General features: G+C 34.5%; 1 protein-coding gene and 1 pseudogene across 1 annotated transcript; one reads left to right on the plus strand and one right to left on the minus strand.

Moving 5' to 3' along the window:
- The first annotated feature begins 35387 nt into the window (after positions 1-35387).
- Positions 35388-36284, plus strand: LOC120186460 (protein BPS1, chloroplastic-like). Its single transcript, XM_039190374.1, has one exon. It carries the CDS (start codon positions 35388-35390, stop codon positions 36282-36284), a length of 897 nt encoding a protein of 298 aa, XP_039046305.1.
- A 1143-nt stretch (positions 36285-37427) lies between these two features.
- LOC120186471 lies at positions 37428-53362 on the minus strand (annotated as a pseudogene).
- Between the last annotated feature and the right edge of the window lie 7586 nt (positions 53363-60948).

Consider the following 60948-nt stretch of genomic DNA (forward strand, 5'->3'; position numbering starts at 1 on the left):
CATTTGTTGGTATTAGAGCTACATGTTTAGCCTTTTCTGGACATAAATTAAGTCTAAATTAAGTTGAGATTATATACATGCCACTAGGATGTCAAAATATTACTAATAGTTGTATATATGCTATGATGTTTATTATTTAGTAAGGTTACTCCTTACTACCGTTAGATGATTTTGACTTGTTTAGATGTCGGATAATTAGGAATTGAGTAGGGCAATTGAGCACGTTACCCCTGCACAGAGTGGGAGTAATGATGTGAATCAAAATCCACCACATGCTTAACCTAATATGGAGTCGCCTAATCCGAATCAACATGATATGCCTATACAAGATTGAGAATTGTTCCTTCAAGTTTGGATAATATCATTAATCACTGAGCACCAATATTTGTTCCAAAAGAATTGAAGAAAATGAGAGCACCTGAGTTTCAAGGCGATAATGATGCAGATCCAATGGCTGTTGATTATTGGTTGAATAATATAAAGAACATGCTGAACATGATTCCTTGTGATGACCAAGTAAAACTAAAAGGAGTTGTTTCCTTATTTATGGAACAAGCCAATGTTTAGTGGAATACAATCGCTGTACGAGTCCCTCCAGAGCAAATTACTTGGGAATTCTTTCTAAGGGAATTTACGGAAAAGTACATTGAGGATGTGTTCATCAGTGGGATGATGTAGCAGTTCCTGAATTTGAAGCAGCCTGGCAGAACAATCTATGAGTATAAATGTGAGTTTCACCGACTGATTCAATTTGCAACAGAGTTCCTCCCGATTAAAAAAGCCACAATTAACAAGTTCATTGTAGGATTAGATTCACAATATAAGAGGATCTTGGTTTCTCATCATTTAACTACTTTTCAAGAAGCGGTAAATAAGGCTAAAGCTATGAAAAAAATTGATCTCGAAGATTCGAAGACGAAAAAGAATCAGGCTAGCAAAAGGTTTGGGAACTCCTTAATTGTGCCATCCTCCAAGCGCAACAAGGGGAATCAATAGAAAAGTTAAGCTTACAGCAAAAAGGGATTTTCAGGAGGAAAATCCAAGTATGCTCAGATAGTTTTTGCAGGTACCCGAGGTTTAGAATTTTGTCCTAAACCCGACTGTGAGCATTTCAGAAAGAGCTCTACCCAAACTAGTCGGTAGCAGGAACTCATAAAGGCAGAGTCAGTTAAGGTGGCAAACCAGGAACGTCTGAGGTTGCATCTAATCGTGAAGGCAATACTACTTCTCAGATTTATCACAACAAGACTAATGATGATCGAGATGCTCCTGAGATAATAACAGGTACCTTTTATCTCTTTGATGAACCTATGTTTGTGTTGGTAGATTCTGGTTATAAATATTCTTATATTAGTGAAAAGTTGGTTTGAGATAGGGGAATTTCATTAGAACCTATTTCTAGTGATATTGTAACAATCAATCCTTTGGGCCATAGTGCAATAATTAACCATATATGTAAAAATGGCCCAATAAAGATCCAGGGACTGGACTTTCCTGCAAACCTGTTGGAACTACCTTTCGAGATGTTTGGAATAAATTTGGGCATGGATTGGTTATCTCCTTATAATGGTTGGGTAGATTGTCGCATGAAGAGATTGTTTTTAAAAGATGCAAAAGGTTCTGAGGTAATATTTTTTGGAGAAAGGGTAAATCCCTTATCCAATGTAATTTCATCATTTCCTATTAAGAAACTATTGATGCAAGGTTGCCAAGAAATTTTAGCAAATATAGCGCATACGCGAGCTACTGAGGTTAGGTTGGAAGACATTCCAACTGTGCGAGAGTATCCAGAGGTGTTTCTAGATGAGTTACCTGGATTACCTCTACATTGAGAGGTAGAGTTATGTATTAACGTATTTCCAGGTACACGCCTATCTCGATGGCTCCTTATCAGATGGCCCCGATGGAAGTAAAAGAGTTAAAAGATCAATTGCAGGGAGCTTCTTAAACTGAGTGTTACACCATTGTTATTCATGAAAAAGAAGGATGGATCTGTACAACTATGCATAGATTATCGACAGTTAAACAAGGTGACCATCAAGAACAAGTATTCGCTTCTGAGGATCGATGATTTATTTGATCAACTAAAGGGAGCATCAGTCTTCTCTAAGATTGATCTTTGATCAGGATATCACCAATTAAAGATTTAAGAGGAAGATATTCTAAAGACATCTGTTAGAACTCGGTATTGACATTATGAGTTCATGGTGATGTCGTTTGGTTTGACCAATGCTTCGGCAACATTCATAGATTTGATGAATCGAGTATTCCATCCTTACTTGGATCAATTTGTGGTGGTGAGCATAATGCTCATCTTCGCACTATTCTTGAGATTCTTAAAGAGAAAAAGTTGTATGCCAAGCTGCCAAAGCGCTAATTTTGGTTATCAGAAGTTGTTTTTCTTGGCTTTTGGTAGAAGGCTTAAAGGTAGATGCCAATAAAATTGAGGCTATAGTGGAGTGGAAACCTCCAAAGAATGTTGTAGAGGTTTGAAGCTTCTTACGAGTTGCTAGTTACTATCGAAGGTTCGTAAAGAACTTTTCGATGATTGCTTCTCCGTTGAACAAGTTTTTAAGGAAATATTTTCTTTTTGTTTGGGCAGAAAAGTGCCAAAAGATCTTCGAAACTTTATAGAACAACTTGATAAAAGTATTGGTACAACCATAATTCGATAAGAATTATGTGGTGTATAGTGATGCATCCCATAACGGTTTAGGCTATGTGCTTATGCAAAAAGGTAAGGTTGTGGCTTATGCTTCCAAACAGTTAAAGACTCACGAGAGAAATTATCTGACATATTATCTTGTGTTACCAACAGTTGTATTTGCACTAAATATTTGGCACCATTATTTGTATGGTGAGCGGTGCTACATCTACACTGATAAAAAAAGTCTAAAGTATTTGTTGACTCAAAAAGAGTTCAACTTGAGATAGAAAAGATGGATGGAACTATTGAAGGACTATGATGTGGTCATCGACTACCATCCAGGGAAGGTTAATGTTGTAGGTGATGCACTTAGTCGAAAGACCTTCGCAACTTTGCAAGCTTTGGATGCGCTTTTATCTTTAAAGGAAAATGGTGAATTGTTGGTTAAGTTAAGGATCAAGTCAATGCTTTTGGATTGGATAAAGGAACTAGAAGAGAAAGAAGAAAAGTGCTTGTTAAGGACCTGCACAAGTGTAAAAAAGAGAAACTAAAGACTTTGAAGTCAAGTCTGATGAATGCATGTATTGTCGAGGGAGAGTCTGTATTCCCGATGATGAGGAGTTGAAGAATGATACTCTTTCTGAGGCACATTATAGCCCACTGACTATGCACCCAGGTGGGAACAAGATGTATCAGGACTAAAAGAGTCTGTATTGGCGGCCTGGATGAAAAGAACCATCACAGAGTTTGTTGCAACATGTTTAACATGTCAACAAGTAAAATGGAACATCAAGTACTTTCGGGATTGCTGCAACCAATTTCCGTTCCCGAGTGGAAGTGGGAACAAGTTACTATGGATTTTGTTACAGAGTTACCTTTAACACACAACAAGAATGACTCCATTTGAGTGATAGTTGATAGATTAACCAAGATGACGCATTTCATTCTAGTGAGAATAGATTACTTATTGGATAAGTATACCGAGTTGTATATAAAAGAAATAGTTTGACTGCATAGTATGCAAGTATCGATAGTATTTGACGGGGATCTAAGTTTTACTTCGAGATTTTGGAATTCATTGCACAAAGCTTTGTGTACTTGATTGAATTTTAGCACGACTTACCATCCGCAAATAGATGGACAGTCCGAATGGACTATTTAGATTTTGGAGGATATGCTGAGGGCATGTATGATCAAGTTCAATGGATCGTGGGAAAAACATATGCCTTTAACATAATTTTCATACAACAACAACTATCAATCGAGCATCAAAATGGCTCCATACGAAGCTTTACATGGGAGAAAGTGTCGAACACCATTAAATTGGTTCGATTTAAAAGATCAGGATCTAGTTGGTCTGATTTACTGAAAGAGGCTGAGGATAAAGTGAGGGTAATCCAAGATAATCTCAAGATAACATCCAATCAGCATAAGTCTTATACAGACGTGAAAAGAAAATAGATCGAATTTCAAGAATGTGATAAAGTTTTTCTTAAAGTATCACATTGGAAAAAGATATTGTGATTTGGGCACAAAGGAAAGTTAAGTCCAAGATTCATTGGACTTTAAGAGATATTAAACAGAGTTGGACCAGTGGCTTACCAGTTGCGTTACCTCCGGAAATGGAAAATATTCACAATGTTTTTCATGTATCAATGCACAGGAAGTATCGATCCGATCTTTCACATGTCATTACACCGGAAGATATCAAGATCGAGCCAGATTTGACTTATGAAGAAGAGACAATAAATATTTTGGCTCGAGGAGTCAAGGAACTACTTAACAAGACTATTCATCTAGTCAAATTCCTTTGGCAAAATCATAAAGTCGAAGAGGCTACTTGGGAAAGAGATGATGACATGGAAAAGCAGTAGTTGCACCACTTTACATCAGGTATGTATTAAAATTTATGGATGAATTTTTCTTAATGGAGAGAATTATAATACCCCAAATTTTGGCTAGTGACCAAAATTTAAGTTTTGAAAGTTTAGTGACCAAAATATATTATTGGGAAAAGTTCAAGGACCTAAGTGGTAATTTTACCAAAAAGAAATTTTATTCCATAATTGATAATTTACTCTTGGGAATGGATTTTTATAGAAAACATATTCTTGATCCGAAATATTTTTTAAAAACAAGAAAGGATTAAAGTCTGGTAAACAATCGGTAAATCAGATCGAATAAAAAATTGAGAAAAATTGAAGATGATAAATTAGGTTTAACAATATTATTTCCACATTTTAAATTGATGGAAAATAATATAAATCTTTGGATTTGAAAATTTATTTCCATGCTCAATTTGGATCGTTGGATTTAAGTGGCAAGATTAAAGTTTTTGAAAAGTTGCATGGATAAAATGGTAAATGGGTAAAATATTTTGTTCATCTTTGACTTTTGAAATATGATAAGGTTTATGTGGCTTGGTTTGATGGTAATTATAAGGTTTCATTAAAGGAAAATGGTATTTTCCTAATTAAATGAATTTAATATTCATATAAGCTTAAATAAAAGATAAATTAACATGAAATTACTTAGAAATTTCATGATCGATTTCCTTTGGATTTTGGATCGATCCATGGAATAGAAAATTGTTCTATTCAAAAAACGCTATCATTTGGTACCATTTATGCATGTTAATCTTGCTTGTGTTCAATGATACCAAATCCTAAGTTTTATGTTCATATTATGGTTTATGGAATTGATGACATATTTTAATGTTTTTGAGGTTGCATATTCATTTCTAAGTTTGTTTGATGATTAAAACATGCTCAACCCTCTTAGAAATGCTATCGGTATTTTTTTGCCTAACCCTAAAATTTAGGGAAGTTTGTGTTTCAACAAAATTTTATTAGGGGTTTGATTGCAGAGAGTTTATAATGTTGAATGGAGGTTGATTTCATGTTCTAATCGAATCGAAATCGAGTAAAATCATGAAAGCCCTAGTCTTGAGTACTTGAAGCATTCGACCTTGGATTTAGAGGATGATAAAAATTATGTCGGGGCTAAAATGATGTAGGAGGTATTCTACAAGCCTTAAAAAATTTGAGACCATTTTGTAATTTTATAAAAATTAAAGGACCTATTTGGTAATTATGAAAAAGTTGTGGGTGAATGTGTAATTGTTCAAAATTTGTTGTACCATTTTGGAAATTACTTTTTAAGTGTTTGAATTTATGTTAGAATGTGAAATTAGATCATTTTGGAAGCTTGGTAAGTTAGGTGATTAGTATGGAAATTTCGAATAGTTTGAGGGCTTTACAGATGATTTTGTAATTGTTAATGTACTTGGTTGGTAATTATTTCAATGCTGGAATTTTAGAATTGAAATTTAAGTGATTAAAATGGTGAAGGACCATTTTACATAAATCGAAAAAGTTGGTGCCAATATTAAAGAAATTCATAAATATTGAAGTATTTTGATATCGAATAAGTTTCGAATATATCTTATGGATTGTTGTTATTGTAATTTAATTATGTTAGTGCAATACTAACATATGTTTCAATATGAAATTGTGACTTTGTTCAGATCATGATCGAAGCGAATCTAGTATAAAAGGATCAAGTTTGCTACTTAGTGCGGCAAATATTTTGAAATATATAAAGTGTCAAGGTGAGTGCAATGCATGCATGAAATTATACATGGATGTTTTATACATCATTACGAAGACTTGCGACGAGTCTACATTGTTTGTATCGGCATGATATTTATGTCAAATTCATATTATTGACATGTTCTTAATATATCAAGGTTGAAAATATATTACATTGATCACTAATATACATTAATATTATTTGGGGTATGAACAACCCAATGTTGAGTATATTGATATGAAATTTCCATGGATGAAATAATTATAAATTATATGCTCTAGTATGTCATTGAGGGTCAGTGGTATAGATGGCATGCCAGATTTTAGCAGCTGCATATCGAATCGTACTAAAAGATACCTAGTGCAGGTCAATACTAAAGGATACCTAGTGTTGATGGTGGGTACAACCTTATGTGTCATAATCGGGATCGTATTAAAGGATACCTAGTGCGAGTTAGTACTAAAGTATACCTAGTGCTGATGGTGTAAATGACCTCCTGTGTTATACTGGTTTAGCACTTGGTGCATATTTAACACGTGTACTAGGGTCCTCATAGATTTATATTTTGGGCTATGGTCATTGATAATACTTTTATATTGCATTTTTATCATGTTTATTATGGTAACATGATGGGTATGCAGGTAAGATGATCATACTACAATTGATAATGGTATTCAGTTATGTCCATGGGACGAATTGCATTGTTTACTATTTTAGTTGTCTCATTAAGTATATACTTAGAGTGTGATGATTTTCACATGTAGGTAGAAAGTAGGAGTAGGTGTAAGGAGTACTGAGCAACCCCAGGCATCCAGGAGTATATTACAGTATCAGTAAGACATCATTCAATGTGATTTTGACTTAGTGGCATGTACTTATTAAATGTCCTAAATGCTCTACTAACCTATTTTGGAACTAGTTCGTAATGGCTAAACTAAAATTGGTTTACTATTGTTTACTAAAATTAGTATTATCTAGAATTATCAGTATGAAATGACACTTTTATATTATAATTTGTTTTAAAATATTATGTTTTGAAATTCTATGATTAAGTATTTTATATTAATGGTTATTAAACTGGTATTGTTTAAAAAACAAAATTTTCCCAGTTTGATTAAAGAAATGTTTTAAATAACTGATGTGACATTTGTAACTCGTATTGGTTCGTGTATACGAGTTATGGGTGTTACAACTGCAGCCATTTCAGATGGCACACAACCTTTTCTGATGCCACCGTAGCCATTTCAGATGCCACCACCACAGAGTTTTATGACACCTCATGGCGGATATACTCCCATGCTTATAGTCCACCACCACAGGGTTTTATGACACCTTATGGCGGATATACACCTCAAGACATGAATACCTCCAGCTCAGTCTTCGAATTCATCGATGTTGATGATTTTGCAGTTTTCACAGTTTTCTACGAGTGGTGGGATGGTTAGTCATACACCTCCAGAGTTCTTATTTTATGGAGGTGCTACATCGTCATACAAACCTCATCAACAAAATGTAATTGCTACTGCTGCTATTAATGATGATGATGTTAATGACGAGAGTGAGAAGGAAGAGAAACTTATACGAAGAAATCTTCATCGAAATAGACGATCATTTCCCTGTGGAACACATTCAAGACGCATACATCGATAGACTTGTTTTTATTTATTTTGTTTCTTAATGTTTCTATTATTTAATTGTTTGAATTGTAACGTTTGTATTTAATTGTTTTAATTATTTACTTTGTAATGTTTTTATTTAATTTTCACTCGAGTAGCACATTAATTAAAAGTAAAAGAAAATGAAATAAAACAAAACAAAACGAGTCTTCATAAACAACAATTTCATTGTCATAGCATTAATGGTTATGTGATGATAAAAGAGATGTATATTTTTTCTTATTGTGGCCTAGGCTTCTACAATGCCCACATTTTTTGTTTTCTTTGGACATCTATCGAATATCCATATCATAATGAATTCGAGTGGATTTTGGATGACATGTCTTCCTTAATAAGGATGAATCTGATACAATCAGAAGTCAATTCTGAACCTCATATGGGTCATTCTCATTACCTATGGGGGAAACTCAAATTTATATACCTCAAACACTTCTGAAAGTCGGTATACGGGATCTACAAAATGGTTATAGTCTTGACGGGTATAAGAGAAAGTTGCTATGACATGGGAGCATAGACACTTCAGAGCTTGAAAAAAAAACCCACAGTCACAACACCTGTCTTGTATATTAATTCTGAACGAGTTAGCTTCAATCCCTTGAAGAGGTCGTGGCATTTATGTGACACGAAATAATTCATGGGTTCGAGAGAAGCTTGTTATAGACATTCCATTTGATGCAACAATTCGTTTTTTTATAGATATGTGTCCATATTGATATCCATCATCATATGCATTTTCAACATTTCTTTGTTGATGAGGCTGATTTAACTGTACCCTTGGTTTTTTTCCTCGCACATCTTGAAGCATGGACTCAAATGTTTGAGGTAATAGTTCATAACCTGAGCATCAAATGTAGTACTTACTGTTAAGTTCCCATAAAAAATGAAAATGAATGAGAAATAAAATTAGCCATTGTGGCATACCCATGCACACAAATAATTAGCACTTATTATTCTTATTGAACTTTCCATGACAGTTTGTAGCAATATGTTGGATACAATACCGATGCTGGACATAGGGTGTCTGCCACATTGGACCTAAAGACTCCATTGCTTCTTTGATCCTAGCTCCGTGATCTGAAATGACACAGATTTTCCCCTAGTGAAAACATGTAAGTGTAAGTTTTTTAGGAAAAAAACCCAAGAATAAGTATCTTCTCCTTCAACAAGGGTAAAAATAATTAGAAGAATGTTACGATTACCATCTTGGACAATTGCCAATAACAAAACTTGCTTGTATTTTCCATACAAGAATTCCCATCAATTTAAACCACGGGCTTGCAGTATTTAACAACATTAATGCACTGTGGGTAAGTTCAAAAAAGTCGATAGAATTGGCATCGATCGCAAAGCACTTGATCATTGTGGGATTGATTGCTTGTAAATGTATATGCTAAGGCAAGAAAATCTGTGCAAGTATACACAATCGATGCAAGTAATATAGTAGTGAGTGAGTATCGTCTCCACAGGGATTGGATTAGAAATATATTTTCACCACAACTAGAACTAATGTCACAAACTAAATCCTACTAAGTATTTGAACTAAGAACTAATACGAATAAACTAAGAAGAATGCTTCAATGAATTCAAATAATGTAGTCGAGACAAAGGAAATATGCATACGGATAAAACAAAACAAGTATTGGTTTAAATATAATGCAAACAACTTCTCATATTCAGACGTGTCACAGAGAACTGATGCTACACTATTGTCTTGACAACAATTATTCTAAGTTCTAAATGAATTATTATGCCTCGCTAAGCTACCCGACAGGATTACTAGGTATTCTTGGACGGTTAATATGGTAAGCGTTAACTATAGACGTTTTCTTAACCTACTCTAGCAATTATCCCTTTAGTTTCTTGAAACTCACTCCTTATCTCTAAGGTAGACAAGTTAGAACTTCACCATCCCAGGTTCATTCCATTGCTCACGTTGATCTATCTTAATTCTATCGAATCTAACAATCACTATCTAGACAAAAGGTTACCTCTCGATGCTCTTACAATGCCAAGACATGTTTTACCGAAACCCAGGCGATCTCTCGAAGCTCTTACAGTGTTAAGGCAAAATATTTAAACTATGAGCAAAACAGTCATAAGAAAACATAATTCATCATTCATAAACATAAAAATATTGTTTAGGTAAAACAAAGTTTAACACCAAGTAAAGCATTCATGGTGTTATCAAAGATCATCCAAGATTTAACCATTTAATACAACCCCAATTAAAATAATAATTAAGAACAAAGGAATAACGACTCCCAAAATTAGGGGCTTTGTCGCGACAATCCTGATCAGCACCACGCCTGCCTTGGTGATCACCCTCTCTTGAGGCCTGATCACCGCTCTGCTATCGTCTGGCTATAGAAGACACCAAGGAAGATTGGTGGGTAGACGGTGGGAAAGCACTGCAGTTGCTTGCTCACGCCTTAGGTAAAGCTATTCTCTCTTTTTCTTCCTTGCCTCCTTTTTTGCGGCTACGGCTGAATATTTATAAGGAAAAATCTCCTAGGGCTTTGCATGCTTTTGGAGTTTCCTTAATTAGTCGTTATTAATTTCCCAAGCTTAAAAAGGAAAGGTGACTGGCGGCTGTCAGACCAATCAAGGCTTGCTTGCACGTGAAGTAGGTCATCCAACTGGCATGTGACATAGGCGGTTTCGCCACACATGTTTCAGACTTCTTCTGATAAATCTTGCCTCGGCGAGATAAATCTGCTCTTCACGTTCTCTTCTGTTCTGTTGACCTTTGTAACTTTTCATTGTCACGACTGAAATGTTCTTCCTCTGTAGAATTCCTGCACAAACACAACTCAAACAACCTTTTTTCCTCAGCAGCATCAGTCAAGCCAAATAAATCCTGCCTAAGCAAAACTTATCCACCACAGGCTAATATAACCTATATGCAACTAAATGCAACTAAAAATGTAGTGCATACGTTTTTTAGACGAGCAATAACGTAAGTGAAAAGACTAGAAATTGAGTCTTTTTACGGAGTTATCACCCCCCAAACTTAAGCTATTGTTTGTCCTCAAGAAATGGATAATAGCAAGAAGAAAATCAAAATTGTCATGGACACACATAATCAAGAACATCATCAAGTTTGAGATTTCAGCCCTCAGCAAAAATATTTAGCCTCAACATGTTCGATAGTCATATCAGTCAAGTCTCTTCCCTAGTCAGGATCATTTTCTATGGTGTGTGCGTGATTGTAACCAGTCTACGCATAGAGGTAATTAGAAAACTTAAAGTAAGCACTTCTAGGTTGTCAAGGCAATAAACTATTCATCAGACTTAGTTTATACTACTAGTTATTTATCAACTTTTATTCTATTTATTCACACATTTTTTTATTATAGAGGACTGAGCTCATCACACCTACCGTTCCACACTCTAGGTGAAAGGGAGCATACCTTCCACCCCCAAGCTAGTCGGGCAGAGTCATCTTGTGACTACTTTTATTCACTCATATGCCTTGGCTACTCTTAATTTCTTTTGGAGTTTTTCTTGTTCATGCCTTTGCACAGAGGAGCGTCCCTTTGTGTTTTTCGAGTTTTTCATGTTTTTAAACACTAGAGAGTTTTTACTTTACCCTTAGAATATTTTTTTTGAAGTCTCGGCAATTAGAAAGTTCTTTCCTAAAAGTTTTATAGATTACCTAGAGCAAAGACAGCCTACAATCGTGTTTATAAATTTCAAAGAATCAAGGCTAGGGTTGGTTCTCTCCTTTAGACAGTCTTAACAATAATTTCTGGCCTAGGAAATAAAATTATGCTTTTATCATTGGGCATCCCTAATTCATTCCTAACAATAATCTTAACATGCTTATGTCATGACAACTAAAATTTTCAACCAATTACCATCAATTACTATTTAACAAAGTATGGAAGAATGGTACAACACCTCCCCCAAACTTGAGGGGTGCATTATCCTCAATGCATGAAAACTACACTATATGATTTTATATGTAGATGCGAAAAAAAGTAAAAAGAAAATGATAACTAAGAATAATAACTTACTTTGGTGGGGTGGCTTGACTGGATGCCCTCGTGCGGCGGTGTTTGGGAGGAGAGGGACTCTCGGATCCGGAGTCTACTGCTACTGGGGAGGGAGATGGCTGAAGTATACGTCCTGCTGTTCTCTTGTAGTGCTTCTTTCTAGACGAGGTGCGTGCTAGAGTGGAGTGCTCGGCCGCAGGAGTCTGTTGTGCTGGGACGGGTGGTGGACTAGGAATTTTTGTTGGGATTGGTGGTGCTGATTGAATCGGGGACAGAATAGGATCATGCTCGGGCTGCTTCGGTGCTGGCGTGAAATCTTCATCAGTGAAGAAGTGGGGTGGAGTATCATCACTACTTTCGATGGTCGAGAAGGATGAGGAACTCTTTTGTGCCGCCTTGGCCTTCTTCTGGTACGGGTGGGACATGGGATGCCAATGGTGGCACATTGGTAGGCACTTCTAAAGGGATATAAGATGTCGAGGCATGGAATGTGTTGTCGCCTGCATTGTAGTTGAGGATAACACTGAGAAAGGTTAGTAGTCTAATCATTGTGATCGGTAGCAACTCCTTGATGAAGGCGTTGAGTTACATGTCCCTTGACTTGGCATACTCGAAGTAAATTTTCATGTGGTCCTCTAAGCGTCCAATCTTTTCACGCGTCTCTCGCATGTGCGTGATCACAGTAGCCATTCTAGCCGCGATAATTGATTTTGCGCCTCACTCTAGACCTTCCTTTGGGTCGTCATCATTGAAACTCATCAACTTGGGGACCTTTTTCTTTGTAATACCCTCCTTGGGTTTAATGAAATCTTCGAATGGTTCCTCAAGAACCTTTTTCTTCTGCATAGCGCGGTTATAAGGTTTGGAAACAGCAGGTTACCCCGGTTTCGTTTGGAATAGTCATGGATCTGCTAAAAGATGATTTCGCCCATGTCGATCTTCCTACCATATATGATCGAGTGCAAGAGTGGCAGTTGCTTGACAAGCACAGTGGTGTTATGAGACGTTGGCATCAGCTTACCTTTGAGAAAGTGGTTCTATAATTTCACGTGCAGTTTTAGGGCTCGACTATCCACTCATTTCCTTGTGGGGGCATTCCCTTCGAACTTGGCCCACCCAAAGCATAAATCCTGTAGAACTCCGTTGTACGTTTCTTGATCTGTTTCGGCCACAAATCTCTTGTGTTGGTCATCATTTTCCCCAACTTAAAGTATTTGTTGAGTGTAGAGGAGAGAAGCGAATGAGTTTTCCTCGAACATATACTGCGTAGTTGAAGGGGTCCTCGAGATGGATATAGAACTCCCACACCATTGCTGGTGCTACGGCGTTAGAATTTCGACCAAACTTCTCTCAGGTATGCTTCTTTATGACGTCCATCACCTCGAGTTCAAATGGCTCCTCGCCCTCGGCTGGAAAAACGAATCAATCTTCCAAATATACTTGGCATTGCTGAATGGTTTTGAAGCGTGCTTCTGCTTCAATTGTTTGGAAATGTTTGAAATTCTGTTTGGGGGCTGGTGCCGGTCTTGATCTCACCATTTTTCTTTGCTGAATTTAGTGGTGGTGATGGAGAGGTATTTTTTAGAGAGAAAAAAAATTTCTAGTTATAAAGAAAGAAGGAAACACGATGAAGAAGAGGTTAGTGGGTAGTTTTTCTTGGAAAGTGATGGTGGTTTCGAGGTATTTTAGTCTTTACATGGTGGGGAAAAGATTTCTCATTAAATGAGAAATATGTGATTTGACATAAAGGAGGAGAAAAGATTTCTTTCCCCCTTTACTCTGCCGCCAAAACCTTGTGCCCTAGTTTGTCATTTTTCCTTCATGCAAGCTTCAACTCCCCATGCTGCCACGTGTTCCTAGCTTGCCTACAATATGAAAGAAAAAATAATAATAAAATAAAATGGATTAAAGCAGAAAATAACTTGACTTATTTATGTACATAATTCAGATTTTAATTGCCTAGGCAACGAATATTTGCTCAATCAAGTAAAACAAACTCTTGGGCATCATGTACCAACGATGTCAGTTTGTCGTGCATGACTGGGGCTCCTTTGTATTCCTTGATTCTCTGTCTGTTCACCTTAAAGATAAAGCCATCGTTTTGGTTCTGGATTTCAATTGCTCCATTGTCATGGACTTGGTGAACATGAATGGTCCTGACCATCTCGATTTTAGCTTGCCTGGGAATAACTTAAGGTGTGAATTGTAGAGCAGTATTTGTTGTCCAGAATAAATTGCCTCAACAATATTTTTCTGTCATGCCATCGTTTTGCTTTCTCCTTGTAAAGGCGGGCATTTTCGTATGCATTTGCTCTAAATTCATCCATCTCGTTCAGCTCCAAGAGTCTTCTTTCTCCAGTAAGCTAAGCATCCATGTTTATCTTTTTGATGGCCCAATAAGCTTTATGTTCAAGTTCAACTGGTAGATGACATTCCTTCCCATAGACCAGCTTGAATGGGACAATCCCACCGGTGTCTTGAATGCTGTGCGATAAGCCCATAGTGCTTCTTCTAGCTTCGGTGACCAATCTTTTCGACTTGGGTTGACCACTTTCTCAAGGATCTGATTGATTTTTCGGTTAGACACTTCGGCTTGTCCATTCGTCTGAGGGTTATATGCCATAGCGATTCTATATCGTACTCCATATCTTTCCAGTGCCTTGGCAATCAATTTATTATCGAAATGTGTGCCTTCATCACTAATGATAGCTCGTGGTGTTCCAAAGTGGGTGAATATATTTTTGTGCATAAATTTCAACACCGTCTTGGAATCTTTCTTAGGTGTTGCAATGGCTTCAACAATTTTGATACGTAATCCACTGCCAAGAGAATATACATATCTCTGAATGATGTTGGAAAAGGTCCCATGAAATCTATTCCCCATACTTTGAAAAGTTTGATTTCCAAAATGTTTTTCCATGGCATCTCATGCCGTTTTGAGATGTTTCCTGTTCGTTGGCATCTATTACATGACTTATAGAATTTATGCGTGTCTCTGAACAGGGTTGGCCAATAAAATCCATACTGAAGCACTTTTGTTGTTGTTCTCATTCGACCAAAATGCCCTCCATATGGTGACGAGTGGCATTGGTGTAGGATATCTTGTTGCTTTCTTCTGGAATGCATCTTTGGATTATTTGGTCTCCGCATTGCATGAATAGAAACGGTTCGTCCCAGAAGTAATGTCGCACATCATGTCGAAATTTCCTTTTTCCCTGACTAGATAAATCAAGAGGAACAATACCACTAATAAGAAAATTAACTATGTCAGCATACCACGGTGCAGCCGTGACAAATAATATTTTCTCATGAGGGAAATCCTCTTTAATTTTTGTAATGTCAGGACAATCATCTAGCCTAACAAATGGTCTGCCACTTGATTTTCTATACCTTTTCTATCCTTGATCTCTAAATCGAATTCTTGCAGTAATAATATCCACCGAATTATTCTAGGCTTTGCATCTTTTCTATTATTCATATACTGAATGGCTGAGTGATCTATGTGCACAATTACCTTAGTGCTTATTAGATATGGCCTAAACTTATCGAATGCAATACTACTGCTAAGATAACATGAAAAATGTTACTTTTTTGTTGCCCTAGCACTGCTCCGACTGCATAGTTACTAGCATCACACATTAGCTCAAATGGTTCGTTCCAGTCTGGTGGGATTACAATTGGTGCTGCCTAAAGCTTTTTCTTCAAATCTGTGAAGGCATTCAAACAATCATTAGTAAATTCAAATGGATGATTTTGTTGAAGCAAAAGATATAAGGGTTTAGAGATTTGACAAAAGTCTTTTATGAACCGCCTGTAGAATCTGCATGTCCAAGGAAACTGCGTACACCTTGCACATTAGTAGGTGGGGACAGATTTGCAATTGCATCCACATTGGCTTTGTTGACTTTGATGCCATGGCATGAAATTTTATGACCCAACACTATTCCTTCGGTTACCATAAAATGGAATTTTTCCCAATTCAGTACTAGGTTGGCTTCTTCACATCGTTTTAACACCTTGGATAAATTACCGAGACATCGATCAAAGTCCTCACCTGAAACGGAGAAGTCGTTCATAAATATTTCATGCACTCTTCCACCATATATAAAAATATTGCCATCATGCATCTTTGGAAAGTAGCTGGAGCATTACACAGTCCAAACATCATTCGTCGAAATGCATAGGTACCATACGAGTATGTGAAAGTTATCTTTTCTTGGTCCTCGGGTGCTATGGCAATTTGGTTATATCCGAGTATCCATCAAGGAAGTAATAAAATGTTTTTCCCGCTAATCTATCCAACATTTGATCAATAAAATGGAGGGGAAAATCATCATTCTTTGTGGCTTTGTTGAGCTTCTTTAGTCTATGATATGCGCCAGCCTGTGACTGTTCTCGTGGTGAGTAACTCATCATGGTCGCTTTTGACCATTGTCACATTACCTTTATTTGGTACGCATTGTACTAGGCTAACCCATGAACTATCGGATATAGGATAAATTACTCCCGCATTCAGCCATTTTATTATTTCCTTCATGACTACCTTCTTTATGATCGGGTTGAGCCGTCTTTGAGGTTCCACCGAGGTGCTATGGCTATCATCGAGATTGATTTTGTTCATGCATATGGTCGGACTGATTCCCTTCAAATCTGTCATCGTCCAACCTATAGCTTTACTGTGCTGTGACAAAATATTTAACAAACTATTCTCCTGTTCAGAGGTTAGGTTAGCTGAAATAATCACTGGTAGGGTTTTATCAACTCCTAGATAAGCATACTTCAAATGTGATGGCAAAGTTTTAAGTTCCAATTTCGGTGCATGTTGTGAACACTTGAGACTTAACTTCATCATAATCTAAAGGTTTAAATTTCATACCTGACCTATGAAGAAATCTCGATTGGTCCTTTGTCTTTCCTTCGCATCTTGCCTTGGTATCGCTTTCAGGGTGTTCATTACTCAGATTTCTATGGTCGGGGCCATAATTTTCAGAATTGTCTTCTGAAAATAATTCGTCTCGGCCAAAGTTTTCTAATTCATGCATATCGGTTGTAGGTTAATGGTACAAAGTATTGTATTCATCGAGCCTTAGGGATTCACCTATGGATCGTTCGCGTATTTCAGAGAGTTGAATACATTGATCGTGACTCTTTGCTCTCCAACTCTCATGGTGAATTCTCCCTTTTCACAATCTATTAAAATTCTACCGGTGGCTAAGAATGGGCATCCTAAAATGATTGGTGCATTTTCATCGGCTTCGCAATCCAAGATGAGAAAATTAACTGGAAATACAAATTTATCCACTTTACTACAATGTCTTCAATTCTGGCCTCGGGTCACACATAAGACCAATCAGCCAGTTGTAGGATGAATGATGTAGGATGGGCGTGATATCCGTCTAGTTTCATGAATATGGACTTTGGTATCAAGTTTACACTTGATCCCAAATCAATAAGAGCTCGTCCTATGAAGTCATTACCAATGGAAAATGGTATCACAAAGCTTCCAGGGTCTTTTTGTTTTGGTGGGAGTTTGCTCATTGCTGAGCAGATTTCTGTTATCGTGGCGACACGTTCTACCTTTCTTTTCTTTGGAACAATTTCTTTTAGAAACTTGAAATAGTAAGGTCTTTGTTCAATGGCTTCAAGTAGGGGCACATTGATACACAACTGATCCAGAACATCAACGAATTTCTTGAACTGGATGTCATCATCATACTTCTTCAACCGTTGAGGGAACGGTGGTGGAGGTCTCACATCTACTGCTGATGGTGTTGAGGAATCGTTGGTCGTGACCATGAATTTCTTGTTATGGTTAATGCTTTTCTGAGCCTTCACTTCTTTCCTTCTCTTCAGACACTTGCTCTCATTCAACATTCTCAGATTGATCAGGTTGTGTTATGTCTTGGCAAGACTTGTTCAGGTGATATCCCCCAAACTTGTCATCTTGGTCAACTTGTTTTCCACTCCTTAGCGTTAGTACATTGCATTTCTCCTTCCCATGATGCTTAGTGACTTTAATATCACTAGGAGATTTCCGTGTGGGCGAGAATGTAATGTCGTGGCAATTTGCCCACTTGATTATCCAGTTCTCTAAGAGATGAACTATGGCTTTGCAACAGGTTTCTTGGCTTTGTAACAAATTTCCTTGATTTTTAATTGTTACAGAATGTTCGTGCATCAAGGTCTTTATAGAAGCTATGAAATCTTTTGGCGAGGTCATGAATTCCTGCAAGGATGATTCCAAGGAATTAGTATTGGAATGAGTGTTAGAGGAAGAAGCTATACCTTTATTGTTCTGTCAGGGCTACTGATGATGTTGATTTTGAAAATGTTGATGGTCGAATTATTTTGTTGTGACCTGTTGATTGTTGCTGCCTTGATTATTCCATGAGAAATTTGGGTTTTGTCTCCAACCAAGATTGTACATGTTTGAATAGGGATTATTTTGTTCTGATTGTAGTTACACACAAAATTGGTTGACTCATGGTTTTCAGGACATTCGTTCTCATGATGGTTGCCATGACAGAACAGGCACACATTCTTGGTTGCTTTGACTTCTCTTACATCATTAGGACGTTGGAAATTTTTCAACATGTTGGTTATGGAAGAAGGTTGAGCTGCTACCGAATCTTTGCTCTCTAATTCATATGCTCCAGGGGTTTTTTTACCGGTTCCTAATCTTGAACTTGGAAATTGATAGTCATTATTTGTTATTCTGTTAAAAATGTCAAAAACTTCCTCGGGTGATTTGTCTAGTAAGGTGCCATTCGCTGAGGGATCTAGCATCATTCGAGTTGGTGCGTTGACTCCATTGTAAAACATCACCACTTGCATCCAGTCGTGAAATCCATGGTTAATACATTTGCAAAGTAAACTTTTATACCTATCCCAACATTCATACATTGATTCATCATCTCCTTGGCGAAAACTCACGATGTAATTCCGAAGCTTTGTATTCATATTGGGTGGATTATATCGAAGTAGGAAACTCTTGCATAAATCTACCCATGACTCTATTGATCCGGAAGGAACTCCACTGAGCCAAGCTCTTGCTCTATCACATAAGGAGTAAGGAAAAAGCTTCAGTTTGAGCACATCTTCATGTAGTCCTTGTTGTTGAAATGAATCACATACTTCAAGGAAAGCACGTACATGATGTCTAGCATCTTCATTGGGTGTACCACCAAATTGACTGATAGAGTTCAACATATTAAACATCACTGGTTTAAGTTCGAAATGAGTGGCTTGTATCTCGAGTGCCACTATACCAAGATTGAGGTCATCGATAATAGGGTTCAAATGATCTTGTATCACTCTTGGTCTTGCAACTTGGAGATTAATCACTGCATCTGGGTCTCCTAGATCTCCCATGTCTTTTTGCATTTGCTTTAAATGTTCTCTAGTTTTGGGCACGCAACCTTTGTCTTAACGTTTGCTCAACTTTGGGGTCGAATGGTTCCAAAGGTTTACCAGTAAATCTCAATGTCATGCTAATAATAAAAACTACGTTAGACTAAATAAATATAAAGTGACTAAAAGAACTTGTTATGGCTAAAAATTTCGTCAGTTGCCAATCCCCGGCAATGGCGCCAAAAACTTGATCGCTTGTAAATGTATATGCTAAGGCAAGCAAATCTGTGCAAGTATACACAATCGATGCAAGTAATATAGTAGTGAGTGAGTATCGTCTCCACAGGGATTAGATTAGAAATATATTTTCACCACAACTAGAACTAATGTCACAAACTAAATCCTACTAAGTATTTGAACTAAGAACTAATACGAATAAACTAAGAAGAATGCTTCAATGAATTCAAATAATGTAGTTGAGACAAAGGAAATATACAGACAGATAAAACAATACAAATATTGGTTTATATATAATGCAAACAACCTCTCATATTCAACGTGTCACAGAGCACTGATGTTAAACTATTTCCTTGACAACAATTATTCTAAGTTCTAAATGAATTATTATGCCTCGCTAAGCTGCCCAACATGATTACTAGGTATTCTTGGACGGTTCTATGGTAATACCTCTCGATGTTAACTATAGACGTTGTCTTAACCTACTCTAGCAATTATCCCATTTAGTCGCTTGAAACTCACTCCTTATCTCTAATGTAGAAAGTTAGAACTTCACCATCCCGGATTCATTCTTTTGCTCACGTTGATCTATCTTAATTCTCTCGAATCTAAGAATCACTATCTAGACAAAAGGCTATCTCAATACTCTTACAATGCCAAGAAATGTTTTCCCGAAACCCCAGGCGATCTCTCGATGCTCTTACAGTGTTAAGGAAAAATATTTAAACTATGGCAAAACAGTTATAAGCAAACATAATTCATCATTCATAAACATAAAAATATTGTTTAGGCAAAACAAAGTTTAACACCAAGTAAAGCATTCATGGTGTTATCAAAGATCATCCAAGATTTAACCGTTTAATACAACCCCAATTAAAATAAGAATTAAGAACAAAGGAATAACGATTCCAAAATCGGGGCTCTGTCGCGACAATCCTGATCAGCACCACGCCCACATTGGTGATCACCCTCTCTCGAGGCTTGATCGATGTTCTGCTATCGTCTGGCTATGGAGGACACCAATGAAGATTGGTAGGTAGACGGTGGGAAAGCACTGCAATTTCTTGCTCACGCCTTAGGTAAAGCTCTTCTCTCTTCTTCTTCTTCTTTCCCTCATTTTTGCGGCTACGACTGAATATTTGTAAGAAAAATCTCCTAGGGTTTTGCATGCTTTTGGAGTTTCCTTAATTAGCTATTATTAATTTCCCAAGCTTAAAAAGAAAGGCGGCTGGCGGCTGGTGGCTGTCAGAATAATCAAGGCTTGCTAGTATGTGAAGTAGGTCATCCAACTGGCATGTGACATAGGCGATTTTGCCACACCTGCTTCAAACTACTTCAGATAAATCTAGCCTCGGCGAGATAAATCTGCTCTTCACGTTCTCTTATATTCCGTTGATCTTTGCAACTTTTCATTGTCATGACTGAAATGTTCTTCCTCTGTAGAATTTCTACACAAACACAACTCAAACAACCCTTTCTCCTCAACAGCATCAGTCAAGCCAAATAAATCATGTCTAAGAAAACTTATCCACCACAGGCTAATATAACATATATGCAACTAAATGCAACTAAAAATGCAGTGCATACTTTGTTTAGACGAGCAATAAATTAAGTGAAAAGACTAGAAATTGAGTCTTTTTACGGAGTTATCAGGTATGCATGAAAGTTTCGAAGTCGACTATTGTTCCATGATTCAATCTACGCACTACCCTAAACCAACTTGGTAGTTTGTTGTAAGATGAATCCCACTCACCATGAAGTTTTTTTAATGACATTCTTTTTACTTTCCATGCTTTCTTGTAAGAGTTAGTGTACCTATATTTAGATTGTATAGCTAAAATCAATATTGTAATAGCTATTAGGAGATTGTTTTGACCATGGGCGTGATGACTTGGCAGATAATGTCGTATTCTAAGTTGGGATGGTCCTGGTTGATCCTTCTAGCACAACATGTATGAGGACATTTGTATATTTTTAGTTCATATGCTTTTTCCTCTTCCTCTTCGATACATGAACCATCCAGTTCCATCCGTTATCACATTTGACACAATATCATACTTACTTTTCTGTGGTGGATAGGTCGACTCTAGAGTGAATAGAATTACAAATTTTGTAATTCTTAATTGCACTCTTCGCTTCTTCTTTAGATGGAAACTCCATTCTGATATATAACTCACCATCATTGACTGATGAGTTAAATATAGTCACAAACATTAGACATATCCGTAAATTCTGCTCATACATTGCACCATAGTAAGCTTCATACATGTGTGATGGAGGTTTCATGTGTACCGTAATTGTGGGAACTTCATCTACATTATCATCGTCAGAGTCCATGTTTAGTTATGGTGATTATGGCTCAACGAATAGTCCAGTCTCAGCACCTGACTCATGAAGAGGCATTCTGGTGGAGATGAGGGTTCCTCTATGATGTCGATATTTAGGTCGAACAAGTTGTTAATTTAATGCCTTCCCCATGAACTTGAAGGCATCGTGTCATACGGGTTTTGAACTTATTGTTGTGTCGTATGCATCTCGACATTGATGTCGAAGAAGCTCGCAGTTGAATGCATCCCTTGGAACTTGAAGGCATCATGTCAAATGGGTACTGAACAAATTGTTATGTCGAAGGCATCTCCATATTCAGTTCAAAGAAATTGGCAAATGAATGCCTTCCCCTTGAACTGGAAGCGATGTTGTCATACGATTATTCGTTGAGCTACCTCGATGAGATCGTAACAAGTTACTGATGAATGTCTCCCCATTGAACTTGATGGGATGGTGCCAGGATATGTATTTCCCATTAACAAGTTAAAATCATTACATTACTTGAGTTGGGTTGTCAACTTGATCAGCTTGTTGAGTCAGTCTGTAGTGAGAGCATAATGACATACCACGAACTGCATGCACTTCAACAAATATGGCATACATTTGTGTATCAGCATCTGAATTGATTCTGAGCATCAACCATCATAGCAACATCGTCATCGTTGGAGAGTTTGGACGTTGTATAAGTTGACAAAAATAGTGCAGTTGGAAATCTGTACTAAAGTGAGGACAATCTTCTAGTACTTCCAAAATGAACCTTCTTTGAAATTTTAATGATCAGCTCCTCAAGAGTGATGTTTCTCTTGAAGGATATTCTGACAGAATGATTTGATGCGAAGACAACACCAATTTCATCTTCCTGAATTTCTCCATCATAGTAAACAATAGCTGAAATACACCTAATTTTAAGAGTTTGAGAGTTTGAAAGATTGAGAGTCATATATATGTAAAAATAATAGTTAAAATACATTTTATTAAATAAATAATATACGAATTAAAATATAAACTAATGCTAAAAAAATAAAAAAAATCACAATAATTTAAATAAATAATTTAATATTGTTACCGTATCGACAAAATGTCTCAAGATATGATCTCGCCTTCTATTTTACAACCATAAAAAATAATAGAAAATAATTAGTAAAATAAAATTTGATTAAATAATTAAAAATAAATATAATATAATATAAAAAAAATAATTTTACCTTCTAAAAACTATAACAAAATCTACTTAGTTTGATAGAATGAATTGATAGAAGGAAGAATGTAAAAGTAATTTTGGTGTGGTTTGATGTTTGTATTCGGGGGTATTTATAGAGGAGATGGGTGAATAGCCGTGATTTAAGGCTCGAGTAATAATGAGTGCATAATAATTCAAGGTGAATATTAGAAGGCGCGCCTCATAATATGCGCCTTTCTGTGCGTGCCATATTTTCCTACGAATGTGAGCTTTATGATCCGTGCCTTCTAACATGGCGCCAGCTCGGACAGAACTCCATGAAGGCGCGCCTCATTATCCATACTTTCCACCTTGACGTCAGCACGGACAAAACCCCGCAAAGGTGCACTTCATGATATGCGTTTGTTAGAAAGGATACTAATTCGGTAATATTTGAAGAAAGGGTGTCTGACAGATAATATTCCGTTGTTAGGGTGATTTTTAGGTAAAAAATCCGCATATTTTTTTTTGGAAAAAAAGCGCATATAGCGAAGCACCATTTGTCCTTTAATCAATGGCCCACGATAGTTGCCACTTGTTTGCATTCATCGCCCACTGAATGATTTAACGTCTCACAAACCCTAAACCACATAAAATTATTTAATTATCGTAATAAAAAGCTCACAGCTAATTAGGTGAATCACCTTTTCCATTTAATAAATTTCAATTAATTTTAAATTTAATCAAATTGAATCTTTGATTATAACAACTTTTTTACAATGTTTTATTTATTTATATAATATAACTTTAAAATTTTATTTATAAATATGATTCTTAATATCAAATCCAACTGAACAATTAAAAATTCATACTAAACTTAATCAATTAAATTGATTTTTGAATTTTAAAATTTTTTGAAATTTATAATATAAACTTCTCTTTTAGTATTTAAACTTTCAAAATTTTAAAATAATATCTAACATTTAATTTTTGTTTCATTTTAGGAACTATTAAATACTTAACGTTAATTTTGAAAAAAAAATTAAAAGTTTAGGTACTACAACATACTAAAACTGATAATTTAAGTATTAAACATGTTAAATTTTTAACAACAAAATATTAAAATGAAACAAAAACTAAACTTCAAGTGTGATTCTGAAAAAAATTAAAAATCTAAATACTAAAATAGACTAAAACTAATAATTTAAATATTAAACATGTAATTTACCCTTAATTATTTATCAACTGATTCGGCTGATAATCGATGATGTAATTAACTTAACTATGGTCCAATATTTATAACATTTCTTACAATACATGTAAATAGACGACTTTATTTTATGTTAATCCTCCCAGTCTCCAGAATCCAACGCCAGGGACCAGTATTTGCTTGCAAAGTACTAATCCGATTGTTATTACAAAACCGTTTTCACGAACACTAAAAAAAGAGTAAAGTACATGAATAATCTACTATTATAAAATATTATTTTATTGAGTCTATTAGTTAAATGATATTTTGTTGAATTTAACAATTATTAAAAGTTATAAAATAATTATCTGATTACTTAAATATTTCAAATTTGTCATTTTCTATTAAAAATTTGATGACTATTTGAATTGGATGTTACATTGTTGACCAAAATACAATAGTCGTTTGTGCTTATGAGGTCATGTTTTATCATATCACAATTAGTAAGTTAATGTCTAACTTAGCCTTCCGTCAATTTTTAATAGAAAATAATGAGTTTAGAACATATTGTTGAACCAAACTTTGATTTTGATATAAAATAAATTTTTAAACGTTTTAAGTTCTTAAAATTTACATTTTACGTTTTTATAAATAATTTGTCAAAAACTATTTTTAGTGTGAAAATAATCATAAGTGTTCTTGAGTAATTTCATGTTTTGTAGATATTGTTTTGAAGCTCAAAACACTTGATTTTAGCCAAAAACATCTTTCAGTCTCGAGACCAACATGTCAGTTTTGATACCAAAATTCCAGTAGGCTTTTTAGTAGCAATACCATTGTAACCCCCTCAGACCGATGCGAATAGCCAGATCCGATCCGGGTGTCACATTAGGGCCACCTGAGCGACCCATTGTAAAAATCTCGAAAAATTTAAAACTTTTATTAAAACATGTAACTCATAATTGCTTTATCAGCATTCATAAATAAAACATATTTTCAAACTCGTATATAAAACAGAATACAATTACATGCCTCCTAATCACATGTACCATACTCTGCAAGCAACGCCGGAAAAACTCTCTTATTGATGTCGTTAGTTGCACTGGTACAATTCTTTTAACCTGCAATGGTGAGTAATAGAGTGAGCTTCGGAAAGCTCAGTAATACAAAACTACCAGATGATGCTATAGGACATGCAGATAAATGGAAAGCCATATAATTTCCTTATTGAATCAGACGTAAACTAATTTTCAAATAATATGGGGTTCCACTGGTAGTTCATCAAGTAGAAGCCATGAAGATCTTAAGTCATAGGAAGCATTCATAGTATGACATTTTCAGGAGATCGAATAGGATGTCTAGTGTGTTCCAACAGTACAATAAAATCATAATAGGTACACTAAACAAGAAATAGTTCAATAAATCTCATAAATCATACTATAGTGTAGCTTTTTTAAACTCGTAGTTTAAAACCATTGTATACAGAGTTAACCTAAGGGAACATATTAGGGCCTGAGAGCCTACCCAAGAAAGTTTCGGGGCCACGGGGCCTACCTAAGAACATATCTTAGGGTCGTAGGGCCTACCTGAGAATGATCTCAGGGCCGTATAGCCTACCTAAGAGTCACATTAGGTCCATAAAAATTTTCCATCTTGATCAGAGCTGTACTTTACAAATCAATATCTCTAAGATACAATTTATACAGTGATACAATTCCATAAGCCATCACCATTAAGTCGGTGCATCCATAAAATAGTAACCATAGATTTCAGTGTACCAAATATTAAAATAATAAAACATTTTATTAATATATAGGGAACACACTAGAGAATCCAAGTATTTTTCAGAGGCTTGTAGTTATCAGTATGGATAACATGAAACTTGTGCAATTTGATCAGATTGTAGGAACAAGGTCCTATTAAAGAGAATCGATTATTAACTGATCTAATCAGACATTTAAGGTTAATACTTTAGAATCCCACTATGTTTTCATGTTTATCAGGAAAGTGTTCATGAATGACCGGAGTGATTTGAGCTAATAAAGGAGAAACGGAGATTCAGGACACTTAACATCCATATCAATCGGTCGGAATATCAAACAACTTGAGACGAACAACTCTCGAAACTGATGCCTGTCGACCGATCAATTCATGGCCCTTCCTGGGTATTCACTCTTTAATACTAAAAATACTTGTCCATAAATCATCTTCAGAATCATCGTTGAATATACCTACCAGTAATCTTTACTTCCTTTCCACATTGCAACAATATCAATAATTGTAAACGTATTTGATTATTGGTCTATAACCCATAGGGACCGTACATCATACAAGTTCATTGGTGATCCCAGACTCTTCTAATCACTTATTAACTTCTATATCATTAATGTTACTTAATTCATTTAGTACTCAAGTCTATCCCGGTTACTCCAGAGTTTTCCTGAGTAATTCGGACGTTTCTGAATTTTGGATACATATTGTACTTCCGTTCAGTTCAATTTGGTTTCGGTTGATTTATCTAACGAATATCCACTTCTTAATACTGAAATGCACTCTAGAGTTGAGCTGAGCTGAATACTTCCAAAATTATCATCGAGCCAAACTTTAGAAGACGAACACACATTCAAGTGATATCTATGTCGTTCAAATACTGACCTATCCTTGGGGTTAATCGGCTCACTTAAGTTGTGTTCCATAACTTTTAAGGGTAGTACCACACCCATGTTTATTTGGATTCCTTAATTAATCCAAGACATTTACTTATTTTAGCCATAAGGATATTTTGGTCATTTTGGTGCTCAATGTTGTTCCTATCATTTCATATATTCAAATATCCAATCCTTCCCGGGCTTGATGAAATCCGTGAGTCATTTGCATTTTAGGGGTATTTTGGTCATTTTATAGATGCAGGGTATTTTAATCCTTTCTTTACAACCGATTTTATTATTTAATTCAAACTTATCATCTATTACAGTCCTTTGGAACAATCTTGTCAAAAGAGCACCATCGACAACTTATTCTTCAGGTATTTACTCATAACTCAGAGATTTACGGATTATCAGAAATTTTCTGTATAAACATGTGAACTTAACGATGAAACTAGTAATTTATCGATTTAGGTATGACTTCTTGAGTACTTTTCCATTCAGGGTTAATTCGGGATATTTTTCCCTCTCAAGGTAATTTCATAATTTCTTAACCAAAAATTTTGGTATTAAAACTCTTAACAAGAGTAATTATAATTTAAAGAATATAGGGTTAATCACATTTTTGGATAATCCCTAAACTTTATATTATTCCTCAACAACCTTCTAATATCTTGTACAAGCCATCTGAGGCTTAGAAATCGGTTATCCAGATTTTCTAAGTAAAACTAGTATTTTCTATACACATCAGTAGTTTCATCATATCAATATGTCTTTACAAACTTCTTATCCAACTTTCAGGGTCAAATCTTATCTTTTTACAATACAATGGTATTTTAGTAATTTTACCTAATCGATGTATTTTAATACTTTATCATCCAAGTACCTTTAATGAGATAAATTATAAATTACAAATCCAGTGTTGATTCCTATATCGCTTAATCCCATAACTTGTAATTGAATTCAAATTGTCCTTTAATTTCTTATATTAGTCTCTGATCCATATTCATTTACCGAATTTTTACCGTATTTGAATCGAGTGCAAAACTTAATTAATTACACATTTGAGACCAAACATTTTCATTCTTTCATTTACCAATACCAACATGTTTCATAAAGCATAAAAGGTAGTAATGTATTACCTCGATTTTCATGCAATATTGATCGACCATTTAAATTCTATTCGAACGCCCTCGATCTTTAATTCAACTTCCAATAATTCCTCAAATACATAATAATAAAAATTTCATAAAAAATAGGGCTTAATTCTAAAAAATGAATCGAATCAAATGATAAAGCAGTGAAAAATAGTTTACCGAGTTCGAATTCGGTAAAATGGACCCAAAAAACGGCCTAAGGACTTCGAAAAACGTCAAGATAGGTATACCCAGAAAAAGTTAATAGTCGGTCAACGTTGGCCAAAGGTCTGGTCAACTACGATCAACGACCAATGCTCGGTCAATGGGTCGAGTCAAACCGGGTCGGGTCGGGTCAAATCGATCGGGTCAAAATTGGGTTAAACTGCCCCAACAGTTTTCGAAGCTCCCCCACGCGCCGAGGGAGCGTGAATAGTGCCACGGTGTCTAAAAAATTTTGGAAAATTTTCTAAAAATATTTTCTAGCATTTTGAGACACTTACCAAGCTCGGTTCACAATTTTCAATAGTGGAGAGCTCGATTTCGAAACGTTGGAAACTTTGACTTTCTCACCCCTCCACGCACCGGTGATGACGGAGGACACTAGTGGACTCGAAATGATGCAAGAAACACGATGGTGCGGGAGGTGTCGAAAATGGGTGACCGGATCAACCTGAATCGATGAAAAACCAATAACGATTGAGTTAAAACCGACGAAACTTCTGTTTGAGATTTACAACAAACGACACCGATTCACGATAAAATATTTGATGGTTTTTTCATCGGTCGACAATGAGCACGATGGTGGTTTCGGTTCGTCGAATGGTGGCCGGACGGTGAATAGATCAAAGGTAAAAGGAGGGTTGAGGGGAAGAGAAAATAGGAAAACAATATGCAGAAAACATACAGGGGAGAGAGTTTATTATTCTCTCCTAAAGAAAAAATGGGTAAAATATGAGTTTGATCACTGAATTTCCTGCACTTTATAAAATGGTATGCTAACTTTACGATTTTATAATTTAATCCTCAATCTCCTCCAAAATACCACTTTAAATTTAATACTTTAAAATTCCTAAAATTTAACCCCTAAATTGGGGTTTTACAATTCTCCCCTCCTTAAAAAATTTCGTCCTCAAAATTCATTCATGTCACAGAATTACAAAAATGAAAATTTCATCAGTTCTTCCATATCTTCAAGTAGCTTTTACAGAAGTAGTGATCCTCCACTAATCCTTACCCAACTGAGTATACCTCTTTTTCAAAACTCTCCCTCATTTCAATAAAATAATCAAAATAGATTTATCCTAGAGGAAACAATTCATCCTAGGTTACGAAATTAAACTCATAGAGCAATAACATATCTTAATTTCATTTTGGAGTCGGATAGGAATTTCTCAAATGAGTAACTCTCACATGACTCGTAAAGTACTTTATAGAATTAGACAGACGTTATTGTATTCCTTTATGCAATGACAGAGTCTTAACGGATAGAAAACTTTGGTTTGCTCATTACAGATAAAGACTCATCCTTGGAGTTCCGGCTCAGAGAAGTACAATTATAGTCTAGGGGCATGTACTGATAAAACATCTTTTGACATTTGACCGGTCGGTCTATTTCAAAAAATTTTAACTTAAACCTAAGCTTTGATACCACTAAATGTAACATACTCAGACCGATGTGGATAACCCAATCTGAGGTGTCATATTAGGGCCACCTGATCGATCCATTGAAAAAGTCTCAAAAATTTTAAAACTTTTATTAAAACATGTAACTCATAATTGCTTTATCAGCATTCATAAATAAATCAAAATTTCAAACTCGTATAGAAAACAAAATACAATTACATGCCCCTTAATCATTAATCACATGTACCATACTCTGCAAGCAATGCCAGAAAAACTCCCTTATTGATGTTGTTAATTGCACTGGTACAATTCTTTTAACCAACAATGGTCAGTAATAGAGTGAGCTTCGAAAAGCTCAGTAATACAGAACTACCATATAATGCTATAGTACATGCAGATAAATGGAAAGCCATATAATTTCCTTATTGAATCAGACGTAAACCAATTTTTGGGATAATCTGGGGTTCCACTAGTAATTCATCAAGTAGAAGCCATGAAGATCTTAATTCATAGAAAGCATTCTTAGTATGACATTTTCAGGAGATCGAATAGGATGTATAGTGTGTTCCAACAGTACAATAAAATCATAATAGGTACACTAAACAAGTAATAGTTTAATAAATCTCATAAATCATACTGTAGTATAGCTTTTTCAAACTCGTAGTTTAAAATCATTGTATAAAGAGTTAACCTAAGGGAATATCTTAGGGCCTGAGAGCCTATCCAAGAAAGTTTTGGGGCCATAGGGCCTACCTAAGAACACATCTTAGGGCCACAGGGCCTACCCGAGAATGATCTCAGGGCTGCAGAGCCTACCTAAGAGTCACATTAGGTCCATAAAAATTTTCCAACTTGATCAGAGTTGTACTTTACAAATCAGTATCTCTAAGATACAATTTATACAATGATACAATTCCATAAGCCATCACCATTAAGGCGGTGCATCCATAAAACAGTAACCATATATTTCAGTGTACTACATATTAAAATAATAAAATAATTTATTAATATATAGGGAACACACTAGAGAATCCAAGTATTTTTCAGAGGCATTTTGTAGTTATCAGTATGGATAACATGAAACTTGTGCAATTTGATCGGATTTCAGGAACAAGGTCCTATTGAAGAGAATCGATTATTAACCGATCTAATCAGACATTTAAGGTTAATACTTTATAATCCCACTATGTTTTCATGTGCATCAGGAAAATGTTCAGGAATTACCGGAGTGATTTGAGCTAATAAAGGAGAAACGGAGATTCAGGACACTTAACATCCATATCAATCGATCGGGTTATCAAACAACTTAAGATGAACAACTCTCGAAACTGATGCCTATCGACCGGTCAATTCATGGCCCTTTCTGGGTATTCACTCTTTAATACTAAAAATTCTTGTCCACAAATCACCTTCAGAATCATCGTTGAATATACCTACTAGTAATCTTTACTTCCTTTCCACATTGCAACAATATCAAGAATTGTCAACGTATTTGATTTTTGGTCCATAACCCATAGGGACCGTACATCATACAATTTCATTGGTGATCCCAGACTCTTCCAATCACTTACTAACTTCTTCATCATTAATATTACTTAATTCATTTAGTAGTCAAGTCTATCCCGATTATTCTAGCGTTTTCCTGAGTAATTCAGACGTTTCTAAATTTTAGATACATATTGTACTTCCGTTCAGTTCAATTTAGTCTTCGTAGTTGATTTATCTAACAAATATCCACTTCTTAATATCGAAATGCAATCTAGAGTTGAGCTGAGCTGAATACTTCCAAAATTATCATCAAGCCAAACTTGAGAAGACGAACACGCATTCAAGTGATATCTATGCCGTTCAGATACTGACCTATCCTTGGGGTTAATCGGCTCACTTAAGTTGTGTTTCATAACTTTTAAGGGTAGTACCACACCCATGTTTATTTGGATTCCTTAATTAATCCAATACATTTACTTACTCTTAGCCATAAGGATATTTTGGTCATTTTGGTGCTCAATGTTGTTCCTGTCATTTCATAGATTGAGAATATCCAATCCTTCATGGGCTTGATGAAATTCGCGAGTCATTTGCATTCCAGGGGTATTTTGGTTATTTTACAGATACAAGGTATTTCAATCATTTCTTTACATCCGATCTTATTATTTAATTCAAACTTATCATTTATTTCATTCATTTCGAACAATCTTGTCAAAGAGCACCATCGATAACTTATTCTTCAAGTATTTACTCATAACTAAGAGATTTACGGATTATCAGAAATTTTCTGTATAAACATGTAAACTTAACGATGAAACTAGTAATTTATCGATTTAGGTATGACTTCTTGAGTACTTTTCCATTCAGGGTCAATTCAGAATACTTTTCCCTCTCAAGGGTAATTTCATAATTTCTTAACCATATAATTTCGATATTAAAACTCTTAACAAGAGTAATTATAATTTAAAGACTTTAGGGTTAATCGCTTTTTCGGATAATCCCTAAACTTTAGATTATTCCTTAGTAACCTTCTAATATCTTGTACAAGCCATCTAGGGTTTAGAAATCGGTTATCCAGATTTCTTAAGAAAAACTAGTATTTTCTATACACATCAGTAGTTTCATCAGATCAATATGTCTTTACAAACTTCTTATCCAACTTCCAGGGTCAAATCTTGTCTTTTTACAGTACAAGGGTATTTTATTAATTTTACCTAATCGATGTATTTTCATACTTTATCATCCAAGTACCTTTAACAAGATAAAATATAAATTACAAACCCAGTGCTGATTCCTATATCACTTAATCCCATAACTTGTAATTGAATTCAAACTGTCCTTCAATTTTTTATATTAGTCATCTGATCCATATTCAGTTACCTAATTTTTACCGTATTTGAATCGAGTGCAAAAATTTATTAATTACACAGATGAGACCAAACATTTCTCTATTCATGCATTTACCAATACCAACATGTTCCATAAAGTATAAAAGGTAGTAATGTATTACCTCGATTTTTGTGTAATATTGATCGACCATTTAAATTCCATTCGAACGCCCTCGATCTTTAATTCAACTTCCAATAATTCCTCAAATACATAACAATAGAAAGTTCATTAAGAACAGGGCTTAATTCTGAAAAACGGATCGAATCGGATGATAAATTATTGAAAAATAGCTTATTGGGTTTGAATTCGGCAAAATGGACCCCAAAATCAAACTCAAAACGTCGAAAAACGTCAGGATAGTTATACCCGAAAAAAGTCAACGCCGGTCAAAGGTCCGATCAACGGCAGTCAACGGCCAACGCTTGATCAACGGGTCGGGCAGTCAGGTCGGGTCAAACCGGGTCGGGTCAAAACTGGGTCAAACTGCCCCAACAGTTTTCGAAGCTCCCCACGCGTATGGGCGACACATGGGGGCACGTGAACATTGCCATGGTGTCCAAAAAATTCCGGAAAAATTTTCTAAAAAAATTTTCTGGCATTTTGAGACACTTACCAAGCTTAGTTCACAATTTTGAATGGTGGAGAGCTCAATTTCGAAACGTCAGAAACTTTGACTTCCTCACCCCTCCACGCGACAGCGACGACGGAGACACAGAGGACACTGGTGAACTTGGAATGATGCAAGGAACACGATGGTGTGGGAGGTGTCGAAAATGGGTGATCGGATCGACCTGAATCGATAAAAACCATTAACGATCGAGTTAAAACCGATGATACTTCCGATTGAGATTTACGACAAATGATCGATTCACGACAAACAATTTGAGGGGTTTTGTTCATCGGTCGACAACGAACACGATGGTGGTTTCAGTTCGTCGAACGGTGGCTGGACAGTGAATAGATCGAAGGTCAAAGGAGGGTTGAGGGAAAGAGAAAATGGGAAAACAATATGCAGAAAACATACGGGGGTAAATTATGAGTTTGATCACTGAATTTCCTGCACTTTATAAAATGGTATGCTAACTTTACGATTTTACAATTTAATCCTCAATCTCCTCCAAAATACCACTTTAAATTTAATACTTTAAAATTCCTAAAATTTAACCCCTAAATTGGGGTGTTACAACCATGGTTTTGGTATCGATACTGGTAGGTGAGTATCGATACTTACATAAACAATATCAATATTGGTGGTTCAACGGTTATAATTACAATTGTTAGGATGATCGGTTTCGATACGCATTATCTGGTATGGATACCGAATGTGCAAGTAAGCATTAAATGCTCAAAACTAATGAATCCAACATCTCTAATCAATCCCTAATGACTCCAAATAGTTAAATTGATGTTAAAAAATATAAAATGAACCAAGATTCAAACGGAGAACAACAAGAAAATTGTAAGATCAAACCAACAACAAAAAAAGTTTTAGAGCTAAAATTGTCATATTCTTTATAATACACTTGTGAGATTCTTTGTTTATTCTTTCTCAAATGTGATTTGGATTTGTGCTTAATTTGTTGCAAACTTATTTGCCTTTGTGAGATTTTCTTTTTGTTTACTAAATTTGTAATCCCTCTTGTGGAGAGTGTGTAAGCAATGTTTTGGAGTATAAACCTTGTTTGGTATTGTAAGGTTACACCTTATCCTCAAAGGTTAGCAAATCTAGTAGATTTGAGAAATCATTAGTGTGGATGCTAAGGTAATGAACATAGATTTCGTTTAGAAGTCGAACCACTATAAATTTCTTGTGGATAAGTTTAATTTTTGATTGCTTCCACCACAATTTTTTAAAGGCCAATTCACCCCCTCTTGGTATATTTTTGTTGATCGATAAAGCTAACACATATGAATAGTCGGGTGATCATTTTTTAACTTTTAATAGCTTGAGGACTCAACAAAGCAATGCTCTATAGTCAAGAGACCATTTGTGTACTTCACTCAAAAATATTTCAGGTAAATTATATTAATTTTATTAATTTTTTTTTTCTTTTTATCAAAATAGAAAATATAGATATATTATTTTTATTTAAATATTTAAAATATTTTTTATTAAATTATTTTATTCAAATATTTAAAATATTGTTTTTATCAAAATAAATATTGAAAATATATCATTTTCTTATGAATATTTAAATATTGACACAAAATATTAATACTTTAATTGTCTCATAATTTGTGTTTTATATTGATTATGCACATATGTTTAGGAGAAATATTTAACTAAGAAAAATAACAAAATTTTTCCTAAAGGTGATTAATAGATTTGATAGATTTGTTTTGATAGGTGTAAAAGAATAAGACAAATAAAACATATAAAAGTAAAAATATGAGTATTATTGTTTGATAATTTTTTAATAAATCATTTTAAATGAGATAATTTTAAAAATTAAAAGAGATATATTTAGTGAAAAGAAGGAGTATATATTTTAAGTATCTAGAAAAATTATTTTAAAATAAATGATAAACTTTTATAATAAATTTGAAATGAATATAAGATAATTTTTTTTAAATAAATTAATAATGAATTTTATATTTGTTTAAATACTATGTTAAATAAGTTACTTGACCACGTAAGTTTCAATACTATGTTTTAATATTTGTTTTTAAATTAAGTCAAAAGAAACACGAGAAGATTGCTGGGGAAAGAAACACGATAAGAACATTTGACCATAGCTAAAATGTCCCCTGTTTTTTAATTTTTAAAGTGGCCAATTTGCTTTGCAACGCCAACCTCCGACTTCCCTTCTCTATATAAAAAAAAAACCCAGATTTCAACCCGTCTTACCCTTAAACAAACTAAAACCAAGAACTTCCCTTTTCTTGTCAATGGTACTTTTGGCACAAAAGCTTAGCAAATTATACCACAACATGGAAGATCACCACCACCATCACCGAGCAGACGTTGATGTTTTATCGGCTTCTCTACAGGCTTTTAGGCCCGATGTTTCGACTTGTCTGAAGCAGTTGTTGTCTTCAAATCCGGAACCCAGATCAGAAATCTTGTGTTTTTCATGGATCCAACAATGTCTAAACCTCCTCCCCCTAATCAACAAGGCGTTTCTAAAGCTACTGAAGCATATAGACTACCCCATGACCAGCTGGGAAGCTGCTTCTCTCGACGAGTATCTCAACTACGGCTTGAATTTGCTCGAGCTTCTCAATTCAACAAGTTCCTCTCTTTCTCACCTGTCGCAGGCTAAGCTTTCTTTTGCTTATGGCCTGACCCTCGTCCACAATTCACCTTCCACGGCTATTGAGCATCTCAAACCAATTCAGCCCCAAAGTTCTAGCAAGGACATCAAGGGATTGTTGAACAAGGAAGATTGTGAGGGGAGATTTGGTTCTTGCAAGGAAAGGGTAGTCTATGAAGCTATGGTGGAGATGAAGAGTGTTGGGTTTTGGGTATTTGGGGTTGTTTTGTCTTCCTTGTGTGGAGAGACCAAACCTTACTTGGAGATGAAACAAGTGCTTGAAAGGTTCAATGGTTCTTTGTTGATTGATGTAATAGATTCATGTGTTTTTGATGTTGTAGTGGAGAAAGGTGAGACTTTGAAAGAGGTGAAGGAGCTGAACAGTTCAGCTAATTGCCTTGTATCAGCCATTGTTGATGGGGAAACCAGTGATGCAGTCATGGATTTAGAGGGAAAATTGGGTGTTTTCGAGAAGAAGATGGAAGTATTGGAGAAGAAAGTGGCTGCCTTGTTTTCGAAGGTATTGGCAACCAGAAATGAACTGCTCCACGGTGTTAGACAACGCAACCAATGACATCGAATTAACAATTTCTTGTGTAAATAAAAAAAACAGACATATATACGTTTGTTGTCTTTTGTATATTATATATTGTATCTTCAAAATTATTAGTGGAAAGGGAACAGTTTTACTTGCAGAGAAGATTTGAGAACTCTGGAAATAGAAGAGAGAAGAACAAAATTTTCTTGAATCACCAAATGAAACATGAAATGCAACCTCACCAATTCATGTTGAAATGGAAACCCTTTTTTCTCCAATAATTGATAGTACTAAAGTATGTCCATCACTTGAAACTTGAAACGAAACATCTATAACTTCATCCTGATGACTTGAAAAAAAAAACTATCAAACTAGACTTGATTGTACCATATCTGTCTCAGTTTCGTCATCCCAATTTAGAGGCAAAGAGAACAGCATCAAGGAAAGAATCATATTGACCCCTATTGGCTCTCGGAATCATTGGAATGGCTTTCTCTTTCAGGTTTCTTTCTTTTGGGATAATCACTTGGCAACCTGTTATCACATATATATAGAGAGAGAAGGTTAGTATATGAGAACTGACAATAGCCATGATGAGGACAACTTCTTCATTGTGAGAGTAAGAGCTTAGTTATTCTATTATCAGAGATGAAGAATTGAATGAAGTATTGACTTCATTGTTAGAGTTATACGATTTGTAGTTGCAGGTTTTGAGACTTATGGGTAGAGTTATAGTGATGGCAACAAGAGTAAATCATCGATTAATTCTTTCGTTAATATAAATCATTCATAGACCACATAAGAAACCAATGTTATCAAGGGTGGTTGGCTGCCTTTGAAAGGAGTGTAGAATTCCTTTCAAAACCAATGAAATAATCTTGAACCATCAAGCTAAAAACTAAATGAGTATGATCAGAAAATTTTAACAAGTTGGGGAATCTCAAGCATAAGAAATGCATACCCTAAACACAAGGTATTGTCTGAATCTCCCTTTTCAACAGTGCAAGCACAGGTGCCATTTGCACTGGGAATACTATGGCTAACGAAAGAACTTTTCCTTTCATCAGGATAGTATTTGAGATAGGACCGGGCCAGGTGATCAGTTGATGGGAAGAAACCTCTTAGCTCTTCGACCTGCATTGGTAGGCAGAAGTGAAAATAGGGTAAGTGTGACCCAAATCATAATGGATGGTTTTCAGTTTCATCATGAAAAATATAACTTACCTGTCTTTGTAAAGTTTCATTCTCAAGCAACACCCGCTGCTCCTGAAAACAGAAAGTCAAATGAACTAATTAACTTGAAGGGTTTATTTTTTCTGTTTTTTTTAAATATTCTTTAATAAGTGAACATATATTAATCCACTTCATTGATAGGTACACTATAGGAAAGATGCATGGAACTGTAACTTTCAGCCATTCTCATTGTGAGACTTCACAAATATGATTACTTTCTATTAACTTTCTATTTCCCCTTTCCTCCCATCCTTTTGGTTCCCACCATTTGCGTACGCATATTCTTAGAGTAACTTCGAGTGTTTATAGCCAATGTGTTGCAAGTTCCATGAAACCTTGCACCTTCCATACGAGTCTAATCAATCATTCTACATTTTAAGATTCAATTTTCTTTTCAAAATGAACTTATAATTGGAGATAACCGTAGCATCCATCCGTATTGTTTAAAAATGTGATTTTTAGACCAAACAAAGACATGCAGAGTTAATTTAAAAAGGGACATCCAGAGTGGGATCCTACATACCTGTACTCTCGATTGCTCTAGTTGTTCTATGAGTACTTGTTCCTGAAATGGTAGGATTCGTATTAAGGCCTCTCAAGTTAACAGGTTATTTCTAGAAATAAGAATGTCATTAACCTAATAGATTTAGTGGATTTGGAGAAAATGTCATAAAAACCTTCTTCTCCTTCACAGATAACAACCCTTCACTAAGCTGCTGCTCCGGGACCTCAAGCTCTTTCAAGCTCATGCTGGTCAAGTTCTTTCCCTGCAGCTGTCTACAAAATCAGAAAAGTACTTAGTTTAAGGGAAAGCAATATCTCTTTATAAAAGAAAAATATAACACTCAGCATGAGACAGATAACTAAGATGACATACAATTGTTTCATTTGCAGCTTTGCAACTTCATTCTTCAGATTATCTGCCTACTTGGAGTCTTGTTTCTGCAAACAAGTTTATACTTGAAATCATCCATACATATACTTTCAGCATACAACCATTCCGTGGAAGAAAATGAATAAAACAAAAACATATTCGAAAAAGAAAATGTAGTCAACTTATTTCAACTGGTAGTAACTATTCCAACTATCATCTTGAGGTACAACATGGACATACAGATGACAAAACTGAAATATGTTCTTTCAAGACGTAAGGAAAAGAGATTTGCGTTTGTAAGCAAATAATGCAGATTACCTCTGCTTTTTGTTCCACAAGAGGGATTTCTGGAGAACCTTGCAAACACTTGTATCTAGAAAATGTTTTCTTCATGCTGCACAAATGAACAAATGAAGAAGAGAACACTTTTTTTTCCTAGAAATAAATTAGGCACATATTCTTTATATTAGAACATTCAACCTTCCCATTACATAAAATTAGACTATGAACTCAATCAACACAGTGAAACAAACAATCCTTAAGAAAGCAAAACACTTTCAGAAATATAAAAACAGTATGTAGGTATTAAAAAAGCAAGCAAGCAAAGAGATGTTGAAAAGTTCATTACAATTATATCCTTGTAATTCAAAACAAAACCTCTACTTTGATTCAGTAGAAAATATGTTGTTTAAAAAAAGCCCTCACAAGTGAAAAATTAATATCTACATGAACTCTTACAATCCAAAAACCACATGCAATGCAACAATTAAGAAACAAAAAGGTAACACAATTTCGCAAAAAGTTATTTCTTCCTCAGAGAACATTTTCACCTTTTTTCTTAAGATGATAATAAACGTACTGTCATTCATAAAATGTAACAATTCTGGAAAAGGAGAAAAAATGGCAGGAGTACTGAAGTTCATAACAAAATTGACAGAAAATGATAGAAAGTCAAAACTACCAGCAGAAACAAATCCAAACAAACATGCAAGAATTAAACAAATTAAAATTCCCAAAACCCACCAAGCTTCTTAATCGGTGACCCCTGGTGGTAAATATCATTCTGATAAATTGATAATAAAAAAACAAGAAAAAAAACTCATGCAGTGATATAAAAAAAACATTAAAAAGAACAATTTTCATTTTCATGTACACCGCATACCCAGAGCTGGAATACTTAAATAGTTTGCCAGTATTGGAGAAAATGATGACAGCAACCTCAGCATCACAAAGAATGGAGAGTTCCTTAGCCTTTTTAAGCAAACCCGCACGCCGCTTGGAGAATGTGACTTGCCTGCTATTAGCATTCTCTATTATCTTTATCTCTATTTTCCCCCTTCCTATTTTTTTTTCTCCCCGCTCTGTTTCTGCTTCTTCTCAAAAACCCAGAAAAACAACAGGGAAAAATTACGTGTTTTTTCCGATTCAATCTTTATTAGAACAAGTTAAATGACCAACCACTGCTCGCTTTGAATTTAAATATTCTAGAGAAGCTTAATTTTGGGGAGGGGGGAAGTAAAAGAAAAGAAAGGATTCTTAAATTTAGAGAATGGAGAAGATAGAAAAACAAAAAAGGCAAGGCGTTTTGAAACTGGAAACGACAAGTTTCTTGCATGGCTCTCTGCAATTCTATTTAGAGTGTGCTTGCATGACCACATTGGGAGAGATTTTACGTTTTTTAGGTTTTAGGTTCTGGACATTTTTAATGGTTAAATTTGCTTCATTTGTTTAACTCTGTAGGATCTTGGTTGCTATATATAATATATTTTGATACTTTTTTTAAGAAGGGAATTGTTGGCTAGAAATGCATCTTTGGATTTCCAAATATGGTAAATTCTAGCACTAGATATATGGGATTTTGTGGAATCTAGTACCAAATTTGGAGAAGAGCGGCAAAGTTTTAATTTCCATATTTGCACTCCTACTACCAATCTAGAAAATTACCTACTTAAGCTCCATTTCCCTGATTTTATTCTCCCGAGTCCGCTCCACAAGGAGGAAACTTTATTGATCATGTTAAAACAACCTTTACTTTTTAAATTATTGGATAAACTAAGTTATTGGTAACTAAAGCTTGGATAAGATTTCTTTTTCACCTTTGAAGTTACAAAAAGTTTAACCTAAGGTTCTGGTCCTTCACTTAAACGTAATTGTTGAAACAAAATCATCTAAAAGGGGATATGAATTACCTTTATTACGAAAATGACATGGGTCAAGATACATCCACTATAAGTGGTCGTGGTTCTCCAACTAAATCAGAAAGGGTGAACCATCTACGATTGATGAAATATATCCTCATTTATAAGTCTCGATCAAGTCATTTTATGATATTCCCTTGATCTAAATAGACAATTTTTTTTCCTACATAGAATGACCTTCGAAAAGTACCAACTATCTAACAATCGAGAGCCCTACGCTAACTCATCCGTTTATCAAAACTTATAAAGAACCTAGGTCTTCCAAGTAAGAGTCTTTGAGTTATCTACAACACACAAACAAGGCCATTAGAAAAGACCCCTATGTTGATTCCTCCGTTTATAAAAACTACCAAATCTATCTAGCTAACTGACCTAAAAATAACCATAATGATCTTGCAATTGATATACATATTAAATGACATTATAAAATACCCTCAACACGATTGAGAGGAGTTGGTTGGCACATTTTACAATGAACACCAATCTTTCTCTTTTTTTCCTTTTCTTCTTTGTGACTGACCATCTCACACAAAGAAATGTCAACAAATAACCGTGCCAATGATCATTTCCTCATCAATTGTTGTTCTTTGTCCAAATCAGAAGGGTGAATTGCTCACAACCAAAAAGATAATGTAACAACCCTTACCCAATCGAGACATTTAACCAAGTAAGAGATGTCATTAGACACATAAGCAATATATACAATCTAAAATAAATTATTATTCAACATTTTATGAAAGAGTAATTTATCACACCATTCAAGCTTCTAGAATCTTTTTTAAACTACTTTTTAAGGAATCAAATTGATTGGATTTGAAGAAGATTGTTAAAAATAATTTATGAACTTTGTGGACTATATTATAAATCTAAAAGTTACGAGGATAATTTAAAAGTTATTTTGATTAATTAAATATTGGTTTAATAAATAGATCTTTCAAAAATAAGAATTTAAAAAAAACGACTAGTTTTGACATCATATGCAAAAGTTATGCAAAAAATACTAATTTCAAGGGGTTTGAAAATTACTGAGGGGGATTTTGAAACCATTGGAACTTTAAGCATTTTGTTGAAATGGTTTTAAAACCACTACTTAGGGGTTTTGAAACCTTTTCTTTATTTTACTAGAAATGTAATTTTAAACCCCAAAATAACCCATATTTGATCTTATGATCACTAAACAACATCAAAACACAAATTTGGACATAAAAAAAAACCCAACATGCACTACATAACTCCTAAAATCCACCTATATAAACCATATACATTCACCATCCATTTAACATATTTAAAGACTCTTTTAAAGAACAATCAAACACTTTTAAACCTTTATAAACATCTTTACCATTCTATGGACACTAAAAAAAAATATGCAAATCGCATTGCTATGAGCATTGAGTGAAAATAGTCTCAAGATGTGGCTATATTCAACAAACCATGTCAAAGCATGAGTTGAGACAAATAAGTGAAATGAACAGCATGACCATAAGGCAATGTGTGCTTTAAGCTAAGAGTTTAGTCACCCATAAGGCAAACTAAGCATACCCGTAAGAATTTTACCTAATCAATATATCATCAAAATAAAGGCCCTTATGGACCATAAATGTAACACCCTAAACCCGATTGGGCCTAAAGTACCATATTAGGTTGTCGAGGAAACCCTTGATTTTCAAAACACATCCATTTTCATTTCAAACATATTGAATGGTATCATAATATATGTACATAACAATTATAAAAAATCTTTATAAATCAGAGCTCCATGATACATTGTTTAAAACTAAATAATACAAACTCAGAGTTTGATAAACCAAATACATGAGTAATGTTCAATGAATATATATGTCTATTAAAGCTACAGTACAATATCATGAAGGAGGTGTTGGAAGTCTTGTGACAACGGTGTTCCACGAATGGATCAAGCTAATAACTTGCGAACGAAAAAATATCCAAACGTTGAGCTTACAAAGCCCAATAGTATAATCGTTAATCTAGAGAAACATTATGAGTCTTATAAACATAAGCTTGCTAAAGAAATGGTACTAAGCAATAGGTACATGCATGATCATAATCAAGTACTACCTACTTAAGGTTCAACTGTTCTACTGTTAAAGTAGGACTCTCATGCTTCTCTTAATCCTCTGCTAATGGCCTCACCATTAGTACACCTCTATTGAGTCTCTAACCACAATGATTGTAACTGATGTGCATTATCTGAATGTGACACTAACACTACTATGCATTTTGAATACGACATTGATATTGTTGTATATTATCTGAATGGGACATTAACACTACTATGCATTATCTGAAAGCGAAAATGACACTATTGTGCATTATCTGGATGCGACACACTGTTAGTATTTGGTCTCACATTGCCATCAGATACTAATTAACTAAGGGAACCCAGTGCCACATAGTATCGGTAAAATTCCCACTAAGTTATTAAATGATCTCCTTGTCTCACATAGCCATTAGGTAGATCATGGTGGGGTAACCCAGTCATCACATAGTAATTGGTACAATTCCTGCTTAACTGAAGCATTAGCTCGATCTCACACGATCGTCAAGACAAGCTTTAAGGATATATGCTTTATTGGATTAATGCAACTACACATGCATATATGAGGACCCTAAGGCCACACAACACTGACAACACCCCACTAGGGCAACTAAGGTAGCCTTACTACACACTTGTGTAGCTCGACAACTAAAGTGAGGTCAACCCCTCACTAACTGCTATCTCGCTCATTCTCTTATTTAGTACATTTTACAAATTTTATTAGTATGTTATTTTCTGATAATTTATTAACCTGCTCTATTCTTGTCATTAACACTTAAGGGCATTTTATTTATTTCTGTCTCTAAGAAGGTCTTTATGCATTTCATGATTTTACGACGATTATTGTGTTTGTTGTTCACTATCTATAATACTAGCTAGCATGATACCCGACTCATATTCATTACTAGGTAGTGGCACTCTAGCCATTCTTATCTCATTTCTCTTCAACAACCCTTGAATTGGAGGGACGACTTATACGTTCTCGGTTCATTGATATTTCCAGAGTACACGACTTCGATAATACATAATTTAACTTACTTATCGCAACTCTTGTCGTTACATCCTTTGTAATGATCATCATTCTTAATTATTATATACATGCTCAACTGAAGATACTTGGACGTATTACTCTTGGTATGGTTACTTTGGTTGTAACCCATTCTTACGGGTATTTTTAGGTCCCCTTAGTCATTTATGCTCCTCACGAACTAAGTTTCACCATTGCAGATCATCCTTAACTCTTATAGGCCTTAACAAGGTCAAATCTAACCATTCAAAGTAGGTAGTATAGATACTCTACTCATAGTATTAATACCCTTGGGTCAAATATCGATACTCTCATGAGTATCAATACCAAAAATGGCTTTTGTTTGTTGAAAAATGGCCTAGTATCAACACCAGGTACCCTCATTATTGATATTATAGGGGTAGTATCGATACTCTCCCCCTCAATATCGATATTCCCTACTAGAAATGACCAGATTTCATTCATGTTGATCCAATATCGATATTGTTCACCTAGTATCGATTCCTAAACCTAGAAATATGTTGTTTAAGCTTAGGAAACACCCAAAAATCATTCTAAAGGTCTTAGTTTAGTTCCTTATCATGTGTTAAAGCTTTAGGAAGCTACTTAGGGTTATAAAAAGTGTCATAAAAACATATGTTTCACATAAAAACGTCATCTAATCATGAAATAAAGTATAAACCCTAAAATGCTCAATTACTCAAATATTAACAATTCATCATGCTTATAAAAGCCTTAACACCACAAACGATTAGAAATACACTAGCTTTCTGTTAGAAACCTAAAGTGAAGCTCTTTGCTTAGCCACAATCACTTCCTCTAAGACTCGGTTGATTCTCTCCCATTTCTTTAGTCTATATGAAATACCAAGCTTTGAATCATCAAAAAAAGTTGTTGGAAGGATTGAAGCTTAAAAGAAACATAAAAACGCCCAAGGAAACTTACCCTTTGTTATGGAACTTGGATAGGAAAATGAGAGAGAAGAAAATGAGGAGGAATGAAAAAATGAAGAAAAGAAAAAGATAAAGAGAGATAAAAGGCTTATCATCTTCCAAAATAATATAATCGTACATTTGGTCCTTATTCATATTTTTACTATTTAAAAACCCCAATTATATGGCTAATTGGTCCCAATCCTACCCAATTAAGTCCAACTTGGTCCAATGAATTTAATTACAAATTCCATGAGGTCAACATACCTTTCGGGTAAACCTAAAACTACTAACTCGTAATTTAGGGTGTTATAACTCTCCCCTTGAAAAAAATTACATTCTCAAAATTCACTTGGATCGAATAATGACCTATCATTGGGTTAATCACTTAGGAGCCTCGAAGCAGATAAACTCTTATCAAGTATGTTCCTAAGGAAAGAAGTCCTCGCCTAATGATATGAAATATCATAATCTTGTTATTTCTATGTAATATTGAATTCTCGGTAGTCTCATAAGGGCAACTCTACTCCCTGATCCAAACTGCTATCGCTGACTCCTTTCACTAGCTAATACCTTTTAAGTCAAGTTAACATACTGCCCGATTCTGTAAATCTTTAATACTTACTAAACTTAGATAACTCGTCATACGAAATGTTGAGATCTTACGGACACTCATCATACACGGTCTCAATGTTGACTACTGACGATTTGATGACAAATATTAACTTCCAAAACGTAGATATATACGCTTCTGCTACGCAACTCTGGTTCAATAATCATCTATGTTACTTAGCTAATTCTCATTTTCCTTGTAATTCACATACATGCTACTCACTAGCTCATGCCTCTAAGATAAACATAACAGGAAATCGGTTACTTGATTAGCAAATTAGTTGTATCTAGCTCTTTTGGATAACACTCAACGCAGAGCAGAGATCCCTCACATTCACAATTCAACTTAAGAATTCTATTACTCTATATATTGTACCTACGATTATTGGGACTGGCAGTACATCCTATGGCGTAGCAGAAAATTAATTCGATGATCTCATTAGTGATCAAAGTATGAAAATCAGAATCATGAGGTAGATATACTGATACAATCCCATTTCTACTCCTACTACTCATCTTTTTCATAACAACTTGTTCAATATTGAAGACCAAGGGAGTTTTCTCATTCCTTACATTTCTTTTCATATTTAACCTTATATTGATTCTCTATAAACTTATGTACCATTTCATATCCTATTTTTATGACTTAATATCACATGACGTGCATTTTAGGCTTAAGATATCGATTGTATATGATCACTCTCCTAACATGCATGTTCATTAAGTATTTTGCATAATAGTAACCCTATATTTCTATACTTAACTTATACTATGCATTTGTTATGAATTACCTTTATTTCTAGCTTAATACATTGTTATATTATGAATTTATATCATTCTTTAGCTCATGCATGATCATACCTAGCTTATGAGTTGCTTTTGATGACTTTAGTATTCATCCCTAGCTTATCCCAGCTCATTTGCATGGTTAACATTGGGGACAACAAGCTTTGGGATTGATTCTAACGCACACATCACTTATTTGCTTGTTTTCTTTGTTTTCATAGGTAAACACAAAGGTAAGGCATCACTTGACAGCTTGGCATAGCTAAAAGGTAGGTATGGCAGCTCATGGATAGCTCAAAGTAGAGACAAGCAGCTGAACCTAGCTCAAACATGAGGATCCTAATACGCAAGTCACATCTTGCTTGGTGTAGTTTTTATGCACGCAAGTTACATCTTACATGGTAGGTCGTGGCAATATGATGAGAAATCCATTCATGATTGCTACACCAACCAATACACTTTCAAGCATGAAGGATGCAAGATCACCTTAGTACCCATGATGCCTAAAAAACTACAACGTGATCAAATGCACATGAAGAAGAGCGTGGACGCTTTAAGGAAGAATCAACATAATCCTAAGTCAAAAGATAATCAAGCCATGAAGTCTAATATTTCCAATAAAAGATGTGTTGATTCATTGAAATAAAATGAAGAAGTTAGAACCTTTGTGACAAATTGTGATGTTTGGAGCCAAAAGACATAATGTGAAGTGAAGAATCATGATGTTTCAAGTCTAATTCTCCAAAAGGCAAGTATTCATTCAACTTAAGTGACTCATTCTTTCATCTTGCAGGTTGATTCACATGAAAGGTTACATTCAAAAGGTTTGTCCTTTTAAAAAGACTTGTCCATAAAGGCACCTGTTGGTAACCTCTATTCCAAAGAAAGGCCTAATTCCAAAGAAAGCCTTATAGGAAAATAAAGATCATAAACATTCAAACAACGAAGGATATTCGATTATAAAGAGTTATCAGGTAAAAGACGATCCAAGACCCTTAAGAAAAGACGTTTCAAGCATACCAAAAGCTTCAATTTGGGAACAAATCACCTTGAAGAGGGGGGATGATACAATCCCATTTCTATTCCTACTACTTATTTTCTTCACAACAACTTGTTTAAGATTGAAGACCAAGGGAGTTTTCTCATTCCTTTTATTTCTTTTCATACATAACCTTATATTGATTCTCTATGAACTTGTATATCATTTCATATCCTATTTTTATGACTTAATATCACATGATGTGCATTTTATGCTTAGGATATTGATTATGTATGATCACTCTCCTAACATCCATGTCCATTAAGTATTTTGCATAATAGTAGCCCTACATTTTTATATTTAACTTATACTATGCATTTGTTATGAATTACCTTCATTCATAGCTTAATAAATTGTTATATTATGGATTTATATAATTCCTTAGCTCATGCATGATCATACCTAGCTTGTGAGTTGATTTTGATGACTTTGACATTCCTCCCTAGCTTATCCCAGCTTATTTGCATGGTTAACATAGGCGACAACAAGCTTTAGGATTGGTTCTAGCTCACACATCACTTATTTGTTTATTTTCTTTGTTTTCATAGGTAAAGACAAAGGTAAGACATCACTTGGCAGCTTGGCATAGCTAAAAGGCATGCATGGCAGCTCATAATATCTCAAAGTAGAGAAAACCAATTGAACCTAGCTCAAACATGAGGATACTAGCTCAAAGTTAGCTGAAGGAACCGAAATGTAGCTGAAACTAGCTGGACAGTAGCCGAGGACTACATTAGCTGAGCTGAGTTCTTATGATAGTTGAAGAAAATTGTAGTGACAGTATGTACCTACCTATACTACCTACACTACCTAGCTAGCTACCTATGTCATTACCTACCACCTTTACTTACCATGTGAATAATATATGACCTAAGCAAGGCATGGAAGAGCACACCAAGTTAAGAGTCATGTGCATTCATTAAATATGCATGTTATCTCTTTTGAATTCAAACAAGGCACCAACTCCTAAAGAAGTTATAACCATTTGGCCATGCATCCTACATCACTCATTTAGGTGTCAAACATGAAGAGTTACAAGGACATTCGGCCAAGGTTTCAAGCACCACTCATTTGAATGAATTAAGGGCCAAACAAAATCACCATTCAGCCTAGAAAGGAAGCAAGCTTTTTCAAACCAACACCATCACTCTTCATCATTTTAGAGTTGTATTTATTTATTATAAAACATTGTATTTCTTCATGGAAGTGTCTTGGCTGAATCATTACTTGTCTTTTCGGCCTAACTCCTTCATTTCCTATATAAAGGCAATGCTTTGGCATTTGTAAGGCATTATGTTTTGCATATTGAATACAATTGAAAGTTATTCTCTTTTCCTTAGTCATTTGTGACTTTATCGACTTATCAAATATTCATAATTGTGGCATCAACCCCTTTTCTTTCTATTGATACTTAAGGTTTCTAGATCCTATATCTAGTGGGTCCAAGTCCTTATCTACCACCCCTTGTGAAAGCATATAAAGGTTGAGTCTATACTATTTAATATAAGTTATTCTTTAGTCTTTCTCAAAATACTATCAACACATTTCATCATCCATTTCTTTCTTAACCATACCCCACTGCCATAATCATCAACTTAACCGTTATTTACATCAAATTCAGCCCTAATTTATCACCATACATCTACCTTCCAAGCCATTATCTTTGTTAACCATTCACTTACTTTGCAAGTTGTTTGCTTCCTTCTTAGATCCACAATCAAACGTAGGTTTACCCTAAATAAAATACGATTATTTTCACATTGGATTCCTTGAATAGAAGCATTACAACAACATTCACGAGCGATTCTAAGCCTCCACGAAATTACGTTTCCACGAAATTACGTCTCGGCCTCTACTCAATTCACTAGGTTGAGAGCAAAATTTTACTTTTTCCCAAAACTATTTTGAGAAAACATGCAAAGTTTAAGAAAAAGAAGAAGATGGATGCTAGGCCACTCTATGTTACCTTAACACTTAGGGTTTTACAAATTAATTAAAGAAACATAATTGCATTAATTAGATTTCTCTTAATATTTATTCAACATATACAGAATAATTAAAATCATACATATATTAATCTTAATGATACATTTTAATTTAAGTATAATAAAATTGTACAAGTGTAACTTATTATAATTTGCTCATCTTAACCCTTGGGTGTGACCCTGTAGGTTCTTGTAACATTAGTAGTAATATTAGAGTCATTCTAATATTACAAACAATAAGTGATATCTAGCTAGCAATATATCATTGTCATCTAAATTACAAGAAGTCATGATTCAACATAACACCTTCGTGACTAACTCCTATATATATTATATCATTTTTTCTTTTATATCTAGAATAGGCTCAAGTCTTGGAATAGTCACACTTGTATAGCCCATCTATTCTTTATTGATATCTAGAGTAAACTATAATGAATGAATAATTTGTGGTATCTCATATCAACTTATTCGAGCATGGCCATTCATTTCTAATCTCACTCAATCAAGTGGCCTATGATATATTTCCTATTATGTAGGAAGCAAAATTCCTATCTTGATCATTCATACCCCACTACAACTATCGTGATATGTTCAATATTAGTCTTTATAGCGCAACCAGTTACGAAGCATGTTTAACTATATCAAAATATACAGCAATATATGTTGAGATAATAATGATCTCAAGTTTGAGGATCATACATATAGTTATCACCATGAGCAATGTTGTGACCGTCACATAATAATCCAAGACATATGCTCATAGTGGGTCATTCCAATATGTCGTTCTTTAACAACATATTCATGCATTGATTCTGACATCTCTATGTCAATGACTACTCATTGTCATCAACAAACATGTTAGCCTTAAATGTATTATTATTGTCCATGCCCATAATAATACTCGACTAAGGATGTTTAATAATAATCATATTATTATATAGACTTTGTTATCTTTTAGTTTATTTGAGACACATGAATATAACTGAAATAAATAATGGCAATGTCTTTATTCAATAAAACTGGAAAATATAATATATCATTACAATCATCTCTTGATTGGTCTTTGAGTATACTCTAACAATGATTGCTTACCATAACTATGTTATTCGATGGTAGCTAATACTAGTTGATCTATGCTTAAAGTAAAATATCATCTTTAGTTGCAAGTACCAAAATCCATGGTATTACACAACGCTACATACTGCTATTTGTTGTATATAACTCACTCTCATATATCAACACGAAGACATCAAGGATAAGGTTGGGCTCACCTACCTAAATCACTTATTTTTCATGCATGAATACATCACGGTTGTTGAAGTATGCCCAAAGACCAACCATATGATGATTGTATGGACACATTTTATTTACCAATTTTATTAAATAAAGGCATTAATAAAGTCCATATGATAATATGATTATTTTAGTTGAATATTATTATGGGTATGGAAAATAGTAGTATGTTTAAGACTAACGTTTTATTGATTGATGACAATGAATTGTCATTGACATAGAGATGTCAGAATCGATGCATGAATATGTTGCTATAGAATGACATATTGAATTGACCCACTATGAGCATATGTCTTGGATTATTATGTGATGGTTACAACATTGCTCATGGTGATGACTATATGTATGATCCTCAAACTTGAGATCATTACTATCTCAACATATATTGTTGTATGTTTTGATACAGTTAAACAAGCTCTGTAACTGATTACACTATAAAGATTGATATTGAACATATCTCGATATATGTAGTGGGATGTGAATGATTAAGAGGATTTATCATTACTACATAATAGGAAATATATCACATGTCACTTGATTGAGTGAGACTAGAAATGCATGGCCATGCTCGAATAAGTTGATATGAGCTATCACAAATTATTCGTTAATTATAATCTACTCTAGATATCAAGAAATAATATATGGGTTATACAAGTGTCTCTATTCTAAGACTTGTGCCTATTCTAGATATAAAGGACAAAAGGATGTAATACATAAAAGAGCCATTCACGAAAAAAATATGTCGAATCATGATTTCTTGTAACTTAGGTAACAATGATATATTGCTAGATGTCACTTATTATTTGTAATAATTAGAATGGTTCTAATAATTACTACTAATGTTATAAGAACCTACAGGGTCACACCCTAAAGTTGAAATGAGCAAAGATTATTGTACAATGCAATTAGAGTTAATATATGTATATTTAATATACATATAATTTAATTGTCCCGAATAAAATAAGAGGACATTAAAAGAATGTAATTCTAATTACAACTCTTTTAATGAATATTTAATTCAAAATAGTTAAAGAATATTAATTTTTTGAATAATTAAAATAAGATTTTAATTAATTTGGAATTTTAAAACCCTAAAGGTTAAGGTAACTCATATATATAAAGATAAGAAGGGTCTCGCAAACGTTCTTCTTGATCTTTTAGCCGATTTTCTCAAAACTGTTTTTAAGAGAAGTGTAAAAAATATTTTCTCTCAATCGGGTGAACCAAGTAGAGACTGAGAAGTTTTTGTAGAGGCTTGCGATTCAAATCGTTCATGATCACTATTACCATTACTGCAATCTTGTTGTTTTTCAAGTAACCCAATGTAAGTTATCTTATCCATTTCCTCATATTTTTGGTTTTATCATACATGGGATCACTGGTGAGACAGTCGAGTTTGTTTTCGCTGTGCCATGGGGTGCACCGACTGATCCAACAGACGATGTAGTAGGAGGGTTCACCGTACCTCGAGACTCACTCCCTACTATATTACCTATAGTACCCTTAATACTTAGGATTACTAAATATCTATAGGATCAGTCATACGAACCCTTAAATTACGATGCGAAAACATCATTATAGTCTCATATCTAACTTGACAACCCACAAGTATTCTCCCGTAGGGAACACACAAGGGTGGAGGGTTTTGCAGTAAACATTTCATTAAAGCTGACCTTCAACTCGACAATAAACAATCACTTATTCTCATAATGTTTTCACATGTCTCTAAACTTGTAAATCCAAGATCAAGGTATCACTTGTGTTATCAACTTCTATTAGTTCGACTATTAAGCCTGACTCAAGTCCTCGATTCACATCTAATGTAAACCATTTCTATTCCATTAAGGCTCACCAGCTAAGCATTTGGATCTTCATGCTGAGATCCTTTACATGAATACTTTTCATACTTAGTTCGCTTGACACCCTGAAAGAATGCACACACTTATGTCTATTAGAGAAACATGAAAAATTAAGATAGCTGAAAACATACATGACATCTTATATGCTACATTAATGCCCTGCCCCTAACTCACTGTAATCTGACAAGTTAGATCGCGTGCAGTCGAATCAAGAATAGGTTGTTCTACTCTTCTACTCTCCTACCCGAGACTGGAACTAACACCTCTATGGGTAGGCTCTCTACCATGCTGAGCTACTAGGATCACCTCCCTAGATCGAGCTTAAACATCACCATCCAATCTAGGGTAATCTCTCACCATATGTACCAAGGATCGACATCTATAACACTTCCTATAGAGTTTAAAGAACTTTCCATGATGATTCTTTCCATAATTCTCGCACTCTAGATACGTCAATACCCTATTAGAGCCTATAGAGCTTGCCACAAATGGTTAAACTAACGGTCTCCTTCGAGACCCTACGTCTGACCTCTAACTTGACTGGAGTGACAAGATAATGTCATTCTCCTTTGCTCACGTGAACTTCTGGTACTCTTTTTCCCTACCTATAATAGGTATACTGCTATGCATGCCCTCAAACTTAGGGTGCCTGATTCACCCAACAAACTCTTATTCATACCATGCACCATTTCCACGACCTTAGTTTGCCATGTCAACTCTAAAAATACTCTAGGCAGATCTACCACCAACTTTGTATGAATATCAATATAGATCCTCTCAAGGAACCTCTTGCACCTCAATAATAACCAGCTATAGGGTATAATGGCCCAATCAAAGAAAATCTTTCTCGTACACATACATTGAGAAATCTTCATGAACTAGCTAAGATAATTATATTATTAATCCATCTATATGTGTCTCACTGATATGTGTGCCTCACTGATATGTGTGCCTCTAAATTCCCTCAAAAACTGATCCGACGTATGTACCTCTATTTGTAGAGCCATATCTATAGTCTCCCACCAGTCGATATCGTCACCCTTGAGCAAAGCGATAACACACTCTAACTTACCCTCTAGGGTAAGGTGAAGCTGTCTCAAGCTCCTCATGTTCTCTCTAAAACACTGGTATGTCAAAATCAGATCATCATCATCTGAACCAAAGAAGATGACTATCTTATACATCCTCAGCCTCTCTATTAGGGACTCTATCAGCATTAACGCACTCTAGGTGGTTGGCTAAACAATCTGTGCTCCAGGAATAACATCCACTATCTTCTTTGGACTAGAAATCAAACCTCTGAAGAAGTTCTCCTCTGTGACTCCTGCACCTAACGAGACCCCATAATACTCTACCTTAGGTAGAAATTCAATGTTAACACTATCGTGAAGAGAGGCTTGACTCTTCATCATATCCTTAAGACTATACTCAGAACTATCAGTCATCACAAAAATCTACAATACATTTTAAGAAAGGGAGCATCATCAGGATTCTAGACTTATACAACTACTTTAACTACTTAGGGGCATGTATTTAATGAAACCTAACTAAAATTGAATGCTAAATGTAACACCCTAAACCCGATTTGGCCTAAAGTGCCATTTGGGTTGCCGATGCAACCTTTGATTTTCATTTCAAACATATTGAATGATATCAATAATAGACATAAATAACAGTTATAAAAACACCTTTATAAATTAGAGCTTCATGACACATTGTTTGAAACCAAATAATACAAACTCATAGTTTGATAAACCTAAAACATGAGTAAGTATGAATAAATATGCCCATTAAAGTTAGTACATTACTCTGAAGGAGATGCTGGAATTCCTACTATGATGGTGCTCCATAAACAGAAAACATTCGAACGCTGAGCTTACAAAACTCAGCAGTATAATCGTTATTCTAGAGCATCATTATGAGTCTCATAAACTTAAGCAGGCTAAAGACATGGTACTAAACATTAGGTACATGCATGATCATAATCAAGCTGCAAAATGGTATTATATTATCTTTGCTTCATTTCCGTTTAACAACAATGAGCAAGGAGGGGCAGCTGTGATCGCCATTTCTTTGGCCAAAGCCCAGTCAAAGCCCAAACTCGAGACCAGTACACAACTCCTACCAGTTAGGATTTCTGAAGCACTAATCTAATTTGTCGTCGCCGCCCCATCCCCTATCAGATATGTCACCTTATTGTACCAACCCCCGGTCATCGAGGATTCCAACAACCTGTAACATATCAAACTACAGGTTAGTGATCAAATTGTAAAATTTCAGAATTTAGGGATAAAAGTAGAATAGTTGAATAGTTCAATGCTTTATGTGGAGATATTTCCTGAAAGTTGTTAGTAAATATTAAAGGAGTCAAAGGTCAAATGAGTAATTGAACAAGGAAAATAATTAAATAATAATTAATGGGTATTATAATACCCATGTGGAGAATGATTGAAGAGATAAACTTCCAAGCAATTCTCTTCTTCATCTTCTTTTTCTTCTCCACATGAAAGCTCAAGCAAAAGGTAAGTTTCCTCATTAGTTGATTATTTGTTAATTTAAAGGTTGGGTTTTGATCCTTAGATGATAACTAAGCTTAAGGAAAGCTTAAGTTATCTTAAAATCAAAAGATAAAGGAGTTATGATAGATGAGAGAAAAATGGGTTTTTAAGTGAAATTTTGAATAAGAAGGTTTAAATGAATTTGGAGGATAAATTTGACTTGTCATCTATGAGAATAAGAAGTTAGAAGTGTTAGAATTAAGTTTGAATAACATGGAAATTTTGGTATGATTATTGATTTCTATATGGAGAATAGAATTTTGAGGTTTAAGATGAAATAAATAGATATAAATGAGTTTAAGCATGTATATTTGAGTTAAGAAAATGAAAGGGAATGAAACTTGAAGAATTGAAGTTGAAAGAGTGAATTTTTATGCAATGAACAATGATTTTTGGGTAGATGCATCGATGCATTAAGGGGTGCATCGATGCATGGATATTTCGAAGCTATTTTGTGTACCGATGCACCCATAGTGCATCGATACACTCCTAAAGGAAAAGCTCAAATTTGGTTTATTAAATTAGCCTGAGTTATTAACATCAAGTTATAAGGTTTAGGCTTCTGATAATCATCTCGGAAATTATGCTTATGTAGAAATTGAGCCTAAACAAGTTTCGGAACAATCAAAGAATTAGGATCGAATCAAAGCAAGGCTAAGGTGAGTGCAATTTAAATTGTACTTATGTTATTGTATGCGTGACATGATTTGTATGAGTATATACTAGTGTGATTGTGAATAGGTAGAAAGGAAACAAGAGATGATATAAGAATCTATTCTAAGATATATGATATAAAAATATGATAGTGTGTTATGTGAAAAAACTATGAAATATATGAATTTATAGGTGCTATGTGATGTGTACATATGTTTATGTGAAACCATGCAAAGTGATACAAGCTATGTGAACATAAGTGACATGAATTATATGAAAGTAAACTATGTGATTATGTGCACATGTGATATGTGACAGAAAAGGGGAAATATGGGATTAAAAGAGATATGATATGAATAAGTGATGTGAATAAGTGAACATAAGTAAACAAGACATGATATATGTGCTTACATGAGAACATGAGAAATAAGAAGCTATGTGATAAGGATATAGAGTATAAAATGAATGACATGAAAGTGTATATAGGAATATGTGATATGTGAAAGTGAACCATATATATATAACATCTCATATGTGACATGAAATACATGATAAGAAGATATGATACTCTGTAAGGGTATTACATGATACGAAATAAAAGAGTTATGAGTTATGCATATGAGATATATGTTTACACATACATGTGGTATGTGACAGAATAGAATGAACATGCAATTATAAGAAAAATGATATGAATACAAAAATGTTATAAATGATAATGACCATGTTATGTAATATGTGAGCTAGTGATATAGTTAACATGCCAAGAGTCGAGGAATTACCTATGTCTTTTGGGACATATGGACAGTATACCTATGTTCTACGGAACATATGGACAGAATTACCTATGTCTTTCGGGACATATAGACAGTATACCTATGTTTTACGGAACATATGGACAGAATTACCTATGTCTTTCGGGACATATGGACAGTATACTTATGTTCTATGGAACATATGGACAGAATTACCTATGTCTTTCGGGACATATGGATAGTATACCTATGTTATACGGAACATATGGACAGAATTACCTATGTCTTTTGAGACATATGGACAATATACCTATGTTCTAAGGAACATATGGACAGTTTACCTAGGTTTTTTGGGACCTATGGACAGTTGCCGAGGTTCTTTATGACCTCTAGATAAGTCATTCGGGACATTTATACGAGATGTGGTGACAACATAGTGGTGCACAACCTCAATGTACTCACATACCTTAAGTTCTCAAAAGTATACATGGGCTAATACATTATCTTTAAAGACAATAAATAACTTGATATGATACTGTGTGCTCTGTTGTAAAATGATATGGATGCCCGATGATGAGTATAGAAAGGTTCAATATATGCTTACATGATAGAAAGGAATTAGTGATAATAATATGAGTAATGATAAGTATTATAAATGGTATATGCTTTTATATGATATGATAGTATTAATTGTTTATGCATTAATATGAGTAGAGTAATATCATATGTTTTATGCCTCATTAAGTCAACGACTTAGCGTGTGATTGTTTTACACGTAGGTTCTGAGAAGAGGAAGATTGATAAAAGTTATGCAAGACATGTCAGTTCTCCTTTCCAAAGATCAGATAAGAAAAGAAATGTATAGTATGTATTTTGTAATAAGCAAAGTGGTTGGCATGTAAATAAAGGATTAAATCTGATATGTTCTAATTGGTTTTTGAAAAGTCATACGATTGAGTTTTGTAATGTTTTAAATGTGTTTATGTAAATGATAATTGTATAGTAACGAACGGTTAAATTTTTACGAGTTTTATGAACGTTTTACGAAAGTCACTGTAGCACTGTTCATGACATTGTTCATTTATGTTTATTACTGTTCACAGTACTGTTCATACCGTATTTCACTGTTCATAAACACGTTTTTATCTCAAAATTTCATACCAAACACAATTGAACAGTATATGATCGTATTTTCTTCATATAAGTTCAAATATTCAGTTATTTTACAAGAATAAAGGTTTTGAAATGTTAATGTGACATCTCAGACTCGTATCCGGGTCGGGTACGGGTTGGGGTGTTACACAACCAAGGCCCCTGCCACTGTCAGAAAACCAAGTCAGCAAGCAAGCAAGCACCACACGCAAAATCATTTACATGTAATCATTTCATATCAAATACTATCAAAAAATCTGTAATTTTGGGGTTATAAAACCCCGAACAAATATTGTAATCTGGGTTCCATTTTTTCCATTCGAAAAGTCAATAAAAAAACAGGAAAAAACAAAATTTGCAAGGTATTTTTTCTTTTACTAGTGTTTTTTTATTTTATTTGTTCAACTTTCGAAAGTACAAAAAAAAGAGAATGAAAGGAGAGTTACCTTCGGTCGGACACGCCATCGATGTTCAGAGGATCGGTTCATGGATCCGAACGGTGAGAAGGTGAGGTGTGTCCCGGGACCAACATACCTTAATTTGGGCTCGATCCAACGGCAGACAGTGGAGATTCGGGTGGTGGAAGTCGAGAGGCTTTTGGCTTGTTTCGTGGCGTTAGGGGCCGTTTTTCGCAAAACGGAGCCCAGATTCGTGACCACCGTGATGAGACGAGCAAGACGTGAAAATTTGGTGGCTAACAGCCACTGGCAGCTGACAAAGGCTAGGTGGCCAACGACGGGTCAGTTTTCTAGAGAGATGGGAGAGCCTCTCTATACTTTTTTTCTTAAAAAGAAAAAATAAAAAATATAAAAAAAGGAAATAGTTGTTATTTATAGAAAAAAATCAGGGGAAATTGTTGTCTAGTCCCACGATCTTTACCGTATTTTTACAAAATGGCCACTGGCAGGGACCTTTTTATATTTTCCCCTTTTTCTTGTGTGCCTGTTAATTTTTGGTATAATTATTATTTAGTCCCCAACTTTTTGCGTCTTTTTACAAAATGGTCATGTGTAGGGACCTGTTTCATAATTCATCCATTTTTATGAATGTTTATATTTTTTGGGTAAATTCATTGTTTAGTCCACCTATGTTTGTCGTGTTTTCGTATTTTGGTCATTGTACCTCCCTTTTTTGATTTATTACACTTTTTATCATTATGTTTTATTTTAATCTAGTCAATGTTTATTTTTTATTTAGCTATTATTATTTTATTTTATGCAATTTAGGCACGATTTATTTTTGATTTAGCTATTGCTTTATTATGTTACATTTTAGTCCCAAATTAGATTACTTTTATTTTATGTTTAGTCCTTAAATTAGGAGAATTCTTAATTTGGTCCTCGCTTTTTCTCGAGTTTCCAATTTATTTATTTGAATCTTAAAATTAATTTAGGTTAATATTATACCCTCTATTTTAGGTTAGATTTCAAATTAATCTTTTAATTTAGGGAATAATACGAGTTGGCCCTCGCCTAAATGCTCGAGGGATCATCTCTGTTATTCTATTCGATAATTGATTAAAATCAAATGGGTTTAATATTAGAGCCTACATTTTTAGGTTTATGTCTATAGGTCCTTTAAATTTCATAAATTGACACTTTAAGCTGGAAAAAGCCTTAATTTACCCTTAGCTTAATTAGGATGAATAAAAATTTGTTTGATTGCTTTTTATTTTTAAACCTAAGGTAATGTTCATTTATTAGGGAATTAACGGTATATCTCCCGCAAGTATGCTCAGGGGGTGACTACTGGTGATTCTCGAAATATGTCTATATCTTTTTCTAAACCACATCATGTTTTCTGAAATTAAGGTCATGTCCGGTTATTAGGCACAATAGTTGATCTCTCGCATTTATGCTTAGGGGCAAATGCTATCGACCTTAATAAACGAATACTCTTTCCAAACTTTGCATCCGTAATGATTTTCAAATCAAATAAAGATCGAACTCAAAATTTCCGATTTTAAATATAGAGTAATCAACGAGGTACCAATTTTTGGTCTCTTGTGAGGGTGCTAATCATTCTCCACGCGTAACTGACTCTCGAACCTGATTTCTGGATTTTCGCAGACCTTAAAACTCGGTATTTTGATAAAAATAAAATGTTTTATTAAAATCACCTAGTTTTTATGGTATCTTAATCTCACCTTAAATGATTAGTGGTAACTTCTCACATTTCAAAAAATCTTTTCAAAGAAAAAACCTCGAGTCGGTATCGGTCTTTTCCCAACTCGAGCGAAAAACGGTGTCCACATAGCCACATCTAGAATTTAGATAATATGAATCTCTCTCTCATTAATCTCACCATCGGCATCCCATATAGGAATCACCTCCTTATTTCGATTCATTCCACTACTTTACTAAACTACCGTAACCTGAATGTGTGTTGATCTCTTTAATGGCAGCTAGGATGGCATCAGCGTTTCCCTATCTGGTGGTCTTCCGTTAGGATTGTCGACGAATGACTCAATAGTGTTGACTTTTGGAATTTCTAAACTTCTTGCAGAATGAGAGGAAATTGTGGAGTTATCTTTTTTGTTGACCATTTTTTCGTAAATTGTCCTGTAATTTTTAATACTTATTAAATTATAATTTTATATTTTTTCAATAATTAACTCGGAAATAATAGTAATATCGAATCCTTAAAATTGAATTAAAGAAAATAACATTAATATGATAAGAGTAGTATTCGTTAGTGTATACATACGGTTTTGGGTATGAAGATTCATATATTCAATTCTTCGGATAATAAAAAAATGTAATTAATGTTTTGATTGTTGAATAACGAATAATGTTATTTAAGCATTCGTAAAAATCAAGTACTCATAATTTTTATTACGGGTATTCAGTTCATTTTTATATATTTTTTAAAATTCCTATTTTTTTCACAAATTTTACATGAGAAAACATATAAGCATAAAAATTAAAAGTGCATAATACATAATCTAATGATAAATTTTATAAGTATAAATTGCAAAATCAAAAATAAAAATTAAAAATCTGAAAAAAAAATAAAATTTAATGAATACAATTAAAATTTTAATGTTAAAATAAAAATAATAATTTAGAAAAATATGTTAAAATATTATAGTAAAATAATCTAAAAACTGAAAATAAAAAATTAAATCTAAAATAAAAATTAAAGAAATAAAAAAATGAGTTAATCTTTTATGAATAAATGAGATAACAAGAGTAGCCTCCATAGTAAGGCCAATGCTATTATGGTGTAGAAGAGAAGCAACCTTAGTAGGTGGCGTGGAGAACAACATGTACGCAAAACCTCCTAACCTAGCCATCTTAACTAACTTATAAACGACCTGGTTAGTAATCAAGTTGACATATCCTAGCTGCATGTTTCATTCACAGTTTAGCAAATTTGTAATTCGATCAAGAAGATGAAAGAAGTGCATATTAGAGCTTTCTTCTAAATAACTCGAATTAAAGAAGATAATAGGATGAAGAAATATATGGCTTGTTGTTCTTATTGATATGGTCAGTATATATATAGATTATGTGAGCACAAAAGAAGGAAACTAACTACTAATAAAAAGGAAACAAAATAAATTGAGTAACTGTCAGATACTACAGATAATTATAAAGAAATATTCAAACGTGAAAATCCCTTGATTTTCTCAACTTGATTGTATATCCTTATCATGCTCTCGCAAGATGGACGGTCGTGGAG

This window comes from Hibiscus syriacus, unplaced genomic scaffold (assembly GCF_006381635.1).
Source record: "Hibiscus syriacus cultivar Baekdansim isolate YM2019G1 unplaced genomic scaffold, ASM638163v2 tig00004013_pilon, whole genome shotgun sequence".
Classification (NCBI taxonomy): Eukaryota; Viridiplantae; Streptophyta; class Magnoliopsida; order Malvales; family Malvaceae; genus Hibiscus; species Hibiscus syriacus.

Excerpts from the sequence above, each read along its gene's own strand:
- LOC120186460 (XM_039190374.1), top strand. The coding sequence starts at position 35,388 with ATGGAAGATCACCACCACCATCACCGAGCAGACGTTGATGTTTTATCG.